Below are 72,089 nucleotides of genomic sequence, written 5' to 3'. Positions count from 1 at the left end.
CTTTTCTTCTGTAACTCAGAGCCATTTCATTAATGTCGTTACATGATTCATTCAGTTAGGCTTTGCTAGCATCATAATTCATGTTTTGAAGACACTATTCTTAAATGCATACTATAGACATACTTTTTTTTCGTGTACAGCCATTTCAAGCGCATTACATGTATTTTGGGTGGGATTGTAAAACACCTGCTTTAGATATGTTTAGTTGCTTATAATTTAGTAATGTTGAACATATTAGAGTGGAGTGGGTGTTGTGTAGCGTTTTAGGACCCTAGTGTAATTTTCCCGATTCATGCCCATATATGGGCATGAATATGGTTAGGGCCTGGACATCGTCCAGGTCCTACCCAAAAGATACCAAATTGTGCGTTAAGACCGTACAACTGGAAGAGGAGGCGGCTTAGCTATCATTTACAAAGAATGCTATGGCTGCCGCAGCTCCCCTTACCCAATTTCAAACTGCGAAAGTCTTTCATTCGCCCTAGATTTCTCCCCCACGAGCACTCTGTCAGGGATACTTATATACCGTCCACTTGGGACTCAAGGACAGTTCCTGAATTCCCTACCATCCTCCATAGCTAACCTAGTTTGTAGCTCATCTAACTTCACTCTCCTGGGAGATTTTAACATTCACTTTGACAACCCCTCAGACAACAATGCCTTAGAAATAATTTCTAGTCTTGCTGCACTACAGCTACAACAATCAGTGCTAAAACCCATTCATTCTAAGGGTCATCGCCTAGACCCCATCTTCAACAACTGTCCAGGTCTTTTAGCGGGAAAGCCTTTGCCCCTGCCATGGACGGATGATTTTCTAATCCCTGCCTCCTGGGGACGCCCAGCCCTCCATCAAGCATCCAATATAGCTACCCGGAAGAAACGCAATTGGTCCAAACTCCCCCAAGCAGAATGGATAGTAGCTTTAGACTCCCTCAGACCACCCTTAAATGCGGATCCCTCCACAGCTAATGAGAACTTCAACAAGTGGATGATAAACTCTTTTGACTCCGTTCTCCCCATTACAGTGCCGAAACCAAAGTGTACCACTAAGAGCGCCCCCTGGTACTCCCAGGACTTACGAGAAAAGAAAAGCCAATGTAAAAAACTAGAGGGAAGCTGGCGCCTAAATTACTCCCTCCCCAGGAAAACTGCGTACAGAGCCGCGATAAAAACCTATAAAAATGAAATTAGAACAGCACAAGCAGCTTTCTACGAGAGCAAGATCAATGCAGCCGCATCAAAACCCAAGGAAATCTATAAAATCGCAAAATCCCTCCCAAACTCACTGAAAAACCTTAAATTCCCCTCAATCCCAAAGCCCGCTGTAACGACCTGGCAGAATTCCTACATAATAAAATACAAACCATCTACACCTCCTTCCCCCACACTCAAGCCCCAACTCCACTAATCACTCCTTCTGATCCACAACCCCACATTCCAGTGACACTCGCCAACTTTCCCCTACTTGACCCACCCTCACTACAATCCATCATGCTCCTAGTAAAATCCGGATCTCCCAATGACCCAGCACCACCACGCTCTCTGCTGGCAGTCACCACGCACATCCTTCCCACCATCTTAGAATTACACAACACCTCACTAGCCACCGGAATTGTCCTGCTCCATGAAAACATGCCATGATCAGAGCGCTCCTAAATAAACCCAGCCTAGACCCCAATATTCCAGGGAACTATCGACCTATATCCCTGCTGCCCTGGCTCAGCAAGCACTAGCAGGCGGCTGACCCTGTGGCAGGGGGTCTGCGCCTGTAGCTAAGGGAAGCTGCATTACTTGACTTGATTTTCAGGAAGAGACGCTGTTTTTAGTTAGCGCTCCTGCACAAAGCGCAGAGGCGCGCTTTTAAACCTCTTTGCTCATCTCTTCCCCTACGGAATCCTGACGCTTACCTTTCACTCCTCCTGAGTGCACCGGCACGGCTCAGCGCTGAACACAGCGGCGGCTCGCAGCGGCTGGGGCCGACATCTTGGATTGGGCTGCTCGGGTGAGGCGAGGCCACGGTCATCTTGGCCACACCCCCACGAGTACCGCCCCTACTTAGGAGCACAGTTCTTCGCAAACCTCTGGCACTAGCAGGCGGCTGACCCTGTGGCAGGGGGTCCGCGCCTGTAGCTAAGGGAAGCTGCATTACTTGACTTGATTTTCAGGAAGAGACGCTGTTTTTAGTTAGCGCTCCTGCACAAAGCGCAGAGGCGCGCTTTTAAACCTCTTTGCTCATCTCTTCCCCTACGGAATCCTGACGCTTACCTTTCACTCCTCCTGAGTGCACCGGCACGGCTCAGCGCTGAACACAGCGGCGGCTCGCAGCGGCTGGGGCCGACATCTTGGATTGGGCTGCTCGGGTGAGGTGAGGCCACGGTCATCTTGGCCACACCCCCACGAGTACCGCCCCTACTTAAACGGGTCATCATGTGTCAGCGCAGCGGACGAGCGCAGCGGGCGCGACGGAGTTGCGCCTGAGTTAAGCCCGTCTGCGCCCGTCCGCGGCCGACCGGGACCCGGGCCCACTCCCCCTGGCCACTTTTACAAATACTCGTCTCAGGAACTCTTAAATCTACGTCCTCACACTCCTGATGGTTCCTGCAAGCACTCTTTAGCCCCACACACTTTGACTTGCATTCAACGTCTAGGTCTTTCCTCTTCCCTCAATGCTGTGCCTCATGCTCAGCCTTTAAAACAACCTTTTTCTGAGCCCCAAACTGCACCCTCCGTAAAGCACAGTTTACGCTGCTACTACCTTAACACTCGGTCCCTGGTCAAAAACCAGATAGACATTTTTCTTTTCTTGAAGGAGGAAAAACCCGACATCTTCTTACTAGCTGAAACTTGGCTAACCCCTCACTCCCTCCCCGACGTACTTGTGGCACTTCCCGCAGAATATTATATCCTGACTGCCAATCGTACACCCGGGAAGGCGGGAGGTGGAGTAGCAGCTATAATTTTGAAATCCCTTCAGGTCAGGCAACTACCTTCTTTGATCCTTCCGGACACTGAGAACTTGGTGATTAATCTTGACACTGAAAGTGGGTCCCTCATTCTGGTCCTGATCTACCGGCCCCCCCAATATATGGCCAAATATCCATCTATTCTGGCGGAGCAGCTGGCTTCATATGTAGTCAGCTACTCTAAAATCATCCTTATTGGGGACCTAAATTACTGGCTTGACAGCACAGACATAGACACTCAAGCTGCTGAACTGAAAGACTTGCTTACAGACCTTAATCTAAATCTGCACATTCATGTACCTACCCACCAGAAAGGTCACAGCTTGGACCAGATCTGGACGCACAATCTATCTCTATCCAACCCTGTTATCAGCCCATGTATCTGGTCGGATCATTTTACCATCTATTTCACATTAGAAATACGCGGAAATGTCAAGCCCAAGCCATGCAAGAGCAAAGAATTCCGTAAATGGAAATCTATGGACCTTCCGGGATTTATTGATGTATTAAGTAAAACCGTACCACCACCGTACGATGACCTGGACACTGGCGAGAGAGCGCTGTCTAACTGGCTACTCAATGCAGCTGACCTCTCAGCCCCCTTAGTACTGGTCCCTAATATTAGAGGAAATGAAGCTCACAAATGGTTCTCCCAAGAACTGAAAGATCTCAAACTGGGAGTTCGACAGAAGGAACGGAAATGGAGACAAAGCTACTCCCCTCAAGCTAGGACAGTGTATTGTACCGCAAGAAAGGAGTTCCAAAAAATCTTGCTCCAACATAAATCTAATTACTTCTCCCAAAAAAATTTAAATTCTTCAAGTAAAACTAAAGATGTTTTTAACATAGTCAACAAGCTCTGTGACGATGATAGGACAGCCCCTTCAATAGCCCCCACCCAGAAGTTGTGTGACTCTCTGAATGAATTCTTCAGAGAGAAAATTGTAACCATAAAACGCAACATTGCTAGCTCTCCTAAATCGTCTCCTTTGGATGATATTTTTAATAACCCTACTACACTAGATACCCTTCCTGCTATAGATCCTAAAACTTTTTCAACTCTCCTGGCACGGGTTAAGTCTGGTTCACCCGATGACATCTGCCCACCCCACATTTTTACAGAGATTGGGCACTCTATCCCTCACGGGATCCTTTCTCTACTTAACGACTCACTCAACCAGGGAAAGGTACCGGCAGGGTTTAAACATGCTCTACTGATTCCCCTGATCAAAAAACCCAGTCTTGATCCTCACGATCCATCTAACTATCGCCCGATATCCTTGCTGCCATTCCTATCAAACATTCTGGAGGCACACGTTGCTAGCTGTCTCTCTTTCGTTGAAACCACTGGATATCTGGAGCCCAATCAAGCTGGGTTTCGACCAGGGCATTCAACCGAGATGGTGACACTGGCGGTCCAGAATGTACTAAGAAGCAATGCAGACAAGGACATTCACCAAGCATTGGTACTTCTTGACCTGTCGGCCGCATTCGACACGGTCGACCATACCATCTTGGTCGACCGTGTCGAACAGGCTGGCCTGAGAGGCTCGGCACTTAGATGGCTGAAGTCATTTATCTCGGAGCGTACCCAGGCAGTGAGATTAGGAACTTTTACAGCCCCTAAAATCAAAAACGAATGTGGAGTCCCTCAAGGTTCGTCCCTGTCCCCACTTTTATTTAATTTGTATTTACGACCCCTGTTATTTTCATTAAAAAAGTTTAGAGCCTTAATTTTTAACTATGCAGATGATCTGCAACTGATCTTCTGTCTGGACTCCCCTGGCGCGGCCACCGAATTTCGGGAGGCCATGGTTCACATTCAGAGATGGATGGGCCTAAATCACCTGAAACTCAACCCAGGCAAAACTGAACTGATTTTGCCTGGGAAGAGTGAACTGTATTGGGGACCACACTTCTGGCCTCCAGAAATGGGAGACCCTCCAGCTAAATCCCAAACAGTTAAGAGCCTAGGAATCACTTTCAACGAAGATCTTTCGCTCAAAAGTCAGGTAGGGACTGTGGTATCTGCAAGTTTCTTTCAACTTCGCAAGATTAAGAAGATTGCCCACCTTTTAACCCACCCTGCTCTGATTCAGGTCATTATTGCTCTTGTGCTGTCCCGTTTGGATTACTCCAATAGTTTATATTTGGGTCTACCAGCGGGGCAGCTCAAGAGACTTCAACTGGTCCAGAACCAAGCGGCCAGGTTGATTTGCAAAATTCCTAAGTGGCAGTCTATCAGACCTGGACTGGCCAGTCTCCACTGGCTGCCTGTAGCGCAGAGAGCAGCATTCAAAGCGGGATGCATTATCTTCAGGGCTCTACAAGGTAAGGGCCCTGGATTCATTAGCAGCCTGCTTGTCAGTTACACTCCCTCCCGTGCTCTCCGCTCCGGCCAAAAGAACTTGTTAGTGGTGCCCCGGATCAGGAAACAACGCCAGGGAGGAGGATCCTTCCACTTCCTAGCTTCCTCCCTGTGGAACTCCTTGCCACTGCCGCTAAGGCTCCACGAAGATCTGTTAGCCTTTAGACAGGCTTTTAAAACTTGGCTCTTTAAGCAAGCTTATCCTTAGTTAATTTTTCTTTCTGTCACATGTTATGTTTTGCCAGTCTTCCACAGCGCCATGAAGCCTACAGGCGTACGCGCGCTTAATAAATGTAATTTAACATAACATAACATAACAAGATCTTGGAAAAAACACGTCAACAAGACTCTGAAGGAATTCCTAGAGACCCACCAGTTGCGTGACCCTACCCAAACAGGTTTTCGACCCATGCACGGAACTGAGACTGCCCTTATCAATGTGATAGAAGAGGCAAGGAAGATCATGGATCAGGGAGGCACTGCAGCCATCATCCTGCTAGACCTAAGTGCCGCCTTCGACACTGTAACTCACAGCATACTATTGCAATGACTCACCAACCTAGGAGTCTCATCAATAGCATGGTTCGAATCCTTCTTGAAGGAGCGATCCTTCCAAGTTTTCGAAGGTGACACTGCTTTCATTAGCAAACCCCTTGATTGTGGTATATTGCAGGGCTCTTCCTTAAGCCGTACGCTTTTTAATGTTTACATGAGCCCCGTTGCTGAGATCTTCCCTTCGGGATAAAGATAATCACCTACGCGGACGATATTCAGCTAGTGGTGGCTTAGAGTCAGTCTCACACCGCCCCCAACAATCCTAGGGACTGCCTGGAAGTAGTGACCTCCTGGATAATATCTTCCTGTCTCAAACTAAACGGAGACAAAACCGAGCTAATGCTACTAGGTCACCATCCCAATCCCAAAATCGACCACCTCTAGCCCACCTGCCTTGGACCCCCCGCGCCCAAGGACACAATCAAGAGCCTTGGCATCTGGCTGGATAAGTCCCTCAATTTCAATCACCAAGCAGCAGAATTATCAGCCACCTGCTTTGGTCTACTCAGACTCACCCAAAAAATTACTCCCTTCCTACCCTTTAACGCCAGACAGATCATGATCCAAGGTTTAATCCTGTCACGCTTGGATTTTGGAAATGCCCTCTACCCAGGGGCCCCACAGTCCACCTTAAATAAGCTACAGGTTATTCAGAACTGTGTGGCACATACCCTTCTCCAGATCCCACGTCGTACCCCAGTCGAAACAGAACTCAGGAAGCTCCATGGGCTCCCCGTCAGGGACACAATCGCAGTCAAGGCCCTGTGCATTGCACATTGAGCCTTCAGGAAATCAGGCGCCACTATTAATCACACATTGGTCACTCCCTACCAACCAAACAGACAGCTTAGATCTACCTTCTCATACCTTCTCACAGTACCCAGAATCAAGAAGGTCAGATGTGTTGGACTGTCCGTCTCCCACAACGTGGCCAAACTCTGGAACTCCTTACCCCTCCTACGTGCGGAACCCAACCTGATGTCATTCAGGAAAAAGCTTAAAACTCAGCTGTTTAACGACTAGAATAGGCTTCCTCTGCCTTCTCACACGAGTTTGTCCGCAGCGCTAGGACGCCTCAAGGTAGTTACTGCGCTTAACAAATGCTCTTTTCATTTCATTCATATAGGTCTAAATATATAGGTATAAATCACTCAACCCTTATAAAGGCATAGAAATCATAACCATATTTAGACTTAGCCTATGCAGTCCACATACGGCATGGCTACTTCCACTAGTTCCGAAAATCCACAACGATTTCTTGGAAAAACCCGCCTTCAGCAGTTAGGGACTTTCCCTTGCTTGAATATTGATTTATCTAAGAACTCATGGAGTTTTCAAAGAACGGAGTCTTTGATGACGTTATGTCCAACCTTATGTCAAACTTGGCACCTTCAAGGTATAACAATGCCCACACTTGCCCAGGCAAACACACGGTGGTTTGGCGCAGTTCGACTATCTACTTGCCAGACGCATCTTGCTGCAGCAAGTGCGGAAGGAAGCAGACCCTCCAGCAGAAGCACTGAGAGAGACGCTGTCTTTTCTCCTGCCGAGAAATCCAGCTCCAGTGTTTCCAACCTACCCTTGCGGGTTGTTGGGAAATCGAGTCCTGAGAGAGAGACACCAGACCTCCTTCATTCTAAACCAAGGTACAGAGTTGATTAGACCCTTAGAGAATTCTTGGATAGATTCTTGGCAAAGAATACTGAAACTAAGCTACACCTCACTTGCTTCTTCCCTTGTACTAGATCTAGGTTAGGTATACCGGGGTAGGCGTATTTTAGAAGCACCAGTTGAGTACTTTTAGTCTTTATTTATTAATGTATGTATTCTATGTATTTTATGGCTTAGAAACTATATCATGCTTTTACAGTATTATTTTATAATACTCTTCATACTGTACGCATTGTACTTTACAGCTAGTATTACGATTGTAGCAGTTCATTTCTTCTGCATGAGAAAGAAGACTGGTCAATAAATACTTTTCTTGAAAACGCCTGTCTCTCTATTTCTCTGCATCTCTGGTGAAACTAAGCATGCACGATTGACTGAGTAAAATAACTTATCTATTGTTTCCGCGACTCTAGAGATACGTTTCTTATTCTTGGGAAACAAAGTTGTTATGTTTATGCGGTTGTCAGAAACTAATCCCTTCTTGTGAATTCGAGAAAGTTTCCAGTGACCTCTGAGCTAGCTAGCACTCACAATTAAGTCTAATATATTCGGTAGAGAACTAGTCGACCTCAGTCCTACGTCTAAGCTACAGGATATATTATTCCAATGCGCTGAGCCTATTGGGAATATAGGAACTACACTACAGTATAACGTGACGTTGAAATTAAAGTTAGCGAAAATACTTGCTTCCACGTCTTTGAAATGGCCAGATGCACTACCCTTGGCATTGTTGTCCATAAGATCGGCGCCACATTCACGATCTGGGCTTACTCCATATGAAGTAGCATTTGGGAGGCCGATGAACATTTGGGGAGTTCCTAAGCCACACCCCGTACATGATTTACCTTGTGTTCTGATGAATGATTATTTGGCACAGTTAACTGACAGTTTGATCTCTATTCATCAACAGGTTCCTGACAGATTTACAGGTGAGGCCCACGATCTCCGACCTGGTGACCAGGTTATGGTCAGAATTTTCGAGAGGTCGAACAGCTTAGAGCCGAGGTGGCGAGGACCAGAGCAAGTGCTTTTGGCTACGAGGACAGCACTTCAAGTGACTAACAGAAAGAACTGGATCCATAGCACACACTGCAATCGTGTGTCGCCTACCTTGGTAGAACCTGCTGTGCTGACCGACCATCGAGAGATTCTGGATACAGAGAAAATCCAAAGCCTGACGAATCTGAGGAAGTCTTCCCGGACCACACATTTTCTGGAGCATCACGATACCAACTGAGGCTGAGGAAAGAATCTGCAGTGTTGAAAAAGACAGGTTGAGCAACCGCCCTGGTTTAGTGAAACGGAGTGCCGATGTGGCAAGGGGGGGAGAGGGGGGGGTCAGTCCTGTGAAGTGATACCCGTCTTGACCCTCGGTGAAGAAATCAACGGCTGCCCAGGGATAAGAGCTCCAACAAATGTTTTTTTTTACGACGACGACAAAATCATGTCTGCTGAAAGATCAAAAGTTGCTAAGATCAGCAATAAGAAAATCATTTGTGCTGTAGGGTTTGTTGGTGCTATGGTGGTTATGGCAGCAATTACATGGTATGTTGAGGAAGTGGCTCCTGTTCGAGAGCTTTTGATCGCCACTACTCCAGTACCAGTTGAGCACCACTACTTTACGCTTCCCTATCATGAGCACAAGCATCGACAATCCTACCTAAACAATACATTTATCCAGATGTTGCATCATACACATAATGCCACGAATACTACAGACTGTTGGGTGTGTGGGATGATACCTGCGCAACAAAAGAAAGGAGGAACACCTTTTATTCCTCTTCCGTTCTCTCATAACTGTTCTTGTCAAGCCTGGTTTGCGCTTTTGTTTGCCTCTAAAAGGGCCAAGATTACAGAGATGACAGTAGGACAGATCAATTATCACATCACTAAAGATTGTTATCCTGATGAGAATGGTTACCCTCAAGCTAGAGGAACAAAATGGGAATCGGAGGAGTACCAACCTGACAATATTTCTATGCCACATGTCTTCACAAATACAAGTCTATGAAGAACAATGGACCTTTTGTGATCTCTGTGACAAGAGCTAAAGCAGACTTATGTATTAGTAGTGTTGGGAGAATTCCAGTGGGGAGAAGTGAATGTACTGTAATTCTGACAATTGAAGGTACCAATAACAGCAGTTTTCCGTCTTCGCATAATACATACTTCGTTTGTGGTAATAAGGGATACTACCAACTACCTGTGGGGTGGTCTGGGGTCTGCTACGTGTCCTTTCTGTTGCCACCTGTATTTCTGGCACCTGCATCGTATCATCTCAACTTCACACTAGACAATGACATTTCCAAGAACAGAAATAAGAAGACAATAAGTATGGATGAAGTTGACCAAACTGACACTGCTTTGCAACAATATGTCGACTTCAACTTGGGTTTATTCTTTTTTGTGGGTGCTGCATTTAACAGCAGAAAGATAAGGCGATTGACTCGTGTTGTGGAAGCTGTTACCAATCAGATAGCAATGGCACTTGGGAACATTACAGAAGAGCTACAAGTTGTGAGGATTATAGCACTCCAGAATCGTATGGTACTTGATGTGATTTTGGCTGATCGAGCAGGTGCATGCCGCATCATCGGTAGCAGCTGTTGTGTGTTCATACCGGATCACTCACCTTCAGTATATGACGCCCAGAGACTGGTACATGGACTTTTTCGACCTGGTTCTGGACACACTTCGCCACTTGGGGCTGGAAACTACTGACTATGCTATGATACTATTTGTGATACTATTCACATGCTGTATATGTATACAATGTGGTCCCATGCTTTGCTCTATTTGCATCACTGCTTGTACACCTGCTAAAAGAAATGTTGCGGAAATGAAAGCACAACAAATGCTAAATAAAGAGGTCACTAAACTGATGAGTATCGATGTACAGGATGCATATCTAGATTACCCCAGATGAACGAATATCTTCAGCAAATGCTAAAAGGGTCTTCTGTGTAATTTGGCAGCGATTGGGTTGGCATTAGCGGAAGCCATCCTGTATTTAGAGGCTATCTTGTCCGTTTTGTGATATCCATTTTGCATTTCTGGCAGCCATTTTATTTGCAATGTCCTACCACGCGTGTGCCATGTGCTCTGTCCTACCTTGCTGTTGTCTGCTCTTGAAATCTGCCTAGAGACAGGTTATATTTAGCCTCTTCCACCTTGCACATGCTCTGTTGAGCTTGCAGCTGTCCATGCAGCTGCTGTTAGTCTGTAAATGTCAGGATGTTTTCACCAAAATTAGCAACTGTCAGCTCCTCCCACTTGTTGACTGTGCATTTTCTGTATACCTTATGTGCCTAAAACCAACTTCTTGTACTTGTACCGCCTTCTTTTGAGCCCCTGTGTGGATATAAACCAAGCTCCTTCCATTCAGTGTGCTACTTCATACATTGCCGAAGGGTGTTGTGTGAATGTACTTCTACCTCATGAGGTTAATAAACTTTGTATTTTCTATTCCAGTTTCTGTACCAACTTCTATCCTATTGGTCTGAGGACTTGTGCAGAGAAGGGCGAACCCCTTGCACTGGTAGGCCCTGCTGAGGCTCACCACCACAGAGGAACTGAAGGATGTCCTCGCTCAAATCGAACCGCAGCCCAGTACATGTGCGGCCCTCATCGACCTAACATTGCATTTAGATCACCGTCTAAGAGAACGAAAAGGGGAACACAAAAGACGTAAATTGTAAATTGATAAAATGTAAATTGATACTTGTATAGCGCACTACTCACCCGCAAGGGTCTCAAGGCGCTTGTACGAATATCGCTGTGGAACTCATCCTGGCTTTCCCTGTGAGGCGTCCACTCCTGGGCACCCCCAAGGTGGAGGCCAGGCATCCTTAGCGTTGTGGGGGCCGTTGTGGAGATTAAGCAAGCTATTTCCCAGAGTTGCAGAGTGGGACTCCATGATTGGAATAGGCACCGAGGCGAGAATTATTAGGTCCGTGGAATTTTTGAGCCCAAGACCCGCTGAGGCGGGGAATTGAACCCTGGTCCCGGGCTAGACCTCTGCATCAGGGTCTGCCGCTCTAACCATTGAGCCACACTTCTCCACAAAGACGAGAGAAACATACCTCCTCTGAGTGACCGGGTGTTTACCTCGGAGAAGACAGAAGCAAGACCTGAACCCATGGAAATTGGTGCAGTGAGAGCCTCTTTGACACTTAGTGAAAAAGACCACCGACGTAAACAGGGTTTATGTTTGTTTTGTTGTAAAGGGGGCACTTCCTTCGGGAATGTCCTGTGAAACCCAAGTTTGGTTGATCTCGCTCGGGTCAACTGGCTACAGTGGCAGCGGAAAAGGGGGAGGAAAACTGCAGCCCTTGAGAAGACCGGACGGGAATCCCTTAAGCGACTGTGCCATCCCTTCTGTTAATCTTGCGGTATTTCTTGATTCAGAACACTTCTTTATCCATATGGTTATAGAGATTAATTAAGAGACAATACCCATCAGAGCTGTGGTGGATTCGGGGGCCACGGGCTGTTTTTTGGACAAAAAAGAAGCCTGTAGCCTAGGGGTGTTGCTCATTCACAAGAACACACCGTAACTTGTGTATGCTGTGGATGGCAAGGAACTGGAATGTGGACCGATTTGTCACAGCACTCATTAATATGAAGTTACATATGAGGGGTATCATCGGGAAATGTTATCATTCAATATCATTCAAGCCCCTCAATACGGGGCGATACTAGGACTTACTTGGCTACGGAAACATGAACCTATCATCAACTGGGCCAACAAGACCTTACAGTTAGAGTCAACCTATTGTCAGGAGCATTGTAATCTATCTCCAACAAGACCTTCAACGATTTTGGCCACTTGCATCATATTGCAACAGCGGCAGAAAAAGACGTAGTGCTTCCAGAATGTTATCAGAAATACGCTGAAGTCTTCAGCATCGTAAATGCAGAAGAACTCCCCCAGCATCGGGATTTTGACTGTCGCATTGACCTTATTCCAGGGGCAGTTGTTCCTTGCAGCCGGATCTATGCTCTCACCCAACCCGAAATCCAACATTTGAGGAGTTACTTGCACAAACTCCTGGAACTGGGATTCATTCATCCTTCACAGTCTCCGGCAGCCTCTCGCCTCTTTTTCATCCCTAAAGCCAATGGGAAATTGAGGTGCTGCATCGACTTTAGGGCATTAAATGCCATTACTTTTAAAAAGCAATACCCGCTCCCGTTGATGCCCGTTCTTTTAGAACAGGTGAGAGCTCCAGGCATTTATACTAAGTTGGATTTGAGAAGGGCCTACCACCTTGTTCGGATGCGCAGAGGTGATGAATGGAAGACCGCCTTTAAGACGCGGTATGGGCTATTCGAATATCTTGTAATGCCCTTCGGATTATGTAACGCCACTGCAGAGTTACAAAAATTTGTCAACGAGGTTTTGAAGGAATTCTTGGATATCTTCGTAGTCGTGTACATCGACGACATCCTTATATACTCAGCCACCGAAGAGGAACATGTCTTTCATGTATGCCAAGTATTGTGAGCCTTGCAGAAGAATCGGTTGTTTTGTAAACTCACGAAATGTGAGTTCCACGTTACCACAGTGGAATTCCTAGGGGTTATGCTCACCCCTTCAGGTCAGGTTATGGCTGAAAGAAAAGTAAAAGCTATAGCAGACTGGCCCCGTCCACACAATGTTAAAGACATACAAAGCCTATTAGGCTTTGCAAACTTTTATAGGAGGATTATTGGACATTTTTCTAGTATGGTGGCACCTCTGACCCGATTGACCAGGGAAAAGACCCCATTCATCTGGACGTCGGAAACACAAAAAGCGTTTGATCTCTTGAAAGAAGCCTTTACCACATCTCCTGTGCTCACCCATGCAAACCCTGAGTTACCATTTATCGTGGAGGCTGATGCGTCCGAAGTAGCGGTAGGGGCCGTACTCTCCCAAAAACACGAAAATACAGGATACCTCTATTCCATCACGTTTATGTCCCGGAAACTGAACTCTGCCGAGCAGAACTATACGATAGCCGAGAAGGAGCTTTTAGCTATCAGAGATGCTTTCTTGGAGTGTACAAAAGGGGGTGGTGATGGACGGAGCATCTGAACCAATCAAACACTCACACCTAGTCAACAGATCTGGGTTTAATCCATCACCGTTCTTTAGCCCACTCTGCCACCCCAGTTCAGACATGGTCCTATGCAAATCAGTCTGACCCTGTGCCTCATGGGAACAGTCTAGCCCGAACTGCCAAGCCATGCCTTCCCTGGACCGGAAACAAGCTTCCGAGGACCTGCTTCTGGCATTTCAGCCGTCTTCAGTCCGGCTTGCTTGAATCCAGTGGCAAAGTGAGCAAGGGACTCATGTCTGAGCATACCCTGCCAACTTATGGCGAACAAAGTGGTACAAAAGGGGGTGGTGATGGAGGGAGCATCTGAACCAATCAAACACACACAGTCAACATATCGTTGACTGGTTCAGATGCTCAGTCCATCACCACCCCCTTTTGTACCGCTTTGTTCGCCATATGTTGACAGGGTATGCTCAGACGGGAGTCCCTTGCTCACTTTACCACTGGATTCAAGCAAGCCTGGCTGAAGACGGCTGTAATGCCAGAAACCGGTCCTAGGAAGCTTGAATCCGGTCCAGGGAAGACATGGCTTGGCAGTTCGGGCTGGACTGTTCCCATGAGGCACAGGGTCAGACTGATTTGCATACGGCCACGTCTGAACAGGGGTGGCAGAGTGGGCTAAAGAACGGTGATAGATTAAACCCAGATCTGTTGACTGGGTGTGAGTGTTTGATTGGTTCAGATGCTCCGTCCATCACCACCCCCTTTTGTACCGTTCTTGGAGTGTAGACATTGGCTGAATGGGGCAACACACCAAGTTACAGTGTACACCGACCACCGCAACCTCCAATTCATGCGAGCAGCTGGACACCTCACACCACGACAGCTACGATGGATGTTTTTTGCCAAATTTCAATTTATTGTAACATTCAGACCAGGCATTAACAACAAGAAAGCGGACGCTCTTACTAGGCAAGAAACCACGCTGCAACAAGTCGGATCCCCAGAGAAGGCCATCATTGATCCCAGTAGAGTCCTATGTGTAGTTCAGACAGACAATTTCCTGCAAAGAACTAAACGGAGTATCCAGACATTTGAGTGGAAGAAATTACTTAAAGTCCACCCAGAATGGCGGTTACATCAAGGACTCCCCATGAAAGGCCGACAAGTGCTCGTCCCAACTACAGCGCTAAGAAAGATGGTGTTTATGTGGTGGCATTTCCTTCCCTGCGCAGGTCACACAGGAGGCGCAAAGACCTTGGAGAAGATTTTACGTCAATTTTGGTGTCCTACCGTTCGCCCAGATGTCCTTTCATGGGTATGAGACTGTACAACTTGTGCTCAGATGAAAACAGACCATAGACAATCCCAGGGATTACTCCAGATAATGCCCACACCAGAAATGCTATGGGAAAGGTTCTCTGTGGACTTTGTAGTGGGGCTACCTAAAGACCAGGGAAAAACAGCCATAATAGTGGGGCTAGACTATTTGACCAAACTGGGGCACTTTATAGCTTGTAAGCAGGCTCGCACAGCAAGGCAGCACGCACAACTATTGCTCACACATGTGGTCCGACTCCATGGCCTTTCACAAGTCATCGTGTCTGACTGGGGGGCCCAATTTACTGCGAGGTTTTGGAAAATCTGGTGTTCCATGCTTCACATCACCTCTTCCCTCTCCACAAGTTTCCATCCCCAGACAGACGGTCAAACAGAGAGGCTGAATCAAACCCTTAAACGAAACTTGAGCAGCTATGTTAACACCACTACTGATGCTTGGGTTCATTGGTTGTGGGCTGCCTACATAATGCTGTTCACTCATCGACTAAGCACACCCCGTTCTTTAGTACATATGGGTTCCAACCATGGTTCACTCCTTTGGTTCTGCCTGGCACTAACACCAAACTTCCTAAGTTAAACGAAAGACTAGTGCTAATGCGCAAAACGATGTTGGAAACTCGTACTAATTTGTTGAGAGCCAAGGAGAGATACAAGGCATAGGCAGACAAACACCACAGGCTAAGTCAAGTGTTCAAGCAGGGGGATTGGGTTTGGTGTTCACAAGGCATACCAAGTTCCGAAAGCACAGTGTGTTTAATCACAAGTACATTGGTCCTTATTGGGTGGTTAAACATGTGAACCCTGTAGCGATTAAGCTGAAATTACCTACCCACTTCCGGATACATCCGTTTTTCTACGTCTCCCTCCTCAAACCCTCTGTCCGCCCGGTGAAGAAACCTCCCCGGCCTATATCGGTGCAGCAGGACCAGGAGTTTGAGGTCAAAGGTATCCGGGATGCCAAGGTTGTGCGGGGTCAATTGTGGTACTTGGTCTCCTGGAAGGGTTACAGTCCGGAGGAGGACTCTTGGGAGCCTGTGTCTGCGGTAAACGCACCCAGACTGGTGGCCAGGTTCCACAGACTACATCCGGACAAGCCATCTGGCAGTCAGCAATCATGAAAAGGGAGATGTACTGTCATGATTCCTATGCCGGGTAATCACTGACTACTTTTGTTTCAGTGTTACCGGTTGTGGGACGATTCTTGAGTCGATAAAACTACATTCCCCGACAAGCTTTGCGAAGTCACGCCCCACGTGACTATCACGCAAAGCCATTGAGGGGTCAAGAAGATCACAGCCCCGCCAATGATTCCATGCATTTCAGCCCTTCACAGACTTCCTCATTGAGCCACGTTTGGTGGGGCGGTAACAGTGCACAGGCACCTTGATTTTTTAAACGCTCTATTGAGCGGGGGAATTCTCCTGCTGTGGACTCTCGCTGAGCTCCCCAGGTGACATAGACCACTTTCCCTCGGTCTCGGTCCAGGGATTCGCTGCGCTTGTTCCCGCAGCCTTCTGACTACTCTGTTGGTTGAGACCGGTCTTCCGAGGTCTCTTGCAGAGGAGCCTTTTGTGTTCATTTCAAGCAATCTAAACTAATTCCTCTGTTGGCAGAGAAAAGTAATTACGGTCTCATGCAGAGGAGTTGTTTTTGCGTTTATTCAGTTTTGTTTCCAACGGGTGTCAGGAGGTAATCTCCTCTGTTAACTGAGACCGGTATTCTACGGTCTTGTGCAGAGGAGCCTGTTTTAGTGCAACAACTAAGGAGGTTACAAAAGGACAAGTTTCAGGTGAAAACTGGTGTTCGTATTTGACTCCATTCAGATGTGTATATTTGAACCTTGCATACTGGTGATGGAGGTCACATTCATCGCCCTATAATGTCTGGGCTGAAGATAAGAGGTTATCGCTTCTATTCCGGAAAAGTACTCATCAGTTCTTTTGTTATTTTTTTCGTCCCATTAACCGGAGAGAGGTTCGAAGAGGGGGTGTTGTCACTTATGACTATGCATCTAGCTTCCCTTCATGACACTTTTGTAGGTTTATAGGAGGGGGATAAAGGAAACAGCAATATCTCATATATGCAAACTATTGGCAACTGTTGTAGCATAACTTCCTTGTTTCTCTTCTAAACCTAATGTAAGAAGGGGAACTTGCTGCTGCCCTCTACTCTCTTCTATGTTCTGGTTGACACTTTTTGCTTTTCAGGTGAGGGGTGGGAAATGTGATCAACACCATTTTTTGCCTACAGTTTGCTACTTTACCTATTATAGGTGATATCTGTGCTCAAACTGTGTTTTTGTCTCTTTCGCAGATCTCCCTCCCCGCGGTCCCTACCCTTTCCTTCCACCGCTCGATTACCCCAAAAGTCTGTGTGTTTCATATGCTGGACTTGGGGTTGTCCAGAGGTGGGCCCCTTTAGAGCATCAACACAGCCCTGAGGATTTGAAACGATGGAGCCTGACACATGGCTTGAATGGTTCTATTAAAAATAAAAAAAACTCACACAAATGCATAGGTTCCAAAATAAGCAACCTATGCAGATCTAACCAAAGAAATTCTGAATTGCCTTTTTTCGCAATAACCTGTTTAAAACAGAGCAACATTTCTAAGTTGAACTTTCATGTTGGGCCATATGATAATCTCATTGGCAGGGCCCAAATTTATTTTAAACATTTGTTATGTTCCAGTTGCGGTAGTCATATAAATAAAGTGGTTAACATGAGGTCTACTATCCCAATGTGGATCTGAGCTACCAACAGTTTATTTTTAGGGGAGCTATTACAGAAGCTATAGATTGCTGGATACCCTTTGTGCGTCTGCCATCTTGAACATTTTACTTAAGTGAAATAAGTGACCAGATATTTTTATTTTCTTCAACTCACTTTGCAGCAGTTACAGTTTATGTGGATTAATTAAACTAAGCGATGCACAATAAAACAGTGGTTTACAAAACGAGTCTGTGACCAAATGGCCATCCTATAACCTCCATGGAGACATTCCACTCCAGAACCATCTCACTGAACAAATGTGACCCTCAGACTTTTTTTGCTGCCTGCCATTTAACAGCCACACGGGATGCTGTAATCATCATTGGGAGGAACCCCTGGTGGGACGAGGATCCCAGGTATAGGTCTTTTCTCCACTGGACGAACCCTTTATAAAGGCTGATAAACATACAATAGGTAGCTGGTGTTCCCGCTCTGATATTTATAGGAAGAACAACACAAGATTCTTGGCTCCACACATGCAACAAGTTCTGAAAGTCTGGAACATAATACCTGGGGTGGGAAGGGGTCCTGCCCTAAGATATCCCACTATAGGAGAGGGGCATACTGAGAGAAGTTAGTGTCATCCCCAGATCCCATGTATCTGGATTAAAAACAAGCGGATAACCCCAGAGACATTGGAGAGGGAATACGGATTAGAGGATACCAAAGAATATAAAGATTTTCCACATAGGCATGCCTTGGAGAACCATATCCCATTTCGCATTGAATTGTCAGATTATTCCGCTAAAGCCAGGATTCCTTCGGATCCCTAATCCTTAAACAAGCAATAAAACGAATATACAAGAAATAACTCACAGGAATCCTTTGGGAGACTCAGTGATAGATAAGTGAATGAAACATTTGGAAGAGATGACCAAATAAGAATGGAAGGAAACACTTCAAGCCCTGAGAGAAGCTGCCTTAAGGCATTGTTCTGGCTGGTACAAATAACAAATCCTACATAGGACATGTTACTCCAGTGTATACCTAAATGAGGAAGATAGTAGGAGGAATGACACATGTGACAGAGGCTGTGGCCAATTCAGCACCTTTATCCACACGTTGTGATCATGCCCATGCCTTGGTTCTATCTGAAAAGGAAGTGATGGAACCCTTAATACACCTCACAGGGGCTCACCATTGAGAAAAGTGTAAAACTATGTATACTGGAAACACGGAGTTAAGAGATGCCCCCACCCCCGAAATAATTATGCTAACTTAGTTTGACCGTGGCTAGGACTAATGTAGTGAGGGTTTTTCAGCGAGTGTCCAGGTCGCCCCCATCCCAACTCAAGATCGATACATGGAGAAAGGATATGCACTAATGTATGTTAGCTGAAAAATACGATTGTGAAAGGAGAAGGGACCACACAAAAATTGGAGATGAGGTGGGCATCATGGTGTGCATAGAGAGGTACAAGATATGAGATTCCACAGTGAGATATTAAGGTGCGAGGACGGAGATGGTAGCTGTTCCTTCACCTGAAACACACAATGAGACACAGCCAATAAATGATTCCTTTGGTCATAACTCCAGATGATATTCTATTGATGAGTCAATAGTGATAACTAATTGCGACTGTATTTCATTTCATTAACATGATAATAAAACAAAGTTTTAAAAAAATCATGCAAAGATCACCAAAAGTCTTCTAGAAGGAAAAATATTCCTCCATAGCTGGTCTTAATGAGCCTTCTTTGGAAGTACCATCTTACAAGTAGTGCTTGGATCGCTGGCTACAATGTAGAGAAGACTAAATCAGTGCACCTTCCCTTCAACTATACCAATAAGACTTGTGTAATGAACTAATATGCTTGGACTAAATAGAATGGCTGCTGCTACAAATGTGCCCTCAATAAATTAAGTATCACTGCCTAAAAAACTGAAATAAAAACACAATGGACAAGCTCAACTTACATTTGATTGAAAAAAAATTGGTTTCAATAGATTATCGTCCAAAATAAGCAACCTATGCAGATCTAACCAAAGAAATTCTGAATTGCCTTTTTTCGCAATAACCTGTTTAAAACAGAGCAACATTTCTAAGTTGAACTTTCATGTTGGGCCATATGATAATCTCATTGGCAGGGCCCAAATTTATTTTAAACATTTGTTATGTTCCAGTTGCGGTAGTCATATAAATAAAGTGGTTAACATGAGGTCTACTATCCCAATGTGGATCTGAGCTACCAACAGTTTATTTTTAGGGGAGCTATTACAGAAGCTATAGATTGCTTGATACCCTTTGTGCGTCTGCCATCTTGAACATTTTACTTAAGTGAAATAAGTGACCAGATATTTTTATTTTCTTCAACTCACTTTGCAGCAGTTACAGTTTATGTGGATTAATTAAACTAAGCGATGCACAATAAAACAGTGGTTTACAAAACGAGTCTGTGACCAAATGGCCATCCTATAACCTCCATGGAGACATTCCACTCCAGAACCATCTCACTGAACAAATGTGACCCTCAGACTTTTTTTGCTGCCTGCCATTTAACAGCCACACGGGATGCTGTAATCATCATTGGGAGGAACCCCTGGTGGGACGAGGATCCCAGGGGCGACGTTGCACAACCCGCATTGCCATTTACACTCTTGGGAGGACTACAACCCCCAGAGTGCACCACTTCCAATCGCAGCTGCCACGAGTGAGGGGGAGTCGGGGTCATCGCGCTTATAGCGCTGCCTCTTCCCCCGCGGTGCGGGCCGCACTCAGGACGACGTCCGGACGAAGGGCGGACCCGTCTGAGCCAGTCAGAGACTGGAGGAGGCTGGGCCATGGTATTGACATTTGGTTATCTTGCAGATTATATTCTGATTTGCCATTTAGTTGTCCGTTCTTTATATTCTGCCCCCCTTTAGGTACTCGGTTAAGTAGAAATTGGGTAATCTATTGATTGACTTTTGGTACTCTAAATAGAAAGGGGGTCAGGATGAGTAAGTGAAAATCCCTAACGGGGCGGGGGTGGTTGGGACCCTTGAAGCCTTCCTGCTAAGGGCTGAGCCAGTCCTAATGCATGAAATTACTTTAACAGAACGTAGACTGTCACTCGAGCCGCAAGCTGTCCCACCGCGGTCACAAAATCACCTGTCAGATGTATCAAACACTACTTCAGCGGGAGCGCCAAACACCGCCCCACTTAATGAGGCCCCTCTGCCCACATTGCCCCTGGGTGAGGAAACCTTGCTTACGTCATCTGTTCTACCATTGGACGTACGGGTTGTACTTAACCCAGCCACAATAACTAAACCAAAAGTCCAAACGAGAGACCAAAAAATGAAGATCAGTCAGGGCAAAGGATTAGTGCCCCATCTAAAAAAAAAAAAGAGGGTAGGGAGCAAATACTCATAAAACATCGCAGCACAGACAAAATACTCCAGAGAAAGAGGCAGAAAACGTATAGCTTCACCACCGGAGGCCCATGAATCTACAGGGGTTACTCTTGTAACGGGTGGGTGGGGGGGGACTCCCAACTTAAACCCGGTGGATTTTTTGGGAAAAACTAGAGGGTACCTTCCTAACGCTAATTAGACCTGTGTTAATCAAGCTATCGGCTATTGAAGAAAGGCTACAGGGCCTGGAAGGGGTTGTAAAACGTTCACTAGCACCTCCGCATCTAGTTGTACAGAAATGTCGAGAGGCAGAAAAGACACGCCCGGGAGGAGAGCTCATCACTAACAACCCCAGGGTCTTCCTGGCCCGGACCCCCTCTGTATAACATCCACGAAGCCGACACCACGCCCACTGTCAATTCCATAGTCAATCACGAGGGTGATGCAGAGCCAACAGCTCCCTGCACTCGGCCCTTCCAACATTCCCATCAACCTCTCTTAGATAATGGCTGTTCAGGGTGTAGAGATGAGACATGCCCTGTGCGTGCCCCAATTCAGGCGAGTCAGGTAGATTCCACTAGGGTGCCAACTAGGGAGATCAATGTGAGACCGAATGATAGTAATCTATCAGAGCCGAGGTTTTTACATCTCCCACCGGAGGCTACACCTTACACCGTTGTCCTAACCAACGTACCCCCTGTAGGAATGTGGAATCTTACTGCATGGTTGCCCCAATTTTTTCCTGGAGTTTTGATGGTTTTTGACTTAGTTTGGCTGGGATCCCTGCTAATCAGGCTTAGTTGTTTTGTGTGAGAGGGTGCCCATGCATGAGCAGGACCCCTCTGCAGCTTTCAGAATCACATTTCTGTAGCTGTTCTGTGATGCAGCCAGACCATATACTCTTAAGTGCATTATAACCTAGCGGTTAATGCTAACTTTGGAATGGCTGCATGGGAACATGTCGTGTTTGTTGTCAAACACTTAGGAATCCTACCCCCCCCCCCCTGCCCTCCACCCCCCCACCAGTTCTGACGGCGGGGGGAGAATCAACCCTTCTAGAGGGAGAATACATGTGCACACTTACTTGAGCAGTAATAGTTTAAAAGAGCCCTGGCATCACAGAATTGATGCCACAGACACAAGTCTGACCTCCTTCTGCTAGACGAAACTCTGGCAGGGGAGGCTTGGACAATAGGTTTACTGTCACAGGGAGGTGTAACCACCTCCCAGACAGGCTTTAGTGTATTGGGGCTCGGTGGGTGCATTTAGAGAATGCTTTTCAGACAGTGCTGGGGGCACACTTGGTGTCCCTGTGCATACCCCAGTTCAAACCAGTTGCAGGGGCACTCAGCCCCTGCTCTGGCGCGAAACTGGACAAAGGGAAGGGGTGTAACCACCCCCAACCTGGGTCCTCCCATAGGTGGGACTCTAGAGTAAGTCCAAGCCGTACACTTAGTATAAGTATAGGAAACCTGTCCTTAGGACTTTAGATTACCCTGTACGAAACTCCGCAACATATATCCTGGAACTTCAAAATTCTATTTCAACTAGAAGATGGAAGAGTCTCCCTTGGGGTCAAGGAGTGACTCCCGTGTTCAAACAGGCACCAAAGAAGCATCTTGCCGATCTGCATTTCCAAGGCTCCTGATGGATCCCGACGGATTTGCGACACAGGACGCGGACTTCCAGACATCACCGAGGCAGACACGAGATCCCAGCAAAGCTGAGAACTGTAGCCATCACGAGAGACGTGGGACTGGAACTCCTGGACACCGGGCACATTTGCACATGCATCGACTTCCCGAGCTTTCCTGAAGTTGTGCATTGGGCTACTTGTAGTCCAAGTCCCGTGCACCGAAGATTTTGGGCCTACACTCCACGAGTGTTCGGTGGGCCCGCTTCTTGCATTTCCGCTCGAGGCTCCTTCGCGATCCCTGGCCCGTCGACTGGTTGGTCTACACGAAGGTAACTTCAGTTTCTTGGGCTTTACTGGTTGCTCCAGACGTGCCCTGACTCCCCTCCAAAGGGGGATTCCCTCAGACCTTGCTGGTCTGCACCAAAGCCAATCTTTGCTTTCTGCGTAGATTGCTGTTGCCAAGGCTCGTTGGGTCAAATCCGGAAACCGACACTGCAGCACTCGACATCGACATCCTTTGTGGGACAGCTCGAATCCAGCTCCTAGTCATAGTCGACGCCTCCTGGTCCTCATGGCTGAAGAGTCAAGCTTCACCTTCTTCACCTGAAATCACCCGACATTGGTTGGCATCTTCTCTTCGCCTTCCTGGTCACTGGCTAGTGACCCAGACTCTATCCCCTCTGCTTTCAGGTTCTCCAGATCTCCGATCCATCCGGACACTTTCCACTTGGTTGCCTGCAGCACTTCTTAGCAGCTCGCCATAGTATACGACGACGAAACCAGACACAAAAAGACACCTATGCACCGGTGCTCCAGTGTGGCTTGACTCTCGAACTGTCTACTTTTAAAGGGGCTTGTTCCTAGTCCACTCCTAAGTGTCCTTAATCTGTAATTTTCCAACCGCGACTTCTCGGGGAAATGAGTAGGCGGTGTCACATATGCTAGATTGTAACGTTTAGGCGGGCAAGTTAAACACTTTATCACACCGCACTCCTTTAAACTATTAGCGGTTTCCACTTGTATTAAACACGCCCAGACAACAGTGTATGCAGAGTTTTAACGCACAGTCGTCTATTACACGGTTGTATGCTCTACCAGTTAGATTTGTACCAACAGTGCTTCAGGGGAAATAGAACAACTTTTTCTTCAAATATTATCGCATATGTTGATATTTTACCACCATTATTGAGAAGTTATGTAGGGACTTGTGCAACTACAGTATGCCATGTACACAGCTAACTCTAGTCTGGTTTAGTTTATTTTATGTTAGTAACGATTACGTTATGTTGGTAGCTATTTATAGCACTATTTGGTTGGCGGTAGTAAAGTAGTACTAATTACTTGCATTTTGACCCACAGATCTCTTGATAAAGGCGCTGGTCGCGCCGAAATGCATTGGGAGGCCATTTAAATGCCAACAATGAAAGGAAAGCTATATTGATGAAAATCTCAAGTCATATTTTGATTGATGTTAATCAACATTATGGATTTTCTTGTAAAGCATGGATTATAATCATAATTAAAATGGAACTATTCAAATGAAGCATTGAACAGTCGTCTCATTAACTTACGCTGGAGATACCAGCCTATACTTGTGCCCAGGGAGACAAGCCGATCAAAGACTTGCTTTATTCGTATTTACTACTACCCACTCCAGAGTGGGGAGTGGACCGTGGAGCACAGTAAACAAAGTGTAACCTACACATTTAAATTAGCAGTGCTCAAACCATCCCACATTCTTTGATTTTCTGTATTATACACCAAGTCAGCGGTGATCCCCACACTCCCTGGTCCACCTGGCATTCGTGTAGAACGGACATCTGACCTGAAGCTCTGTATCTTTCCTCCACGTATAACCTGCGGTGAGGAAACCAGGTAGTGGTACCAAGACCAGGGAAGGAGGGGAGCCAAGCCGAAGAAACAGCGTCCTGAGGTCACCTACCACAACGGATCCATCTGTGTATAATCGGGACAGACTTACCACTCGCAATAAGAAAACCTTTAAAAAAAATAGGACCCTATTTACCACGACCTGGTCTCCTTTCCCTTACTGCGACCCCGCCACAGCCTCAAAGAGACTAGAGGGATGTGTTTAGAATAAATACATATATTTTATATATATACACCTGGTGTGGTTATCCTTTCATTTGGTCATTACATGAGATTATAGACTGGTAAAACAATCTGGTTTACATTCCTTCAAAGCTTAGCCTGAAGGCTGCTCTCCACAGCTACCACTAGGATGGCTTTCTAGAAGGTTGTCTTTAACCTACCATCAATAAGGGGTCGTTTGGACTGGTGCAAGGTGCCCACTAGATTAGTGGACAGCATATGCCAGGCCAACTTCTCACACCCCACTCCAACATGGAGATTTCGAGCACTGGTCTTCCCTGAAAAATAAGGCACTACACGCACTGTCCATCAAGACGGGTCACACAAATGCTCTATTTACAGAATTTAAGATGGCCCGCCGAATCCCCTGGGTAGGCAGTGCGCCCAAAATATTGGCAGGTGATTGTGTACTGATCACTTTCAGATTCCCGGATTTGGTCAGAAGTATTCTTGAAGTGTCTGGGCACCCCATGGTCAGTAAAGGGGGGATGGGTGTGGTTCCTTTATGCTTCTTCTCCCAACCCTTTTGGTGACCCAGCAGGCCCCTATTTTTGATAACACCAGTGGTATTCCACAATATAGATACGGCATCCCAACATTTAACTCCTTTGACCCCCTCTATAACCTGGACGGGGTAGATTGACTGGCGCTACCACTAGTCATCATCGAAGGCAGGGTAGAGAAAAAAGATAAGAGTGCCTCAGACTCCACCCAGCAAATGGGCCCATTATGGAACGAGGAACTAACCAGGTCCTCAATCCCAGAGTATATAGTGGGATGTACAAGTGGAAAGGGAAGTCCTGGGTTTTCAGCGCTCCCTCTGGAACAGTATGTGGACACGCTAGGGATATCCACAATACCCAATCTGGACCTCCCTAATGTAACTGGGCCGATTAGATTTAAACCCCTGTATACACCAGATCCCAAAATGAGCACCTTGGTGTCCTGGAATATCTCTGGCCTGCACTCTAAGATACAGAATCCAGTCTGGGATGCTCTCATTGAGAGCATGGAGATTTTATGCCTTCAGGAGACGTGGGTAATTGAACCTTTGCATATAAATGGTTATAGGAAATTCCACACCCCGGCAGTGAAAGGCATAGGAGGGAGGCCAAAAGGCGGTATTTCCACCTATATCTCAAATGAGCTGTCCTTAAGTAAGATTTTGTTTCATTTGGGGGGGGAACCTATTTTCACGTCAACGAGCTAACCCCTAATGCAATTCACCGCATCCTTTTGATCAATTTATACAATAATGCCACGCAAAATAACCTTGATCTAGGAGTAAAGGGTATTCTGGCGACAGAAACAAAAATTTGTAATGGGAAAAGCAATGATACAATGATCTTGCTGATGGGCGATTTCAATTGTGGTTTACGTCATTACTCCGATGATAGACTGTGTGGTATCTCTAATGAAGTAGATAGCAGCACTCATTTTAATCACTCTACGCCGGGGAACATATTTAATTACCTTATCTCTAAATTGGATCTTGGGGTTGCAATTGAGATCTTAACTATACCAGTTGTTTTTCCACCTACCTTTAATGGGAGAGGATATGCTACCACTTTTGATTTTATACTGATTTCACGCTCACACCCGCACCTGGTGCTTTCCTTTGAGGTGGGCGATATCGCCTTAAGTGATCATTTTCCCTCCTCATAAAACTCAAGTCACCCATGCATACCCCGAACAAGCCAGAACAACTCACCTGTATGCTGGGAAATGTAGAATTGAACAAAGCAAATGGATACTCATTAAAGTGGTCCAAAGTGGATGCAGACTTGTTAATTAAAAATGTCTTAGTGAAATGCAGGTCCGAGATAGAAATCTGTGTAAGCGAGGTTGCTCTGGATGTGGCGATTGTGAACTGTTCCATAGATATCACTAGGGTGGTTAGAAATGTATTAACTGTGCAAATTAGTAACAAATCTAAATCTCCTGGTTGATTCAATGAAAAATGCACCAGGGCATATGCCAACTTAAAAAAGGTCCTGCACACCCAACCTAGATCACCACTTAATATCCGTCAAGCTAGATTAGACTACAGAAGGGCATTAAAAGAAAGAAAACAAACCCTCTGAAACGATGCTTGGGACTCCATGCATAGAGCCGCCCAGCATAAAGATAGCACCACATTCTGGAAGGTCCTGAGAACCCCCTTTCTAGTTCCAAGCAAAGGCCCTTCCATGGAAATAGCAATAACAAAAGAAACACGGATTAGCCATTTTTCTAAACTATATAATGAGCCGGGGTAATCTGGGCGGCAACCGTAAGGACTGTACCACAAACAGTAGTGAACTTATCGATCTAGAAATTACCACGGAGGAGGGGACTAGGGCCCTGGCAGAAAGTGCGGGTGGTAAAGCACCTGGGCCCGATGGGGTACCGGTTGATATGTTTAAACATAATGTCCTCTTGTGGGGGCCTATATTGACACAGATCTTTAATGCCAGCATAAAGTCCATCCTCCCTCAGACATGGGCACAATCAATAATAATTCAATTCTTCAAAAAAGGCAACCGTGAAGATCCAGGGTGTTACAGGCCTATTGTCTCCTGGAATCAATGGTCAAAGTGCTAGGGAGGGTCTTATTGGAACGCCTTGCAGATTGGGCAGAGGATAGTTGGATTCTATCTGATCTGCAGTACGGTTTTCGCGACGGCCTTGGTACTATTGAACAGTCTTTAAATCTTACAATATTGATAGGCAAGTACACAAGAGAGAAAAAAGGAAGCCACTACTTGGCCTTTGTTAACCTAACCGCGGCCTTTGACTTAGTTAAACACAACAGGCTGTGGGAGGTCCTTGAAAGGGTAGGTGTTGACCCACAAATTATCACGCTCCTACGTCAGCTGTACAGCGATGCCTCAGCAAGCGTCCGGTTTGGCCAGAAGGGAGAATGCACTGAAGCCTTCCCAATCAGGAGAGGGGTCAGACAAGGTTGTTTGCTGGCCCCCTTCCTTTTCAATCTGTAAATAAATGGACTTGAAGATGCACTGCTTCTCCAGGGTAAAGACTTTCCCCAAGCTGGTGGCCGACCTTTCCCCGCTCTTCTTTATCCAGATGCTGCTGTTCTGATGGCACAAACCCAAAATGGCTTTCAGAGAGCCCTGGGTAGTTTTAGCATATTCATGAGGGATCTCGGCCTTGAAACCAACATAACTAAGACGTATGTCATGAGGTGTAAGCAAGGAACTCAGAAGACCCCTGAAATGTTTATAGACGGGAAAAAGCTAGCTTCCACAAAAATAATTTCCTACCTAGGTGTACTTTTTAATCACCACGACTCCTGGGCCCCCGCTATATCTGCCAAAAAATTGGCGTTCACTAGATCTACTGCGGCTCTATCAACTTTTGCCACACAATCAGGTAGGAAACCACCCCCAGAATTGCTACATATATATAAAGCAAATTGTGTCACCATGGCAATCTACGGGGCTGGGGTGTGGGGTTTTGTGGATACTAACCCGCTACAAACAATTGAAAATGTGTTCTTACGGTATATTCTCTGTACCCCCCAGCACTTCCACCTTTATCTGCCACGAGGAGTAAGCTCTCCATAATATAGCAGACCTGGTAAAACTTGAGCCTATTCTTCTGTGGCATAGAGTCTGGTGTAAGGACCAGACAAGGCTAAACAGGAAAATTCTGAAAGATACCTTGAGACTAGACGGGCCTTAGCAAACCCTTGGATCAAATTTGTAGGTATTTTTTTGAATGACCTGGGTCACCCTGAATACTTCTTAACTCCAACATCTATGATGGCAGTTTCGAGAAAGACCTTAAAGAAAGACAGTATCCAGTTTTTGGAAGCTAATAGATGGCACAGAGAAACCTCAGCAGAAATCACTGTGAGACACATCAGTTGTTGCGTACCACCCTGGGGATGGAGCCCTATCGATCATTTGTACCAGGAACTTTTGATAGATTTATTTTACCTAAGCTGAGACTGGATAACATCCACAGACTGACGTAATTCCCCAAAATGAATGACTGATCTCGCACCCTAACATTGTACCCTTGCGATAACATCTCTGACCAGTCCACAATGCATGTAGTCCTGCTTTGCAAATTTTATTCAGAGCAAAGGAAAGCTTGCATTATTCCCCATTATTAAAAAATTCAGGGCTTAGGAAAAGCCGCCAAGCCATGCTTTTACTCCAACTACTAGAGAATGAGCACATAGCATAGAGCGCTCAGTTTTTAAAAGCTGCACTTTACAAAAGGAAAAGAATTTCATTGGAATAGTAATGTTTGTACTATTTTTTTTTTTTAACTGAACTATTTATTGTGTTGTAAATAATATGAAACATATTTTTTATTTTTACTTCTTGTGCTTTTATGCCTGTTTTAAAAAGCAGCCGAATAAAGCTTTCCTTGACTTGACCCTCAGGGCTCTTCTCTAAGCTCTACACTTTTCAATATCTACGTAACCACTCTGGCCCAACTTATTAAATCTTATGCGTTCAAGACACCTTGCAGATGACACTCAATTGATCATCTCATTTTGGCATGACATTGAGAGTGTCAACAGAAATTCCCCAACTGCATGAAAGAGATTGCCATCTGGATGTCCCTCAACTGCCTCCAATTTAACGGGGACAAGACAGAAATGATACTGTTTGGCAAAGCTCAGAGTCTCTGGAAGGATGATTGGTGGCTGGCAGAGCTGGGCTTTGCTCCTTGGCCCACTAGAACCGCAAAACATCTAGGCATAATTTTAGACGATCAGTTATCAATGCAAGACCAGATCGTCTCCATATGCTGCCCATGTTTTGGCATCATGAGTCTGCTCAAAAAAAAATCTTTCGATGGCTACCATTGAGCTCACGAAAAACACTCACCCAGGCGCTAATTATCACCCGCCTGCACTATGGGAATGCTTTGTTTCTTGCCTCTAATAAAACCCTTTTGTCTAAACTACAAATCATCCAAAACACAGCTGCGCGTATGGTTTCTAACTTACCCCCTAGAACCTCCGCAGGCCCCATACTTTGAGATCTACACTGGCTCCCTATCCAAAAGTGATCACTATTCAAATTGCTCTGTCTGACATACAAATCTCTATCAGGGTCAGGGCCAAAATACCTCCACAATAAGCTTACCTCCTATATCCCAAGTAGAAACCTCAGATCTAGACACCAATGTCTTATGTTCTGGACGGATTTGCACCGTAAAATATGAAGGCCGAGCCTTCTCCTATCTGGCTCCTCTTTCCATTTGCTTATGCCCAAGCTTAGCTGAATTCAATAAATGCCTGAAAACCTGGTTGGTCTTATTGCTGCATCTTCCTCACCTACCTGACCTGCAGAGCTGAGATGTCCTTTCGGGGTTAAGCTGTGTGCTATACCAAGAATCAAATAACATAGAAAAAAAATGGCAAACGATTTTTAGCCAGCGGGTACAAAAATCTATCTTCTTTGAAAGAAAGTTTTTAAAAAACACGGATGTCGAAAGCGTGATTCAAACCCTGGTCACTAATTGTACATAAAAATAATACTTACTGGTTAGCCCAAAAACCCAATAGACACGATTGGATCCCGGTTGAGAATTCGTGAAAGTGGGGAGGGGAGACAGCAGCTTTTTAGGAATATGAAACTCCATGTTGTATAATTGCCTAATATTCTGTGGTAACGGGTATGCCAGTACCAATAACAGGGATGTTCAGACATTCTTGTGATCAAGAAACATAAACCCAAGATTAATAAGTCAACTACTACAACTCTCAAACTCATCACTCGTACTCAAATCCTGTATAGTAAAACAACAAACTCCAGAATACAGGCTAACAAAAATACATCTGAAGTAATGTATTGATTATTTTGGGAATCTAAAAAACAGATGTAAACCAAAAAGTCAAGACCAAAGACTGTTGGTACCAAGACTCTTTGATCAATCTTTATGCTTCTATATAAACAGCACAGCAAAGTAACAGCTGCAGACACTTGTTTGCCCACTCTATTGCATAACCGGCCCTAATTACCTTTTTAGAGGAAGTGAAGTGAAAAGTATTGTAATAGAAATAGCAACTGGCTCATATAGGCATCCATTGTGTTAGTGCCGGTTTAGATATTGTAATTCAGTAAAGGCTGCTTCAATAAGATTGGTAAAACACTGATATATTTAAAAAACATCATACAAATGGATTCATTTAGTTTACAATCCACAAATGCAATTTAAAGAAGCATCAAATGTCTGTCACAGAGTCATAGCCTTTTTCAGCAAATGGAAAAAAACTCCAGGCCAAAGATAAGGTCAGTGCTTCCCTTTTTTTTGCTTGATTTTGTATGACGAATTGCTATGAATTCTTACTCTCTGAAGTATAGAGGAAGACATTTTCAATGATTCTTTCCCCACAAGAGGCTTTTCAACAGCTTTGGGCTTCCATAACAACAGCCTGGCATCTTCTCCACCAGTCAACAGAGACTGGTCCTCGTCGTTCCAGTAGAAAGAACGTAGAGTGGAGGAGTGTCCACCTTTAAGGTCGCACCAATAATGCAGTCCATCAGCCTGACAGTTCATAAGGTAGAGGTTTCCAGTGTGTACTCCTCCAAGGACAAACAATGCACCTGCCTTTTTATTGTAGAAACCACCAGTCAGATAGTCGAGGTTACCACAATTGGTGTTAACCGCCTCCCTTGAATCCTGGATCTTCAATAAAGTGATAGGTTCCTGAGTGTCTAACTGAGCAATATCCCACCAATAAAAGCCTTCATCATGTGTCAAGCAATAGATTTGATTGAAATCTTGTCCAGACCACCCGATAAAACTCACTGAAGAATCAGAATTACAGGTGACTATTAATGCATCATCCTCATTTTCTTTGTTCAGATCAAATACATTAACTAGCCCATCAGTGGACCCCGAAAGTAAGAGATTTGGAGACGTGGGATGGAAACAGACTTGTGTGACATCATCATTGTGCGACTCGGAATAAACGCCTAATGGCTGTTTCGATGCAGATACATTATTGGTGTTTCTTGCATCCCAAAAAACAAGGAAGGCGTCATCTTCAACTTTCTCTGTGCCTGCACAAATTAATGTATCATTACAACTGACATCAAAGCTGATGAAAACATTTGAAGGAAAACCTTTTAACAGCTGTGCTGGATTGGAGCTTGATAAACGAGAGTCCCAGCACTTGACCGTTCCATCACTGCATGCTGAAAATAACACATTGTCGTTTGTATGAGCAAATCTGATTCCATACAGCAGACCAGCATTCTCACCGTACTCCCTTATCAAAGTTAGCTTTTCTCTGTTAAACAACTTTACAGAATTGTCAGAACAAGAAACGCCAAGGAAGTGACTTGTCTTTTCTTCTTGAGTCTTTGGAATGTCTATATCCAATAGGTATACAGAATCTTCAGTCAATTTGGAATCCTTTGCTATACTGAAATTAGAGAACTGCTGAAGCATTTTCTCCATTGCAGGCTTGCTGTGCTCATAAGGGGGCATCTGAAGAAGAAAAAACTGAAAACATTATTTTGGAAAAGGATCTGAATATCGAGGCATTGACGTTAGAAAAAAAGTGGGCATGTAATAATTTTAAAATCCTTCTTATGATAAAGTTCTCAATTTTAAGGGATTTACACAATTCACACAAACATTTATTGAAGTCCATATAGAAAAAAAAACATTGCCAAGCTTACTCCTGGTGCTGCACATAACCATGGTATCAATTAATGCAGACATGAATCACACCTGCAGATTTGACTTTCCTTTTCCACCACCTTAAAAAACATCTGGGTTTTACAAGCCCTAATAGATATATATAAAATACATACACAAACTCAACCTGTACGTATAAACCATTTTATGTATGAGACCCTTAGAAATGTCCTTGGTCCCTAATTGACCCACTCAGCGTCGACTGTTGGTCAACCGCTCTGCACAAAGTCCCCGTGACAAGGACATAACTCAGTCAACATGCGATTAATAACAAAAAACACCCAGAGCACAACAGCATAAACAAAATTATGCAACGAGTGACTTGTGGTCTTTGGTCACCAACTGTTTTAAATGCATTATGAACATATGCAAATATAACAATTTTACTTGATGTTCGATATTATGTATATCGTTCCAAAAATATCAGAGTGTTTTATTTAGGCATAGTTCTGATCTGCATAGGTACAATTGCATAAGATTTCCCATATTATTATAATTATTATAATGTGTCAGTGTTACAAGGACATTTTCTTTTGGTCCTCATGTGAATGATTAAGTATGGGGAGGCGTGCTCTTTTTCGGGCAGAGAGAGCATTCATTTCAGTTAAGAAGGATCCTCACTCCAGGAACGTCTGGTCTAACATGGCCTTCCACAGACTGCTGGCAGTGCCAACTCCGGGCAGCTTGCACTTGCCATCAGGCATGCAATGATTGTCTTCCATCTCTCACAATTGCAACGCTTTTAGCTGCTAAAGTATCTGCGGCAGGTGGTTTACAAGAAGGTGAAATACTAAATATCACATTAGCTTTTCTCATAATATTTACTTTGCCTTCTCTATTACCACAATAAGTGTGATAATTGGCACTGTTATTCTGCATATGTTCGGCACGTTCCTAGATTACAATAAAAGGCTCTGAAATCACTCAGTGAGAGGTCTTGTGTGTTTACTGATTCAATGGAGAGAACGAGGGGAACCCAAACATCTAATCTGTACATCTCTGGCAGATTTTGACAGTTCCTGAGGCTCGGCTGGCTCTGTAAGCTAGTGGGAGGGGGCAGCAGACACCTGCCCACCCCCCTCCTCCTCCATATATTAAGTCAATTTACCTGCACTGCCAAGGCGCCAAGGCAAATGTACCAGGTGCAACGTGGCAACACAACACTGCAATAACTAGACCTCACAACTGTAAAACATCAACAAAATACACACATTTAAAAGCACATCAGCACCAAAAAATAACACCATAACGATGCAACAGCACATAAAACGATATGTTACTCCAGCATAACAAAGCTACTTGACAACACAAAATGAACACCACAAAACAAACACACTTCAACAACAACACAAACAACTTAGCAGCTCAGTGGGCAGTCGCTGGGGTCCCCACTCTAGGCTTCACATCAACTGCTGGGAATTTTCTCAACCTCTCACCAGAGACTGGTCCTCGCTGCTACAGTAGGAAGAGGGCAGTATGAAAGAACATGCAGAAAATATTTTATGAAGCACAGGAAAGATATTTTGCCCACGAGAATGTACCTGTCGGGTGAACTAAATCTCCTCAAGGGGAATCGTAAAATGTTGATCATTAATCATTAAATACTAGAGGTGCCTACAAATGATCCCACAAACATGTGTGAAGCTTCTAACTCAAATAACGAAAATCTTTCAAAAAATGATATTTAAAAACCATTGACACAACACAACCATTAACTTATTTTGAATATATTATTTTTCATATATCAAATATTTTACATCCCTCTTTTTTCATATTTCACTTTTCAACGGCTGCCCAGAAAACAAACAACAATACATCACATTAACTTATACGTATTGAAAAATCAAAAAGTTCCCTGTGATCACATACACAAACATGAGACCTTGGAACCACATATAATCAAAACGTCCCAAACATGTTTTGTTCAGTGTATCCTTATATCTTTTCTACACATTCCAAGGATAGCTGACATAGGACATAACGTAATGTCGTCTACGTTTCGACCCTGCGTTCAAGTGTTATTTACTATACATCATGGTGGATCTTCCACAGGACTAAAACGGACCAAAGGGCAGCCTTAAATGTATTCAAAGAAAGACACATATGGAGTGTCCAAAACAGTATCCATTAGTTATGTAACAAGACATCACAGACTCCAGCCGGGGTTTACTCGATGTGGGATTAGGGGTATTTTTACCCTACTTCAATTGTAGTCCTCTTGGCCCATTCGTAGTTTCATTTAAAATATACAGCAGCAGCAGCTGTCTTGTCTGCTGTCCTCCCGCATGTACATGCAGCTGAAAATACCAAGCTGTCAGCATCCCATGAAATATAGTATGGCTTTCCTCTAATGCTGTGCAATAAAGTTTCAGCCCATGCATTACAGCTATTATACCAAGGGCCATTGGAATTATGTGATTGTGCGGCCACAGCGATTTTAGCATAATTATAGATTTGCCACATAATCCATCACCTGCTGCATAATCTGCAGATTTTAACAAAAAAAATTATTTACTCAAAAGATTCAAAAGTTACTATAAAACAAGAACAGGTGTTACCGCTCTGTAAAAGGCCTTTTCTAGAGCTGTACTGATCACCTTTTTGTTGCTTATTGCTACATTTGGGTGTTGAGCTGATACTAATGAGATGCAACCACAGATTGACCGTTTCACTGGAGAACATTTATGGTGGTACAAGGTTATAGAAATTTGTCCGGAGGGGCCCTTACACCTTAAAAAATGTATTGGGGGGGGGGGGGGGGGGGGGTGTTCTCGGCATCAAAAAGTTTGAAGACCACTGCTCGACCCCGAGGTTGGGGATAGAAAACACCTCTGAAGAAGAACAGTTAAATGTGGTATGAGAGCTAGTATGACGTTGCATTATTTGAACCGAGAGAGAAAATGACTTTGTTCAAATGGGGTGTGCTGTATCTGCACTGCTAAACTAGCGGGCCGCATCGAGTCCTACTATGCAGCTCAGTCAGGGGCGGCTGCACCTCTTTAGCCGCAGTAGGAGACACCTTTTAAAACAAGATGCAGATTCCACTAGCAAATCACAATTGCTGCTGATAAAGCCCTTTGCTTATGCATTATTTTAGGATTTCAGAGACGCGAAGGGCAGGATTCTCATTATAGTGGTTTCACTCTAATTCACTTCCAATAATTGTATTAAACAGGTAGTGTGAGCTACAGTTCCTAAAAACTGAGTGGTAAGGGTGTATTACCCATTTTAATCTACTGTATACATCAAAAGTGTGTTTCTCGCAACAGCTACTAAATTGCCGTTGCTAATTAATGAACAGTTGTTGGCACATTTAATTAGCATCACTAAATGCATGAAAAACTGACAGACCATAAAAGGTAGAATAATTTAGCGCATAAAATACAAAGTGATCAAATCTCATTGAAGTACACCGCTCGGCATATCTAAAATACTGCAATAACTATTGCCACGTAGGTGTCTATTGACCTTTGAAATGTATCGTACTTGCGTTTATGTAGCACTTCATACAAGTGACAAAGTGCGTTTGCTGACAGGCAGCACGATACTCAAGGGCAGTCCTTTGGGTGAAAGAATATATGACTCACGTGGCCCGTACACGCAGTATTTCGATGCTGTATGTGAGAATGAATGGCACTGTGTGGCTTGCCTTGATGGGAAAATGAGTGAGGCTGAACGCTTAGACATTAAATGCTAGTGTGCGGATGGGTAGAAGCAGTGTGGCCTAAATGGGAAGTGTTTGGTGTAGTGCGTGTATGGCAGACACCATTCAAAGAACGTCATCGCTCGGCACATGCCTGGCGAAGAAAAAAATGGAGAGACCGCTTGTACATGTGGATACCTGCCATAAAGCGCGCGACTACATGCGGAAATCTACCACATTTGCCTCCTACAATTTAAACCACACTGAATATGAATGCCTCACACGCAGGATAGTTGACGACTGCCTGAAGCAAACAAATGCAGTCTTTTTGAAAGCACGGGTGACATCAGTTCTTTAACCAAAGAGATGATCAAGAAAATTTATTTTTCACATAAAGAGAATGCTAGGATAATAAAGGCACTCTATAAGGTCAATCTCCAACACTACGTGCCACTTTTAACCGCTGATGGCATGGAACTAGATCTAGTTCGGATAAAGACCCATGAATTAAGATTTTAGCTCACACGGCTAAGAGTTATCACAATAAGTGGTCTAGGAGCCTTTCCATTTACAGGTACTTGGTTCGCCTCATTGCCCATTTTTTCTTGATTTACATGCTGTACATTCAACGTGTAGTGGTGCCTTGGGAGGTGGAGTTGAATATGTGCTTTAGTACTTTCTGTCACATCTGTGCCTCTTTGTTTGCTTGGATATCCACACAGTAATATCTGTGGAGTTGTGAATGGAAGATCATATTGCAGACATACATATGTCTTAAAGGGAGACATTCACTATGAACGCTAATGTGGTCCCGGTCTTCCTTGCATAGTGTGCTCTTGGTCTCTGTCCTACCACTACAGTAGCTGTTTTGTAGCATGTCTGGATAGTTTTGGCTACCACACATCACCTGCCTGCATTTCTGACCGGTGTGCCCTTGTTGTATGGTGCGAATGAGGAACTGGTTTGGTGTTCTCACCTTTCTTGTAAGTAATACATGCCTACCCTTCTTACAACCTGCTTGTGCAGGGCTCTTTAAGCCTATGTTTTTGGGTCATTTAAAAAAAGCTGGTAGCTGAATTGCTTGAATGTCATGGAGGCATGGGATGACCTTTAATAGAAACAGTGGGCTTGTCCTCTTTATCACACTGTCCTTGTGAATTTGTAGGTTACATTAATGAGCTTCGAGTGCTTACAATTCACTAACTCTTCACAAGGACAAGACAGCAAACAAGGCACCCGTTTCGAGTGTCAGACATTTGAGATCTGCTTTGTGCAGCATCTCCAACAGAGGTTTCATGAGTTGTGTTAGTGCCACAAAGGACAGTGCTCGCGCTGCTATGGAATCTAAACCTAGTGCTCTCCTCTCTTCTTCCATACACCTCTTCCTCACCGGGGTATTGAATAGAATTCTTCCTCTGACCCCTCTAGTGTATGCTATTATGGCATTCATGTGAACCTTAAAATATTTTTGAATATCTGCCCTTTCAGCAGCGACGCCCCATGTTGGGAATTTGCCCTTCAAGTAGGGTTCCCAGATTTTCGCCTGCTGAACCCATATGTATTGGCCATAGAGCTCTTGGCACTTTACCCCTGCCAACCAGTGGTAAAGTGCTTGTGCTCTCTCTTCCAAACACGTTAAATTGCAATACACCTAACTGACATTTAATTTACGTAGAAGTCCCAAACATGAGATATAACCTGTAACCAGGAATGGTACACTTAATTTTACTACTGGGCTTCAGCACCCATTGTGCAACTCACTGAAATAGCACTATAAAAACAAGTCTCTAGGATGTGCAGTTTTTTTTACTGCCTTTTCAACCTAGCAAAAATAAACCTTTTGCCAGACCTAAACCTTCTTTTTATTAATTTTTATGACTCAACCCTAAGGTACCCCTTAAAAGTCCATAGAGCAGGGTGCATGGTATTTATGAAGTAAGACATATATCATGTAATGTTTTACCTATCCTGGCAGTGAAAAACCTGCAAAAGCATTTGTGATCCTATGCCCCCCTGAGAGCAGGATCTTCAAGATGGCCACCGTAAATGATACCAGAAACACTGAGGGCGATGGACCAGCGTTCAAGGAGCACGTGATGACGTTGTCAGCATATCCTTTGAGAAACTGCAGACAGAGAGAAGGTGTGTGGGGGATCCGGAAGGAAAGGCGAGAGATAACGAAGGAGAAGACCAGACAAACACAGGAAAGCAACGGAGGAGGACAGAAGAGCAGGAACAAGTGAACGGGACACCTGGTGATATCGGGGGACAGTGAGGAACCAGAAGAGAAGCAGGAAGACGCCAAGAACGGAGAGCACGATCCTACTGACGACCCACTTAGAGGCAATGTTCTCAAGTCCAGCCGTCCCCACCTGTGTTTGAGATAGCCTTGCCTTTTTTGGTGAGTCTTTTTGATTGGGCTTGGTACTGCTAAGGGAGGTGCTACATCAACCTCAACATTTCCTTCCACTGTTGGTGGGCATATCGGTTAAGGATGGCATTAAAGTTGGCTATGTGCCAAAGGGTAGCCACCAACTTCTCCATTTTTGTCACTTCACTATTTCCATTTTCTGTCCGGTGGGGACCTGTTGGTGGTGGGAGCATTTGCCCTCTTGGAGATAGGAGCCACGATAATATAATCTGCCCTCACATTGCCTCTGATGTAAGGTGGATCTTTTGAAGAATGCTTGTATTTCTTCTCCACCCTTAGTATTTGCAGTCAATGGCTCCCTGAGGCCTCATCTTTATTTAAGGTCTGTCACAAAAATTTATATTACTAAATTTATGAAAGCTATGGTCATGAGTAAATTGACTAAGCCTGACAAGGATTTTACTGAAGAATTGGGTGAAACAATGGAAGAGATTGCGAGGAGGACAAGCAGAGGCACCAGGGTGGATTTGGGGAAAGAAGAGGAAAAAGATGAAAGAAGCAGGAATACATCGAAAGTTACATTTGGGCTTGCAACAGGAGGGAAAGTTTTGCTACCTGAGATGGAAGTAAGAGGTTAATAATCCTCAGATGGTGAGTTGGAGCGAATGTGTACAGAGATTGGATGTTGCAGGTGAGCAAATATTTTCAGGAAAGATCCTGTTATTCCAGGAGTTTAGTGCATGTGTGGGAAAAACACTTATTTTTAACCTCCTGCGAACTGATTTGGCAGTTGATACTTCGCTTTAGTGTTTCCTAAGGTGTATCATGTAGACGAGATGGATGATAACGGGAAGGTGACACATGGAAGACTGGTACGTAGTGCTTGACAAGTCATAGGTGATATTTTTGGCAACATGATTCCTTCTGTAGGTAAAGTCTTGAATGACTTGAGATCAGAAAGCTATCCACTTTGATCGGTCGCACCGCTACTAACTTTGCTGGTGCCTTAACTGCTATAAATTCTTCGATTTTTGCGAAAATGGCAATGGTTTTGCAGAACAGGCTTGCTTTAGATCTTACTTGCGAAAGAGGGTAGAGTCTACCTCATGTTGCAAATTCAGCACTGATGTACTTATATACCATACACAAGTAACAAAATTAACAAACTTTTCAGTAACTTGTATGTACCAGCATGTCCTTGATGTTGGGGGTGCGCTTGAAAACAAACCTCGGTTATGGCATGGCGAGGTTTCCTGATTATAGGATGTTCCAGTGTTTTTTTTATATAATCTTGCATATCCTGTTGGACTCAGCAGTGTATGTAGTAACGCAAGTCAGAGTGTCTTCTGGTGGTTTTTTGTATTGTTCTTAAATTGTCCAATGGGCAGGATGTCCCGCAGTGCCTTGGTATGGTGGCTCCCATAAAATAAGAAAGTATTGCAGTCTGTGGTATTTAGGATGTGGCCATAGTCAATTTTCCACCCTCCTCTAAGTGAATCATGAGATCTAAGAAGGGGAGTTTGTCATCTGATAACTTACTGGTAAAATGTAGGAAAGGGTTGAGGGAGTTGACCCACTAACAGAAAGCGTTACATGTGGTCCGGTCGCCTTTCCAAAAGATGAGGATGTCATTGATGTATCTGCACCACCAAGATATGTTGGTAGTGCAAGGACATGAAATGTCAGAGGTTTTCATCCTTAAAGGCTGCCATATAGAGGCAGGCCAGGTTATGAGCAAAAGTGTTTCCCATGAGAATCCCCTGGGTCTTATGGTACAAGTGTTCACCAAACTGGAAATCAAAAGTTTTCAGTAATAGCAAGTGTGGCGCATTCCATGATGAAGCTAACTGGAGTGTGTGTCGTCCAGTCTTCATAACTTAGGGCCTTCTCAACCACAAGTGGCTGTTTGGGGAATATTGGTGTTGAGGACCCCTACGTCGAGAGAAACCAGCAAGTCAATTTGGTATGTGTTGTATCTTATATGAGACTAAGTACTAGGTGGATTGGTGTGGCTCACTGGTTAGAGGCGGCAGACCCGGGAACAGAGGACGGCCCGAGACCAGGGTTCAATTCCCGACGCGGCAGGGTCGTGGACCAGGGTCAGCGGAATCGATAATTCTCACCTCGGTGCCTACTCTAACCAGGGATCACACTCGGCAACTCTGGGCATTAGCTTGCCTCATCTCCACTATGGCCCCCCACATACGCCAGGTATGCCTGGTTTCACTTTGGAGATACCCAGTAGGGACCATCTCACAGGGAAAGCCAGGACGGGTTCCCCAGCGGTGTATTCGCACCAGGATACTCCGGTAGTAATTGAGCGCAGTATAAAACAGCATATAACATAACATCTGTGGGATCTTGTTGAAATTAGGGAGTCTTCTTCGCCATGGGTAGCAAAAAGTGATCGCAGAACCATGACAAACGTTCCAATGAGGAGTCAATGCCTGACACAATGGGTCTCAAAGGTGGTGGGTGGAGCAATTTGTGTACTTTGGGGAGGACGTAGCAATAGGGTGTCCTCCGTTAATTATTGACCAGAAATTCGGCCTCCTTCTTGCTGATCCATTCATGGGTTTCAGCTGTAGACACCAAGAATTACATTCATATTAACATGTAAATATACTACCTGTATTTTTCAAGCATAGATAGATTATAGCTATCGAAAGCCTGCAATTAAAAATGGCTAACATCAGGTTGCCATCTTGCTTTCATAACATGTTGTTTTTCTTGTAGGCGAAGCGGACTCCACATATACTACCTCGCTGTTCCCTTGGCTTTCCGTTTTCATGTAAAATGTTTTCATTTGCACAACCCTTGCAGTATGTGTTAAACTGTTGCAATGCACCTTCAGAATATAGCTTAATCCAATATCGCTTATTATGTTGCAGATAACTAAGTTTGAAGGACGTTTAGAGTAGCCTCATTGTGTAGTAGCTTGAGAAAATAATGAGCTTAGTTATCTATTTGTGCCTTAATCTGGCCGATCCATTTTATGGGAACCATGCATAGGTGTATCAAGTGTTAGAATTGTGTGATGTAAGCTAATGGAATGTAGACGAGATTTCAGAAAATTTTCTGCCAGCCTCTTTGTCGTACTCTTAGCAAGAGCACTTTTTCTTGATTTGCTAGCAGAGCCTTTCCCCGACTTAGCAGAGTAGGGTGCTCTCCTTAAGGGAGATGGGGTTTTATTAACTTTTTCTTTGAGACAACTTTATAATATTGGTCTTCGCTTATGTGACTTTGAATTGCTTTCAACTATACATGGACTACTGCATTCATGTATTGATTATATCTAGTTTAAAATTTTGAGTTTGAAACTTTGTTAATCATTTAATAAAACGTTATTTGAAACTAACCACTCTGTTTTCTCTTTGTGGCCTAATGCACTTCCCGTCATTAAAATGCATTCAAATTTGATGTTTACCCTCAGATTAACTAAATATTCACTGGGGAGTGCTACATGCACTAGAATGTGCAAAAAAGCAAAGTGGCTTATCAGTCTGTCAGAAAGGTTTCAATAGGACTGTCTACAGCCTACACCAAATATACACAGTTGTCTAACATACTGAAATACTCTAGGTCTATTCTTAATCTGCCCTTACCAATTGATGTAACAGATCCGACTTAAAAAGTTGAGCCTGACAATGTAAGATAGACAGGATAAGGTAGGATTCCACTTCAAAATACGAGCTTGTAAATGATGATTACCAGACCAATCCTTTCTGGAAGACTGAGATTTGAACCAGAAGTCCCCTACACACGACACACACAGGCAGGTGCAAACTGGCTACTGTGCATGTTAACTCCTAATTACCGGTAGGTAGTGCAGGAAATGATGGGGACCCAAAAGCTATTATGAGCCAAATCTGAGATGGCCCCAGTGAAGTATGCTGAATTTGTCCCTGAGTAATCTGCCAACACCGGGAAACAGTCAGCAGCACCTGCACCCTATCTGCTTTCCGTTAGGAGGACAAGCCAACAGGAGTTGAGGGTTTTTTCGTACACTTCCAGCTCAGCTCAAAACGAAGGCCTGATTTAAGTGGAGATTAGCCTTCATTTTACTCGAGAATTATCCTGGCTTTGAGCTATCTGAACCCTAGCACCTAAATGCCTATAGAATGAGGGAGTCAAAGGCACAGAGTTTATTACTTCAAAAGTACTTAAGAGAAACTATGATTTGGAGGCACATAATTGACTTCGCCCAACCCCTGAATGTAAGAGACATTCATGTACTATAAGAATGTCAGAAACGGTTTGCAACCTTTACAACGCAACTTTTACCACGCAGTGCTGTTACAACGCATGTATTACAACGAAAACCATTACAACGCATTACACTGGGGGGCGCTCTAGGATAAGGAATAGTTTTAATTTACTATCCAACACCTTCCCTAGTGTCCACGGGGACTGGAGTTGGAATAGTAAATTAAACTATTCACTATCCAGCACCCCCAAGTGTAATGCGTTGTAATGGTTTTCGATGTAATACTTGCGTTGTAACAGCATGCGTGGTAAAAGCATGCGTTGTAACGTCATACATCTTCAGAAACAAATGATTTCAATACCACCTACTAATTTATGTTATTCCTTTATAGAGCTACACAACCCCATGTAGGTTGTCACAGTGATCTACAACGCACACAATAAATCATACAAGTCTGTAATCAATGTACAGGAAACGTTACACAAGGCAATGAGGGTTAGAAGGTGTAGAAGTCACTTACTGTCAATACTGATATGCATTATCGGGAGAAACACAGGCAGGATTTAAAACATAACGCATCTGACAGGAGTTGTCTTTAATAATAAGACTATCGTTACCCAAAGGAGCCCTTTTAGCACCGTTAGCATAATGACAGATTGAGGGGGAAAAAACAATAAGGTGTCTAAATCTACGCTTTCCAACTTGCCTGCAGCTCCATTATGCCGGTTTATCACACACTGTGCTATATTAGGACTTCAACTTATAAAACTGCAGGTAAAAAAAGTATTATTTGTCAGAAGCAGACACCAACTTCCGTATCTACATGAAATACAGATCTGTGAGCTGCATGTTTCACAAGGTGCTTTGTAGCAGGAACATGAAACCTCTACTTTACTTAAGGGGTCAAAACGCAAATAGCGAAAACGCTGACCTCACCAGCAAGTGCATTAACCACCAGTTATCTTAAATTAATATTACCCATTAAAAATAGCTCAGCACAGAAAGATCTGTGCTGCAGGTGCCTTACGCCTTGCAGCCATTTAAAAATGCAGCATCTTTGTCACCAATTAAGTAAACCAGAGCACACATGTATTGCCACATTTCTTCTTGTTGCCAAATCCTTTGCAGTAGATTTTTAAAATGAATAAAAAAAATGTAATGTAATTAACTGTCGGGTCCAACTTTTCATGACTCGACCCATTGGGACATCATCACCTTACTGATGCCACACATTATTGACCAATGCATTGGTTCCCGGAGTAATTTTCTTTATCCTTTTCCGACATTTTATGTACGACAGTAACCCACCCCAAATGGATAGGGGTACAAGAACATATTTTTTAAACAACCTGTAGAATTCCTACAGAAATCTTGCATTCCCAGAGTACGTATCTTGCATGCAACAAAAAAGATGCAAAAACAAACTCTAAATTAGACAAGGACATTAAGTAGAGCTCTATATTAAAGTCCTTAACTATGCTGGCAAAAAATACTGATAGATTTCTAAATAATGAATGTAATTCAAGGTAATCCAGGTCAGCGATTTAGTTCCTAATAACATTTCGCATGTTTTAATTACTCTTGAATTCCATAAAAGGGTTCCTCTGTTTCCTGGAGGTTGTGTTACTGTATTTTTGTCATGCAGCTATTATATAGTATACAGTATATACTATTATATAATGCCAGCTTTGAACTTGGTCGACTCAGATGTTAATAACGCCCTTATTTGTGAGCGCATGTTCGTGTTTCTTAAGCTGAATTGCATCCACACAGCAGCAGTGGGTGTGGTTGACACTGAAAGGTCGAATTTACTATTCTAACTCCAGTCCTCGAATATTTGGGGAAAGGGCACCAGTCCCCCAAATATTACAGGAGGCGTATTTACTATTCTAACTTCAGTCCTTGAATATTTTGAGGAACGTTATAAATTCTCCATGTATTTGTAGGAAGGGTTTAAAAGAAGTAATTTTGAAATGCAGAAATTGCTGCCCTGAGGGCACAGCTCATGGTATAACACTAGGAATACGATTGAGAGCTTTGAAGTTTAGGCTGAAGGTGCAAGTTTCGCACAGTGCATTTCTGTGGGTCAAAAAAAGTGTTCAAAATACATGCACATCCAATCATGGCCATCTCTTAAGAGTGCACGGAGGAGTGCTCATCTATTTCGGTTGGCATTCTGAGCAAGTGTGTGTGTGTGTGTAAGAGGTACACAGTTGTCAAAATATTGACAAGGCGAAATTAAAAAGACATGCATGGCTTATGGGTGAGTTGGGTGGGTGATTACGCTAAGGAAGTGCATTCAGAAGAGGGGGCAGAAGAAGAAAACGAGGAGGTGTAGGATATGCAGAAAGACGAGATGTGGAGAGACCAGGGCATATCTTTCTAACAGAGTGAACATAATGGGAGTGATTTAGACACTCCAAAGACAAATCCTTTCCGCAGACCTCAGTAATGTTTTAACTCACTGTTTTATTTGTTCAGAATGGATACATTTCCAATATGAGTTATTTACAACAAAATCACTGTAGTTAATCATTTATTAACTAGTGACAAAGCCAATACTCCTGTCTGGTTTTAGATGTATGCCTGTTTCTCTGTTATACACCTGGATACAATAACAGAAAGCTCATACAGAATCCAAAATACTGGTCGGGTCACTGGGGGTGACACACTAATGACGTCACAGCGACTTCGTTTTGTGTTTAACTCCCGCCCTAAATGAAATAAGACACGCCCCTTTCTAGAAGCCCCCCACACTTTTTTTCAGCCCACTTAGAGCTCGGAATCAGATAGAACTATACAGTGAAGATTTTCCCTATCCTCCAAGACTGGTGTTTTAAAGGGCCAAGTTAACAAATCCAAATGAGTATTTCAATAGCAGGGTTTATATTTCACGTATTTATATTTCATAAACAGGTCGAGTAACAGCAGTGGTCCAAGTGGCCGGGATCCAAGGGGCACAGCGCACTCACATTTTTTTCTTTTAAGAAAAACAGTTCCCCTACTTTCTGCGAAAAGATAACCGTCCTGGGACAGTTAATCCTGAGAGCTGACATGCTTGAGCTGAAATTTAAGGCTGGGGAGTCCCCTGTGCTGTGAAACCGAAGTCAATCAGTCCTTCTTGTCAGGGTGCCTGCTTGCCTGAAAGCAGTGAAAATGTGCACAACAGATCAAACAGGAGCTTGGAAGTCTGTATTGGCTTTAATTATTGGAATCACTTGACGCTTCCGGATGAGGCAGATGTATTCTTTTTGAGAGGCTTTAGACAGGAATTACCTGCTGAGCTGCCAAGTTTGTGCTTTTTTAAAGATGCCTTAAATGTAGGGGCTGCAGGGGCTCGTGCTACGCTTCTAACTATTCTCAAATCACTTGACGCTTCCTGATGAGGCAGATTTATTCTTTTTGAGAGGTATTGGAAAGGAATTACCTGCTGAGCTGTTAAGTTTGTTCTTTTTTAAAGGTACATAACACTGGCCCCTTAACCGAAGGGACTGCAGGGGCTAGTGTTACGCTCCTAACTATTCTCCACTGCCTCAATCAAGATTCAATTCCATGGCTCTCTGGTTACAGACACAGACCTCTGCAGTGAATTAACAGAGGTTTCATAAAGAACATAGTGCGTTTCCCACTAACTAACTTGGAATTATTTTACATAGAAACTGAATGCTATTTTATATGACAATACCCGAAAGTGAAAGACCAAAAAAAGTAACGGAATAATTTGGTTTTCTAGCCACGGCTTTGACCTCGCCCACACTGTGCACAGCATCATAGTTCCCTTACTTTTTAGGTCTAGCCTAGCAGCACACATGAGCTGCTCTGCGAGATATGGTGTAGTCTCTCTGTGGACTTAGGCCACGCCCACCACCTGTAATTGGCTCCTTATAGTGCCCGTCGTAAAATCTTCTATGGTTGCTTTGTTGTCTTTATCCCGCCTTTTGGCGGGATAAAGTTGTTTGTTTGTTTCAGCCCTGGCGACTGACCCAGCTACATGGATCAGGTCACTTTTCACCAATTATGCACATTGGGTGCACCACATTTTGTTTTGCTTCAGCTCACTCGCCGTCCCTACACCACTTACATTGAGATGCTGCCTTCCATGCTTTTGTCGGCACCCCCGCCAGTGAGCATCTGTGGGATTAAAGAGAGAAAGCCACTTTGCGATCCTGTACACATTTCTTTTTTTGGATTTTTAAATAGCGCAAACCGAACTTGAAGGTATCAGAGCGCTTTGCATGAGCATCAGTTGCATTACAGTCACTACAGATCCCCAGTATTGCAATTGTCAGTCTGCACCATCTTCAAACGGACTATGAAGGCCCCCAAACCCCCGCACCACCCCGAATGGCAATGCCCAAAGTGTGAATGCTCTTGTATCCTGAATCGATACATGCACTGGCTGTACGTTAAGAATCACGAACATCTATGGAAGAATTCATAGGGATTTACTGGCAAATGGAAATAATGAGCAGGCAATCTGTACCCTTAACTCTCGGGGAGAATATGTGGGTAACGGCCAGAACTGCGATAGTATAACTGGGGAGCCCCATGGGTCTACAGTGAGCAAAGCAGAGGCACCGGCGATGGGGTAAAGTCCTGTACAGGGCTTTAAGTGGCCCGGGTCCTGTTGGTGCTTTGCAGTTCTTAAAAGCATGTGCCGAAACGGGTTCCTATCGGTATCTCCATTTTTTATCCTCCGGGTGGAAAAAACACACAAAAACGTAACTCTGCAATATCATCATCATTGTATTGTAATTACATTTATATACGCTTAATACCCCTGACGAGGCGTTGAAGCGCTTTTTCGGAGAAGAGCACGGTACTCCAGAACCCTTAAAGTCATCGTTTTTTATGTAATTTCAAAGAAACTAATTTTTCAGTTTTATATCCCAAACTTGGGAGCGCTTTATATCAGCACCTGTTACATTACACAAGGACAGGCTGTTGAGACGATATCAGCCTTGAATGTGCTGGACGGACAATAAAATGCTGGCGATCGAGAAAAAGGGTAAGGGGTAAAGCAAAACCCCCTCATGAAGCTCAGATCAAAAGCATGGCTGTCTAAGAACAAGAACAGAAGAGTTTTCAAGATAGTATACAGCAAATTCATAGTTGTTGCTTATGTGCGCGCACCAGGACACTCCTGAGTATTGGAGCGCAGTATAAATCGATTATAACATATGTACCTTATGCAATTTACAACCATTGAGAAAGCTAATAGTGCTGGCTTGTTGTAGGTGTAATTTCACTTGTTGTGTTATATATCTGGATGAATGGACAGAAGCAGCAAAATACCAGTGGAGGAGTACACTATGCCAAGTACAGATTTTTGGCTTGAGTGTTTTAAGCCACGCCCTTAATTACATCGGTCACGTCCGCATGAGGCACCCCCTCCCAGTTTTTTCATCCCACTTAAAAGGTCCCAAAGGCGAGACCTATTGGCTATGCCAATGCATGTTTTTAATGCACTTCGACCGCTGAGTAACAGTCAATTAACACCTGACAAACGTGTGCCCTGTGTGCGGAAGTACACCACAGACAGTGCAGTTCGAAGCAGGGCAGCTCAGCCCCATTCCGCGTGGTGGAGGCTGATCCAATGGGGGCCGGAGCAGGGATGACGGTGAAACTTTAGTATAAATAAACAGGAGGAAAGAAACAGTACTGACGGATGACGAATATTGAGACCGGTTGGCTCTCGGCGATCAGCCGCACCACCCAGCTGCTTCACAGTAAAGCCTGCCTTAACAATCAATTGGAAAATGTTTACTCACCAGTCATTAATCTGTTTACTATGTACACCCAAGGCGCCAAGCGGCTTCGAATTTGAAGTCGGTGTTATTTATCGGTTATGGTATAACTTCATTACATATTTCTCGAATCTTTTACGGAACTCTCCTACGCACACATGACTGTTTGTGCGTCTCGTAGTATGTACAAACCCAGTTGAAGGCGTAATCACGCAGAACTTTTCTCGTAGCCCCGCCCAGGCATGGGCAGACCAAAGCAAGAGCACACAGAGCAGCGATGGATCAGTGAACTGGGTGAACAGCGTTCGCCAGGCTCTTCATTTATTGAGGGAGGGTCTGCGTTGGACACAAAAACTGCATGTTTTTCCTTCACTTTTGAAGTGTCGCCAGAGGCACCAAGGAAGGAGTTTGAACAAAGAATAAAAAAAATAAAAGATCAGCAAAGCAACACTTTGCAAAGTACGGTTTAGTTCCACTCATAAAGGTATGTTGTTGATTGAAAATGTTGTTCTAAGGCGCATGAAATTGCTACGCATATGAAGGTCAAGCCTGCAGCGCAGTTATCTAATTGCGAAAGACAGTGTGGGCTTATCAAGAGCACAGAGGGGCTGCCAGCCTGCAGTTGATTACCATTTATTGGCACTTTTTTTGCCTGCTTCTTATTCCGTGGCCGTCCTTCCCCTGTACTTTTGACAATTTACTTGTATCCTTCCACAGCTCACTCTTTAGGATCTACTTTTTTAGGTCTCGTTAGGTCTCGTAGCGAAAACACAGCGCGTCAGCGCTGTGTCTCGCCAGAGATCTTTTGTTGCCGACTGTGCTTCCCAGGACACAGTGCCGGCCGCGCGCATCGCCTTGGAGGCGATTTGAAACTGGAATGCGCGCTTTGGCCAGGCGCTGTCTCCTGGGAAGCTCAAGCACCACACACGCATGCGCATACACACAGACACACACACAAGCGCCCATGCACATACATACAGAGACACCCCCCCTCACACATACACACACGCGCGAACACACAAGTGCACCGAGGCCCCCCCTTTCCCGCCGTCACTGTCGCACACATACATACACACACGAGCATACACACACACACAAGTGCACCAAGCCCCCCTAGCCTTTTGGAACTTACCTGGCCAATGTCGGGGACTCTGCTCTCAGCACGCGGCGCCCAACCTCCTGCTGGCGCGGCCCCGGGGCTCTACACCGCTCACAGGAGCACCGGGCCGCAAGACGCATTGACTCCGCCTGCCTCCTCTTCCGGTCTGGACGTGGCCCCGCCCCCGTCACAGACGACCGTGCCTGACCTCCGGGGCGGCCGCGGCGGGATTCCGGGGGCATTTTAATTGCAGCCTCCTGTAGTAGGGGTTGGTCTGGCCATTGTCAGCTATTGGAACAAGCATGACCTCTAAATGTGGCTTCTGTGCACTGGGCTTGGTTTCTCAAGTTATCCGAACAATTCCAGCTTCTCGCACAGAATAGGATCGGGAGCGGTGCAGACAGAGAGGGATGACACGGACAGCAGTAAAACCCGTTTTGTAACCTGTTCTACCCTTAACCTCCATTTCTAAACCTGAAACTTATCTCTTTGGCAAAATTCTTATCATTTATACAACACTTTTCTGTGTCAATATTGTTGCTTTGTTTATTTTTCATTTCTTAATCCACCACCTGAAATTGTGCTTCACCACCCAGTGGTGTACCAGCATATGAGCAGCACTTTCTCCTATTTGCTAGTCAGAAACACCAGCAGGCTGCAAGCTTTATTGCACATGGGTGTGATTCTATTTTTAATATTACAGCCACACTTACAGCAAGCAAGACATGTTTAAATGTAGTCCCATTTCCATGTCTACACCAAGAGACCTCCACGGATACCAAAGACCTCAAAATTTGCACTAAATGCCAGATGTCCAACTCTTCAGACCGTGGGAGCCATATTTGTCTGAGAGAAGTCTGATACACAGGGTGAGACATGGTGGATGAAGGGACAGCAAGTAAAGTAATTTAATAAGATGTAGATTTAAACTGCCATGAAAGGTTACATGATGTCAAGGCTATTTCACAGAGTAAAAGCCAAAGAACAGCATAGCAGAAAATACCGAAAAATGCAAACATAATTAAACAAATAGAAAATGGGGCTTCTCACATATGCACACATATTTCTTGTGAAGTATTTATTTGACAAATAAAAAGAAAAATCAGTGCTCCATGCTTTGGTAGACCCATCAACTTATTTAATAATTTTGAAGGCCTCACATTGCCTTTCCGTAGCTGTGATCATGCAAGATTGCATTTTCTGTAACAATATATCCGTCTTTTCGTTTTCTACTGACGAGCTGAAGCAGGTTCATTTGAGTTGTAAAATCCTGTTATGTTTTTATCTACCTTCAATTGCTGTCCACCTAGGTTGCACTTTTTAAATCCAGTTCTATTTCCTTTGATAATACTATATAAAAATAATAAACACTATTCTTTACAATCCTTTTGAACTCCTGGACTAGTGTCTCAGTGCTGGAGGTGGATGTCTTGCGCCAGTGCTAAAGCCTCCTTTGGTTTTAGTGACACATGCCAGTCTGCCAAAAGTGTCTTCTCATTAATGTGGTGACCACTGCTTTCGTTGGGAATGATTTTCTACCTTTCTCTCCAGTAGTTTATTTTTTGTGCAGCATTGACTGCAATTGATTCCTCCTTTTAGTATGGACGTCTTGTCTTTTCTTACACTTTTGGCCGCCACCCGTGATTAGGCACAGACACTTGAATACTACGACACCCTTTGGTCAGTGTCTGATATACATGCACGTCACGAAAACAGATTTCACATAAGCCACACTGCATATGCACTTTATATCCATCCACACTAGCATCTTCTTTGTAGATCTATTATTTTTATTTTCCAATTTAAAAAATATTAAATTATTTTTTATAAATCATGCTTAGCATCAAAGGGTTTTATATATATTTTATCCAGTGTGTTTTTTTAAAGTATCAAGCAGAAGTCTCTTTTGATATGGCTTGTAAAAAAGGAAAACAATTTTAAATGTTGCTGGTCTGATGTTTGGAAATGAAACAGAAGTGCAGTGCTTCGGTTAATGTGGTGCACGTTCTGGGAAAAGCAAGGCACTTGCAAAACATGTTCATGATGTAACTTCCCCTTTGTTCCACTTGAAAGGGAATAACCTCCAACACATGTCTTTGTTGACGTCATGATTGATCCTCTGTGAAGCCCACACTCTAGAGCTACTATTCTGCTTGGCAGGACTCCAGAGCCTTTTCAAACACATCCCTCCTTCCTCACAATATCTTCCCAAGACTTCATAACTCTGCATAGTCTCTGGGGCCTTTGGTTGTATAAATAAAGACCCTGTTATTGCCTGAGCATTACAAATGCTATAGGTGTCACATTTGCGATAGTTATAACTATTGGCATTGTAAATGACAAAGCTATTATTTTAGCTATTTTCAAAACCAACACATAAATTAAAAAAAATTTCATTTACAAGACCAATAGCTCAAACTTTCCTAATACGAGACCTATTGCATTGCAAATGCTTGTTTTATTTAAGCACTTTAAGAGATTGCATGCATTTTCCAGCGATCACCCTAGTGTACTTATATTCCTCACTCTGTTTTGCTCTCTCGCACCCATGTGCTTCTCCCCCATGGTCCACATTGTTCTCTTCCACAAGTTTACTTTTCTACCCTGCGCCTTAAATTGCTCTCTCTCACCCTGCCCAGCCCCAACCCATGCCCTCTGGGTTGCCCCCCGCCACTCAATTCTTGTTGCTTCCTGTCTCCGACTGCTTCCCACACAATAGTTTTTTTTCTTTTTATTTATTGGTCCAACACATATAGGTAAAGAAAACAAAGGCTCCTGTCATTTTGTAGGTGTGCACATGCAGAGGTGTCAGTGTGATAGGCTTTTTTAAATTATTATTCTTTATTTATGCTGCAAAGGCATCAGGGATGTTGTACAGCATCTCTAAAAACTAAAGGCAAAGCCAGTATGTTATGTGAATTTGTAGAGTGCGGCTCATCACCCGTGAGGGTATCCTAGTGCTGAGTAGGGCAGGCTTGAGGTGGAGATTATGCCTGTTTAATCTGGAAGAGCAATATCTTGCCTGGGAAGCAGATCAAAGGTGCCTGGTGGGTTGGTAGAAGTGGAGGCAGTGGTTGCGGTAAGCTGGACCAGTGTTGTGGAGAGCTTTTAAAGAGTGTGTGAGTAGCTTGAACTTACATCTTTCATGGACTGGGAGCCAGTAGAGATTGTTGGAGATGTTTTTGTTTTGCAATGTGATCAGGATGAATCTGGCGGCGTTCTGGGTGGTTTGGATTCAGCGTAGGACATGGGCTGGGATTACGATGGTGGATGTTTGGAGGGCCAACAAGAGGCATCCCAGTGGGAGTGGTTGTTGCCAAAGATTAGGACTTCGGTTTTGTCTTTGTTGAGCTGGAGGCAGTTGTTTTTCACCCAAGCATGGTCAGAGCCTACTCCCCGCTCGGATGCAGTGTCCTCAATATCCGCTGCATGCTTGACCTGGAGTCCAGCTACCTTCTTTTTGAATTGAGGCCTCAACTGTTTAGTTTTGTCTTCCTTTTTAGGTCTCGCCTGTCGATGCGCATGGAGCAAGCGAGACTATTGCGAGTTATCCACTCTTTATCCACACTGCAAGGAATCGTGGCGATTCCTTGCAGTGCACGATAAATTTAAGCTCAATGCGCATGCGCATTGAGCTTAAATGCGCGTGCACATGCCCCCAGCCGCCTACTCTCTCTCTCAGCCTTCCCACAACTCCGCCCCCTCACTACTTGATTGCACGGCCGCTAGGCCGTGCCTCCCCTACTCTCCTCCCCCTCCTCCTCTCCTCCCATGCCTGCCTGCCTGAACTCTCCGCCTCGGTTGTCTTTTTAGAAAATAGCGAGAAAATAAGGTAGCCCAGCGGACTAAACCCCTACTTGGAGGGGTGGAGGTAACTGGTTCGAAACTCCGACTCAGCCTTTCATCCTTGGCAAGTCGATAACAGGCCTCCATTAATCACTGATCAGAGCGCGTGTCATTCAGTTACAGTTGCGTCTGCGGTGCCAGGCTCATCAGTTAGAGTGGCAGGCAGAGAGGTCCCGGGTGTCTCTTTTCCCCACTGGGGCCATACCGGAAATCGAAGGGGTACTGACGTGTTTGTAGCGCCGCTGGTGTGCAATGCGAAAAAGCCCTTAGTACTCTGAACTAAGTAGAAACCTATGGCAAGTGCTCTTCACCCCACTAACAAAGCACTGTAGTGCCCCCGCCCCCGGAGGGTTATGCAAAATACCCCGTTTCCACTAACACCGCGCTGGATGGGGTCAGCTTTCATCCTTGGCAAGTCGATAACAGGCCTCCATTAATCACTGATCAGAGCGCGTGTCATTCAGTTACAGTTGCGTCTGCGGTGCCAGGCTCATCAGTTAGAGTGGCAGGCAGAGAGGTCCCGGGTGTCTCTTTTCTCCACAGGGGCCATACCGGAAATCGAAGGGGTACTGACGTGTTTGTAGCGCCGCTGGTGTGCAATGCGAAAAAGCCCTTAGTACTCTGAACTAAGTAGAAACCTATGGCAAGTGCTCTTCACCCCACTAACAAAGCACTGTAGTGCCCCCGCCCCCGGAGGGTTATGCAAAATACCCCGTTTCCACTAACACCGCGCTGGATGGGGTCACTGGGTCGCACTAGACTAGAGCGTGGGGCCGTGATGTTTCAAGCACTTTAAGAGTAGCCTGGGTAACCAGGAGAAAGCAGTCCCAGCAGCACCGCCCTTGGGCAGCCTGCCGTGACCCTGGGCGGACATCTTTTTCTGGCTGCGTGCCCCCTCTGCAGAATTTGATAGTCCTAAGACACAGATCTGAGCCATGTAAGCAAGTAACTGCCTCCCTACGCTTCTCCATTCGGGTTCACACTCCTGGAGACGAGTGGCAGAGCACCGAATCCACGCAGGGCCTTGTGGAAACGTCCTGAACCCAGGGCAAACTGCAGGCACAGGCCCTGCAAGCAGGCTGTCGTTTCCAACCTGTCATTAGCTTGGCAGGGTAAAGCCTACAGGCAGGTACACACTCCAAAGTACTGTTTTCATACAGTGCCTTACACAGCTCTTCTGGCGTGTCTAAGCGCTATTGTTATTACCTAATGAAATGGTACCGAGTTGTGTCTTCTCTGGAATACCAGGTCAATGTGAGGAAACAGGGCGTGCTGTCAAGGCGTTGACTTGTACACCTAAGATTCTCAGAAATGACTTAATGCTGTTGTGAAAGGGTGCGTGAACCGGGCACGGCGGGTGCACAAGGAGCCGGAGGCAGTGTGCCGACACCATGTGTGCACGAATCGTGCCTTTCCGTTTTTTGGCAGCCAGCCATTTTCTCTAGTGCCTTGGTGAGCAATCAGATAAGGGAGGCGAATAGGCAAGTAAAGCATTCTAGACAGGGCGCCCAGAAGCCTAAAGTGCTGCGGTGCTGTACACGTGGCAGAATGGCAATCCATAACGCAGCGTGGTGGGCACAATAACATTCTAAAAGAAAGACCCGTTCCATAATAAGGCGATAAGTGTGCTGAATTTAGTGGTTGCAGTTTACCTCACTGCTGTAAGCAATGAACGAATGTTACACAAAACACCCTCACTCACCCTCACCCTCACTCACCCTCACCCTCAACCCCTCACTCACCCTCACCCTCACTCACCCTCACCCTCACCCTCACTCACCCTCAACCCCTCACCCTCACTCACCCTCACTCACCCTCACTCACCCTCAACCCCTCACCCTCACTCACCCTCAACCCCTCACCCTCAACCCCTCACCCTCACCCTCACTCACCCTCAACCCCTCACCCTCACTCACCCTCACCCCCTCACCCTCACTCACCCTCACTCACCCTCAACCCCTCACCCTCACTCACCCTCACTCACCCTCACCCACCCTCACCCTCACTCACCCTCACCCACCCTCACCCTCAACCCCTCACCCTCACTCACCCTCAACCCCTAACCCTCAACCCCTCACTCACCCTCACTCTCACTCACCCTCACTCTCACTCACCCTCACTCACCCTCAACCCCTCACCCTCACCCTCACTCACCCTCAACTCCTCACCCCCTCAACCCCTCACCCTCACTCACCCTCACCCTCACTCACCCTCAACCCCTCACCCTCACTCACCCTCACCCTCAACCCCTCACCCTCACTCACCCTCACCCTCACTCACCCTCAACCCCTCACCCTCACTCACCCTCACCCTCACCTTCACTCACCCTCAACCCCTCACCCTCACTCACCCTCAACGCCTCACCCTCAATCACCCTCAACCCCTCACCCTCACCCACCTTCACTCACCCGCACTCACCCTCACCCACCCTCAACCCCTCATCCTCACTCACCCTCAACCCCTCACCCTCACTCACCCTCAACCCCTCACCCTCACTCACCCTCACTCACCCTCACTCACCCCCACTCACCCTCAAACCCTCACCCACTCTCAACCCCTCACCCACCCTCAACCCCTCACCCTCAACCCCTCACCCTCAACCCCTCACCCTCAATCCCTCACCCACACTCACCCACACTCACCCTCACTCACACTCACCCACCCTCACCCTCACTCACACTCACCCACCCTCACTCACCCTCACTCACCCTCAACCCCTCACCCTCACTCACCCCCACTCACCCTCAACCCCTCAACCTCAACCCCTCACCCTCCCTCACCCTCACTCACCCTCAACCCCTCACCCTCACTCACCCTCAACCTCATGCTAAAGATTTACAAAAAAACCCATAAACAATTCTAAAAGCACTAACTCTAATGCTGCGAGACCTATTGCATTTCTAATGCTTGTTTATTATGTAGTCAGAAGAGCTTTGTGAGCCCTTCGTGGTTTCACATACTCCTCTGAACTGCACTGACTGTCCACCTCTCTGCGATCGTTTTTCGGATGTATCCTGATACCGGTCAGGAGTTTTATTATCATGATTACGCAAATTGTAGTGCGATTCAGTGACCTCCTGTTGAGGAGATCCATCCTATGACTTAGTCTTTTGTTTCTTATTATCTCACTTCTTCTTAGGAGACTTTGTGCTTGCTTGGACTTATCCTTTTCAGAATTACTCTTAACTTGTGGTTTACCAGGTCTAGCTACCAAATTAGCTCTACCCTCTATTGTGAGGGTTCTACGATAACTTTAGGTAATTCATACTCCTGTGCTCCCAGAGCTAAATCCCTAAGGCATTAGCATAAAGCCAATTCTGCTGCGTTCCCTATACATAATGGCGGTTACTGCAGTAAAATTGCCCATCAGTTTCATCCCCAAATGCAGGACAGAGGATTCCCGTACTCATTCTGAATTTGTTTGAGCACCTCTGGCAAAACAGCATGAGTTGTGGAATGTACTACAGGAGCCATCCCCATCGGCAAGCATACTGTAAGAATTCCATGTTTTTCCTGTAGTCCTGTATGGGGAAACACTGCTTCAAGTAGACTTTTTTTTTGTGCAATCCAGAATGGAACCTCCTCCTGTCTGGTGGCAATTTTACCCATAACAGCATTGATAGTATGTGGACTAATGCCTGGTGTAGTCAATTTTGGTTGTGCAGCTTGAGCAGTCTTCACAGGATTTATCGTCATTGTTCGCATGACTGTGTCACAATTCTACATATTCCGAATAGACTAATATGTTGACTGCGTAATTGTAGTGCTGTTATATTACCTATAATTGCTGGTGACTATGCCGTTACGCCGTTTCATGTGAAAGTTATCATAAGGATTGAAGTATTCTGTCCATCCTTTTTGGTACTTTGAACCTCTGGACAATATGTTATTACTTCTAAATTTTTACATTTGACTACGCATATACATTAACTTTATATTAAGAAATTAAATCTGTGTTTTACCTTTGTCATAAATAATATAGGATATATTCAACACAGAGTCAAAAACTGATTGCTAATACAATCAATTTATTATTTCTGTTAAGCCCTGACAAAGTTCCTTCGCACACAGGAACGAAACACGTTGGCTGTGCTTCGAGTAACTTATACAAATTTTAAATAAAGAAGATTTTTGGGACTTTATTGCCTCTCCTGAACAATTATTGAGTGCACCTCCTTTTTCTTTGAACCATATTAGCTATAATTTGACGTGGTGTGGAATCGACTAAGACTGGCCATGTTGCTCCCTCATTGCTAAGGGGACCTAGTGTAACTTCTTTAGTAGACTGTTGTTGGGCACCTCCAAACCAATTTTGATGTTCTTGGCATGTTAATAGTATTTCTAGTGCTTCATTTGCTGTATAGTTATTGATAACGTCAGTTGCAGTGTAAGTGTGAAACTGCCTTGTGTGGTCATTTGCTGCTGGGAATGGAACCCATGTATAGAATACCTCTGTCCTGAATGCTTTATGTGCCTCAGCCTTGAAGATAACATCTCCACCCACAAGTGCAAGAGCATGTTGTAGCAGCTTCTGAGTAACTGTATGTCTGCAATTCTATGGCAGGACCGGAGGCTCAGATTATGCTTTTCTTTCTCCGCCATTTATTAAAACACAAAACGCACAGCAGCCAAGAAAAGCTCTTATTGGAACATCATCATCGGTTTCAATAAAAGGAAGAAAAAACATCAAATAAAATCAACATAATGCAAATGTCCCAGACTTTAACTTCAAGTCCCAGCACTCCAACTTGTAAGGATCCGAGGGTAGTCCTTTCACAGTGTCCATTATCCTTATATAAGCAGTCCCCTCTCTCTGTTCTTCCTCTTTCTTCGCAGCCAGTTAAGTGTTTTCTCTTTGCTCTTGGGTTATTGTGGTATTTACCTCACTTTTGGGGTTTTCTTGATTACTCTTTCGGGGTCTGTGTAAGCGCTGTGGCTGTTTTTCTTCACAGAGCCCCGAGAACGTCGCGGGGGCGGTTTTTCCGCACCTTTCGCGACCTTTTTCCCGTTGTGGTTCCACGGCGTGTATCGGCCGCTAGAGGGCACTGCGGCGTCTCGTTGGTCTTTCTCGCAGTTTCTCTTCAGAGGAGCCGCGCTGAGGAATCCAACGGACGCTGAGCCTTGCCCTCGCGCCCCCTCAGTGACGCTCGGTGATTCCGGGTCTGTAGCCCCATTTCAGTGATTTTTTCACTCTTACGCCCTGTTGAGGGTCTGTATTGCGGTTTTACCGCGTTGCTGCCGGTGGTGCCGGTTCGAGCACTCCTTAGCCCCTGGTGTGGTAGCGCGCTGTGGGGGGGGGCAGACCTGGTCCCTTGTGGTGGGTCGGCGCGCAGTGTGGGGTCTGAGTGCGCCCTAATTGCGGTCAGTTCCTGACGCCCAAAAGCTGTACGGTCCTCCGGGCTGTTGGAATACCTTGTACCCCCCTTGTGTCTGGGGCTGTATTTTGGAGGCCGTTGGGAGCCTCTAAGTCAGGTGGTGGTCGTCTGTCGGAGTAGCTTTCATTATGGAGGATGAATACTACGAGGAGCCCCATTCCTACCTGAATGATGAGGAGTTCTATCAGGCGGTTGATAGTTCTATCTGTAGGTGTGTGACTGAGGTAGTTGGCCCTATGGAAGACCGCCTTTCGGCACGTATTGTTGAGGAATGCGCCAAGTTGGCGCGCGCTGATCTTCCAGGTCCTTCGGGGGAGGGTCCTCCAGAACCAAAGAAGCCTTGCAAGGAAGGGCCGTCGGAGCATGCCCATGGGGTGGACAAGGGCGCCTTTGAGCGTCTTCGGGACGCTTTCTTAGCAAAGGCGACCGCGCCCCCCCGCGGAGCAGCCCGCCGCCCCGGTCCCGGTGGCGCCTTCAGAGGTTGCACCTTCTTCCCCTGATAGGGATTCCCTTGATACCGACAATGACGACGAGTCGGAGCATTCCTGGCGTCCTTCGGGCTCGGTTGCGGAGTTGCCTCGGGATAGCTCTGGCATGCTGGACCCGGATGAAATTATTCATCTGCAGTCCGCGGCTTGGGCCCCGGGCGACAAAGTGGCCAAGTTCGTGGCGAGCAGGCTTCGCAAACCTTTCGAGAAGGAGGCCAGAGGCTGTTTGAGGGGGGAATGCCCTAGACCATCGTTGGAGGGCAAGGTAGCCATGACTCCTGACCTGGATGCCAAGATGGCGACATTTCTGGCCAAATTCATGAAGGACCCGCGCAAGGGCATAGACCGTTCTTGGCGGTCCCGCCAAGATAAGTTGTTAGACGCGGTGGGTCTGATCACGAAGATCTTAGATATGGCGGAGGAAGCGAAGGTCACGAGTGCGTCCATTGACCCTGAGGTGTTGTCTAATTGGGCACAAAGGGTGATTATTTTCCTGGGCAACGCCAACTGCGCCCTTTCCACAGAGCGCCGTCGGTCCTTTCTAATTAAGTTGGACCCGAAACTTGGAGATCTGGCCTCTTCGGAGGAGGGGGTCTCTTTGGCGAGCCTTTCATTAAGGAATTGGGCAAATTCGTGTCTACCTTTACCTCGCTGGACAAAGCCCAATCCAGCATCAAACGTGTTTTCCATCAGCGTTTTTCCTCCGGGGCTGGTCGCAGCAGGGGCCGTGCGACCGGCCGTACAGGGCAGAATGCCGGCAACAGAGGGCAAGGCTCCGGATGAGGCAGTATAATACATCTGCCAACTATACGAACTTCTATCCCACCAGAGGACAGCGCTTTGGAGGTCGCGGCTTCAAGAAAGGAGCAGGAAACAACTCCAATACCGGTGAGTGTAATTCCTGCAGACCAAGTTTGTGTTGGCGGCCGTTTAGCGGCCTTCTGGGGGGAGTGGGCACTTCTCACCGCGGACGCGTGGGTGTTACAAACCGTCCGCGGTTTCCATATAGAATTCTACGACCAGCCCTTTCAGGTGAGTGCCCCTTCTCCGATGGTGTTCTCAGAGGCCGATGCGTTGTTGATAGACGAAGAGGTCGGGGACTTGCTTCGCAAAGGGGCCGTTCGTCGTTCAACTCGGCATCCCTCGGGGTTCATCAGCAACCTATTTCTAGTGGACAAGCCAGGCGGCGGACGTCGCCCAGTCATCAATCTCAAGGAGTTCAATAGGTGACTGGTGTATCGCCACTTCAAGATGGAGGGCATCCATCTGTTGCGCGACATTCTTCTGTCGCAGGACTGGCTGGTGCGGTTGGATTTGAAGGACGCTTATCTGGTGGTTCCCATTCATTCCCCGCACCGTCGTTTCCTGCAGTTTGTCTGGAAGGGTCAGGTGTTCGAGTTCATGGCCCTTCCTTTCGGTCTGTCTTCCGCTCCGTGGTGCTTCACGAAAGTCCTGCACCCGGTGATAGAATTCTTGCGCGGTCAGGGCGTCCGGCTAATCGTCTACTTGGACGACATTTTGCTTTTGGACCAATGTCCTCGGAAGCTGCGCGAGCACCTGCAGCTGGCGGTGTCGCTTCTACAAAAATTGGGGTTTGTTATCAACGAGACCAAGTCTGTTCTGGTTCCCTCTCAACGGATAGAGTTCCTGGGTTTTATCATAGACTCTGTCGAGTCCATCCTCAGTCTTCCGGCCCGCAAGTTGTCGAAGATCCGTCATGTGTTGCGGCAGACTGTGGGGAGGTCCCACACCTCGTTGAGGCAGATTACCAGAGTGGTGGGCCTCTTGTCCTCTTCCATCCAGGCGATTTTCCCAGGGCCGCTGCATTACAGAGCCCTTCAACGCCTCAAAGCCTTTCATTTGCGCAGAGGTTTGTCTTACGATCAGATGGTTCCTCTCTCAGAGGAGGTGAAGGATGAGATGACGTGGTGGCTTTCTCACATGGAAGCCTGGAATGGTCGGGCGATCTTTGGATCGGTCCCGGATTTAGTGATCGAGTCCGATGCCAGCAGGGCCGGTTGGGGCGCTCGCTGCGGAGAGTTTTCCACAGGCGGCGCCTGGTCGCCGGAGGAGCAGAAGTTGCACATCAACTGTCTGGAGCTCTTGGCGGGGTCCTTTGCTGTTCGTTGCTGGACCAAGGACACAGTGCAGTCGTGTGTCCTTTTGAAGATGGACAACGTCTCAGCTGTACGGTATGTGAACCATCTGGGAGGTTCTCGGTCCCGTGCGCTAGCGAACCTAGCGAAGGAGTTTTGGGCCTATTGCCTGGACAATCACGTGTCGGTGCAGGCAGAGTACCTGCCGGGCCAGTCCAATCAGATAGCGGACTGGCATTCCAGGTATCTACGAGATTTCAGCCAATGGAAACTGGATGTATCGGTTTTTCAATGGTTGAACGACCTCTGGGGTCCTTTTTCGATCGACCTTTTTGCCTCACGGTTGGATCATCAACTTCCGAGGTTCTTCAGCTGGAGGCCGGATCCGGTGGCGGTAGTCACGGGCGCGTTTCTTCAGGACTGGAGTCGGGAGTCTCCTTATGCGTTCCCTCCCTTCTCCATGATAACGAGAACGGCGGCTCAGCTGCGCCGGCAGAAAGGGGAGCTGGTCCTAGTGACTCCATTCTGGAGGTCGCAAGTGTGGTTTCCGGTTCTACTGGAACTTTCTTGGGATTTTCCAATCCTACTCCCCCAGTTTCCTCACCTGCTTCTCAGTCCAGATCAGGAGCCTCATCACCTCCTCGCGCAGGGTTCTCTCCACCTCATGGTATGGAGGCTTTCAGGGGACGCTGGTCGCTCCCAGGCCTTTCGCGACCGGCTGAAGGACTCTTGTCCAAAGCCTGGGCTCCAAGTACGTCGAAACGCTACAAGTCCGCTTGGGCGAAGTGGGTACATTGGTGTCTTCGACATGACCTGGATCCCTTGGTCGCAGGAGTGGTTCCCATCCTGAACTTCCTAACGGAATTGGCTACGGCGGGTTTGGCGTATCGCACAATCAATGCCATGCGTTCAGCGATTTCTGCTGCGCACCTGCTGGTGAACGTTTCCCCAGTGGGAGAACATCCTTTTGTGTGCAGGCTCTTGCGAGGTGTCCGGTTGTCCTTGTCGCCGGAACCTCGTTACTCCGTCCTCTGGGACGTGAATGTGGTTTTGAATTTATTTCTCTCCTGGCAGGCCAATAGATATTTGTCTTTGAAGGAGCTTTCGGCCAAATTGGCCATGCTGTTATGCTTGGTGTCGTGTCGCAGAGTGTCAGATGTTCGAGCTCTGGATGTGTCCGCACGGGTGTTTTCGCCTGAGGGCGTCACCTTTACGGTTGGCCGCCGTGCAAAGTCTGGCTCCAGAACCATTACATATCCTGCTTTTGTGGATGTCCCAAAATTATGTGTTGTGAACTGTTTGAAAGCGTATGAGGACATGACTTGGGATCTTCGCCCTCCGGGTGAACGTCAGTTGTTGATTGCCTTGCGAAAGCCACACCATGCAGTCTCTTCCCCCACAATTGCCAGGTGGGTGCGCTGGGTCATGCAGGAAGCAGGCATCGATACTAAACGTTTTGGGGCACATTCTGCCAGAGGGGCCATGGCCTCTAAGGCGTTTGCAGTTGGTGCACGTTTGGAGGACTTGATGCGTGCAGCGGATTGGTCTTCAGAGTCCACTTTTGAGAAGTTTTACTTCAAACCAGTGGTGGACATTGCCCGGTTGGTGGTGAGTAGGATTTAAACTAGCATAATCTGAGCCTCCGGTCCTGCCATAGAATCGAAATTTGCCTAGCTAGTGTGACGGTAAGTTTCAATTCTATTAAGGACACGGAGGCGAGGATTATCCCACCCAGATCGTCCGCGTGTGACGTCCCGCCCGTATGCCAGTAAGTACGTAGGTTTCCAGTTGATGCTGTTCATTTCATGCCTGTTGATGTCCGTGTTGTATTGCTGACATGCATCTGGTTGTACAACTCTCACGCAGTTGTGTTTTGTCACTAGGTAATGATGGTGTCAAGCAGGACCAGTAAAGATGTAGCGTAATTCGCGAAGAAAGAGGAAGAACAGAGAGAGGGGACTGCTTTTATAAGGATAATGGACACTGTGAAAGGACTACCCTCGGATCCTTACAAGTTGGAGTGCTGGGACTTGAAGTTAAAGTCTGGGACATTTGCATTATGTTGATTTTATTTGATGTTTTTTCTTCCTTTTATTGAAACCGATGATGATGTTCCAATAAGAGCTTTTCTTGGCTGCTGTGCGTTTTGTGTTTAATAAATGGCGGAGAAAAAAAAGCATAATCCTCGCCTCCGTGTCCTTAATAGAATTGAAACTTACCGTCACACTAGCTAGGCAAATTTCGATTCTCAGGTATATGTAATGCTGCAGGTTCGGCCATAAGAATGTGTTAATAGATGCAGAGAGGGTACTCCTATGAGGAGATCCCTTGTAAAGTTCAAGCTTGAACAACCTACAGGTAATACGTAAGATTAACCTACTCAGCTGAGGAGAATTTTTCCCCAAAACAAAGGACGTCTGCTGTTAAGAGGTGAGTAGCGGTCTCTAGGTATACAATAGAAAACTACTAGGGCAAACCATTAAATAAGAGCTCAAGCTAAATCGTTGGCGCCGTCATGTCGTACGGCTTGTACCTCATCGGTAAAACTGTGCATTTATCGGACAACATACACAACAGGATTGTGCCAGACTGATTCCACGCATGCCCTCAGGATATATTGGCCTGTATCCCTGCTAGCCCACAGTGTACCATCTCCACCCCTAACCTTACAGGGTAACAAATGTGTGTGCAACCTCAGAACAGGACAACGCTGATCCCCCCAAGGAAATAATGGTAACAGATCTAGAACCCTTTCATTTGGACTCTTATGCATACCCAGATAAATACACAAGAAAATGTCAGCAATATATGGCAAAAAGATTTCAATTCTTGTATAAAATGCGTGTGCTGCAATAATCAATAGAACTAGAAAGATTAGTGTAATTAGTGTTACAAGAATAGAGAAAAAGATTAACATTTCGATCATTGTGTTAAGACAGTGAAACTATGTAGGCCTACAAGTACTGTATATAGTGTGCTCCTAACTATCGCTCACTAACCTGGTCTTGCCTAGCTAGGGTGGGTGATCTGCCTAGTCCCTGCCCGGGTAGCCTGACTTCCCATTACTTGTGAATGTCATCAGACTGCCGGTCTTGGTGTAGAGCTGGACATCCCTTGTGTTGGTAAACAGGAATCAGATGAGCTGGAATTACGACACACTGAAGGATGGGCTCCGAATGGATTGCTTGGTACCAACAGGAGACACTAGAAGGCACTGCTACCATCTTGAACACATTGAATAAGGACTGGAGAAGGCAGGCCAATATGTTATCCAGGTTTGAGAACTCTGGGTACACTGGAATTAATATAGGTATCGGAGGAATCAGCGCCAGTAAAGCCTGAGGAGATGCTACACAATTAAATCCCAGAGAGAAGGGTGCCAGGGAGTAGTTCTCAGGGCAAAAAGGAGTGCTTCTTTTTATGGCATCTCCTCTTTTCTCTTGAAGAGTTAGAAGGGGAAAAATGAGGTGGTGACCTGGATCTCTTTCTGGCTACTGATCTTAACCATCTATGACCTCTGTGGTGATCCTTGGCGTAGACCATGAAAAACCTAGCCTCATACTCTTGGATGTACTTGGGATTCATGTGGAAATAAAGGTTGTGATGATGAGCTGTGTCTCGGGCAAAGGCACTGTTAGACCTGTCAGCCCTTTGGGTGGTCCCTCCTTATTTTTCTCCCTTTCTGCCTTCTATTTTTGCGTCCACTGATGTTTTTGGGTGTTGACCGTAGGTCTCTGGGTGCCCCATTATTACCAATTAATAATGAGGCGCATGTGCTCTTTTAAAATGGGGGAAGAGTAGGTGCTCCTTTACAAAATGGTGGCCTATCAACTTTCACCTCAGAGCCTTGGTTCATAGGATGACATGAGGGGTTCCATAACCTTCTGGTCCACTCTAGCCACTCAGGTCCCAGGCTATAAATAGGGGAGGGGTGCGACAGCTATTTGGTGTGGAGAGTCCAGTCAGGAGTTAAGGCTACTAAGTGGGGAGGTTGTTGCACTGAGGGGGGGTCTCATTGTCCTTAGGGGCTACTACCCCTCTCTGTTGATGCTGCCCCCTGCGCGTTGACCTAGCCCTGCCATTGACAGCTCTGTGGGACCACTTCACTCCGTTTGTACCCTTCGTGAGTGAAATTCTGGACTGACTCTGGGTTGTGAGGGCAATCGATCTGGCAGCTAGGGGTGAGTGCTACTGCCCTAGTTTACCTAGACTCTTGCTGCCCTGTCAAAATCTCCCGGAGCCTGCCTCTCCAGTGCGGGTGTGGAGACTGCCGCAGACCCTGGCATGACCTGCACTCTCCTGCACACGCCTTAACTTTCTGCCGCTAGCCTGCCTGAAGTCCCTGTAGCGGGGTTGATTCCCTCCGGGAGCCGAAGCTGGTGGTGCTTTTGTCCCCGATCCTGGGGTGGGTCAGAGGTGTGGCACGGGCACTGCTGAACCGCCGGGCTCCGCTGAGAGGCCGGCGGTAGTGAGAGAAGCGCCGCTTCTTCGGGTTGAGAGTCAGGTGACCAGCTGAGTTGAAGCCCCGCTCCAGCGCTGACAGAGGAGAGTGCCGGAAGGAGAGCTCGAAGGAGGCAGAGGGAGAAGTCTACCTTGAGCGTGGAGTGGAGTAGAGCGGAAACAGCCGGAGAGGCTGTGGCGGACGCGCTACTTGTCCCCAGGGGAGGAACCAGCCTCCGTGGGCCTGTACCCGCTGACACGGGACACTACTGCCTTCGGGGAGCCAAATGAGGGAAAGCTTGTCCCCGGAGCTGTTGGTCTACCGGAGCAAGGGACAGAGCTTCTGAACTCAAGTAAGCTGGGGTCTGGGGCTGGCGGGAGGGAAGACACCGCACACTGAGATCCTCGCCGGGCCTTGACATGGGGCCAGGGAGATGGATCAATCGGGGGTAGTGAATGGTGGGCACAGGGGATTGAAGAGAAGAGCTACACCACAAAAGGAATTTCCCTAGCCTACCAAGGGACTGCTACTATCCACTACAGCCAGGAAGTAGCGCTAAGCAAGTAATAAACCTAGGGGACATTTACTTACTGAATGCGATGGGAAGCTGTAGTAATGAATGTCTACACGTAGATGGGTTCAAGAACGTTTATTAAGTTCTAGTAAACACATGTGCTCCCAGCTTGTCTGATTTGTCTCACACAACACCAACATTCTATTGCTGCCTTCAAGGGACAGCGCGGGCTGTACCAAGAGGGGAGGCGGCGTAGGGGGGGGACAGAAAGAGGTGGGTCAAACCATGGGGTAAGTTACAACACATCATCCTCCCTAGGGAGACCACAAAGGGTTACGGGAGCGGGGCCAAGAACCAGAGGGAGAGTAAGAGCGAGCAGGCGAGTGAGAGAGAGAGAGAGAAAGAGTGAGTGAGAGAATGAGGATCAGGGAAAAGCAAGTGAGAGCAGGAGCGGGTGAGAACAACAGATATGTAATGTACCACAACAACATAACATTGAGTCTTGCGCAGAAGACCCTTTCCTAGGCTCCATACCTAGGTTAACCTGACAGGAGATACCATGAGCCCCTTCCTTAGATGGCAGAACTACCCTTTACCTCATGTTATACTGTCTGTGCCAGGACGGGGTGGTTCTTTTCCTGTGACTTTCTCTTCTCTGCCCCATTTCCTGCCTTCTGTCACCTGACTCTGGAACCGCCTCACCTATCTGGTTTCTTCTAATGGTAACGGGGACTACCTGGTCTTGACTCCACATTTCCCCGTCCTCCATGACCACCACATTGCTCTTAACTTCCTTTATTTTCCCTCGGGCGTAGAATCTGTCCTCTCTTTTCCCAACCCTGTCCGGCTTTCTGATATACACCATCTGTCCTTCTTTGAGGTTCTTCTCCTTTACACCCCACTTCCTGTCGTACCAATCTTTGTATTTGCTTTACTTGTCTTCAATTTTCTTTCTCATTTCCTCCTGATCGACTTCCACATGACCATTTTTCCCATCCAATTCGGGGACAGCTTTGATCCAGCTTTTATTCTTCTCAACAGCTCGAACCGCGAGTGTCCTGAAATGGAGTTGGGGGTGGTATGATAGGCCCACACAGTTTCCATGATGGCGTCCTCCACGTTTTTCCCCGACTTGCTGGCCAGATTGATACATTCCTTCAACAAGCGGTTGGCCCTTTCCACTTTGCCGTTCACCTTAGGACAATACAACGGGGTACAGATATGGGTTATCGAGCAATCTTTTAGAAACTCTTTCATTTCCTCCGAGATCAGTTGCACACCGTTGTCTGTTATCAACGTTGAGGGAATACCCTCTTTTGTAAACACCTCTTTTAGGAATCGTATCAATGACTTTGTATTGATATTAACTACCACCTTGTGAGTTATCCAGTTTGAGTAATAGTCAATCATTACCAACAGGTACCAGTCTTGTGAGCCCCTTCCATGAATGGGTCCCGTAATGTCGAAGCCCAGTTTTTGCCAAGGTGCCATAGGTACTTCCACTGGAATTAAGGGAGAATGTTTAGATACTTTAGATTTGTCGCTTAAGCTACACGCATAACAATCTCGTACCTTTTCCTCCATCTCTCGATCCATTTCTGGAAACCAGTAGTCTGCTCTTAACCTTGACTTACATAGACTTCTGCCCAAATGACCTTCATGGGCCAAGGCGATCACTTGATTCCTCATTCCCTCGGGAGGAACTAGTTTTCCAGACTTCAAGATGAAGTTCACCTCCACAGAAAGGTCTTCTCTAACATTCCAGTACGGTTGAATTTCGGTATCCTGTTCCTTGCACTTCTGGGGCCATCCTGACACAATATACTTCTTTACCCTCTTCAAGGTTACGTCCTGTTCCATTTGTTTTTCCCATTCTTCTTTTTCCACTGCTGCTACGCCAATTTCCAAAATAGTGTCATCAACCTTTTCTTCCTCAGCATCACCGCGGATGGGAGCCCTTGAGAGGAAATCCGCCACCCTGTTTTGTTGGCCCGGTATGTATACTGCTCTGAAATTAAATCCTTGCAGGCTCAACACCCACTTCGCTACGCGCGGGGTCATTTCCTCCATGTTTTTCTTTGTGAACAAAGGCACCAAAGGCTTGTGGTCCGTATGCACCTCAAATTGTACTCCCCACACGTAGTACTTGAAATGTTTGATTGCCCAATATACAGCTAGGGCCTCCTTTTCCACCGTGGAATAGTTGGCTTCCGGAGAGGTGAGGGTTCTGGAAGCGAAAGCTACCACTTTTAGCTCCTTCTCCAATCGTTGAGCTAAGGTTGCGCCTATTCCACGGTTGCTTGCATCTGTAGAAATGATTATGTCTCTTTCAGGATCAAATTTTCCTATAAAGGGTCCCTGTATGATTGCATTTTTTATATCTCTGAACGCCGTCTCTTGGTTTTCTCCCCAGTTGAAGATGCTGTCTTTCTTTACCGACTCTCTCAAAGGATAAGATCTGGTGGCAAAATCTTTGATGAATTTCGCCATGTATTCTGCCAGTCCCAGAAATGACACCACCTCCTCTCTGTTTCTTGGCGTTGGAGCATCTCTAACTGCGTTGACCAAATCACATTTTGGTTTGATGCCTTCTTCTGAAATAGTGTGGCCCAAGTAGTCCACCGAGCTCACCCCCAACTTGCACTTGCTCACTCTGGTAGTGAAGCCTACCTCCTTCAATCTCCTTAGCACTCCTTTGATGTTCTCACTGTGTTCCTTTTCATTTGAACCATAAATCAGTATGTCATCCTGAAAGCATATTGTTTTTTCGCAATCTTTGAGAATGTGCTGCATCACCCGTTGGAAGGCTGCAGCCGCAGACGCCAACCCAAATGGCATCCGTAGGAATTACACATTTCCAAAAGGAGTTGTGAATGCTGTCAGAGACTGTGACTCCGGATGTAGCTCTATCTGAAAATAGGCCGAGGACAGGTCCAATACACTAAAGAATTTTGCCCCTTGAATGGTGCTCAACATCTCTCCCATTCTCGGGAGAGGATATCGGTCTGCTTGAATGTTTGCATTCAGATCTCTCAGGTCTACACACAGCCTGATATTCTTTCCTCCATCCTTGGTCGTGATAACGACCGGAGCCAACCATGCTGAACTTTCTATCTCCTTGATCACCCCTTGGCTGACCAGTTTTTCCAACTCATTTTTCAATGACTCCTTCATTCGCAGGGGAATGGATCGTGTTTTATGTACCACCGGTACAGCTCCTTCCTTGAGCGTAATTCTGTGCATATAGTTCTTTAACACACCCAGATTTTCATTAAACACCTCCTTAAATTCCATGGTCATGTTATCAGCGATACTGGGAGGTTCCAATAAAAGCACTTGCTCTCTATTGTTGGGATCTAGCTTAATCCCTAATTCCTTCTGGTGCTTCCACCCAAGGAGACTACACTTTCCCCGTGTGCCTATCCTTAAATGTTATCCTCATTTTCGCCATTCCCTCTAATGGTATGCGTTCCTTGTAGTAACCTACTGGACATATGTCAGCTTTCTCTAGAACCACACCATATTTTCCAAACTTTTTTTCAAACACACTTTTGTCTATCAACTTATAAGGGGAGCACAAATCAGCAAAAACATCAACTCTCTCTCCATCCAGGGTAATTTCACATTTAGGATATTCATTACATTCATTTTCTTCTCCATCCCCACCTGAAATATGAAGGTTTTCTCTCCCCCTTCACCAAATTCTACATTTTCCACCATGTGTACTTTAGGATTGATTTTCTTACACACTTTTGAAAAATGACCTCTTCTGTTGCATTTCCTACATAACACATCCCTTGCAGGACACTTCCAGTTGTTTGCCAGGTGGTTAGGACTCCCACATTTGTAGCATAGTAACCCTTGTATGTTGCTGCGATGATTACTCCTTGCCTTTTCCCCCACTTAACAAATTGTCTCCCCCTCCTGTATCCCTTTGCTCTCATTTTTCTCTTGTTGCCCCTTCATGTATTTTCATCTCCTTCATGCACAACGCAGTGTGCTCTAAACCTTTTGCAATACTCAGAGCTTCCTCTAGGTCAGGGTTCCTTGTAAGGAGTTCCTCCTGGATCCTAGGGTCATTGGTGCATCTAACAATCTGGTCTCTTATCATAGAGTCCGTTAATGCTCCCAAATTCACACGTGGCAGAGAGACCCTCAGGACCGCAACATAGTTAGTGACCTTTTCATCTTTCTTTTGTGCCCTTTTGTAAAATTTGTGCCTCTCAAGTACCACATTAAGTTTAATTTTAAAATGTTACTCCAATCTCATTAACGAATATTCGTACACATTGGTCCCTTCTACCTCTTCTTGTTCATCATCTACCTGCCTGCCTGTTATATCCTAAAACACTTTCCTGCCATGAATTCCCAAATTATGCAGTAATATATGTTGCTTTCTCACATTGTTGTAATTACCTTCCCCAATAGCTATGAGGTATGACTTGAATATACCTTCCCATCTTTTCCATGGAATGTCAGGCTCACCCAGATCATTTAAGAAAGGTGGAGGCTGGCTCATTCCTGCCCCTGCCATGGCCATGAAAGAAAATTCCCTCCAGATAACACTAGTAACTATTCCTAAAAGCTTCCCCAATGGCAGGGCTAATCTGCCAGCTCTATTTCAAATTTCCTTTATTTTGTTTTCCTTCCTGTGCAGGCTAAATTCAATGAACCTATATTCCACACCCAGTGAGGTGAAATTTACTTCCTTTTAAACAACTTCCTAACAGTACATTTCAATCGTTAAACAAAAATGCTAGAGTGACTAAATAAGTCCTCTTCCTTTCTCACTCGACTCCCCTCACCGAACCAATTGCAAACAATGAGACATGTCCAGGACGGGAACTTCCTGTCAGGAGCGTTGTCGCCTCGTCAGAATCAGTCAGACCAGCATGCAGACCGCCTTTGTTTTCTTCCTCGCGCGAGTCTGTTCCTTCAAACGCCATACACCACTCCACACGATCGATGGAAGGAGTGAAGCGGTTACCTCACAGAGTTCACGCTCGTTATCAGGAGCGAAGCAATGCCTCACGAAGACGATTGCCGCACCGCGTTCCCCAGGCAAATTTCTAGAACATGCCTCCGCTCCCCCTCAGCATCCGATCTGGCTCTATAACTCCCCGAAATCCTGCTGCTCTCTCTCACCCAGTTCGCAGGGCACACCTCAGAGAATGCGGATTATCAGATCATCCAGCGCCGCTCACCAAATGTCGGAAGACACATCGGCAAACCTTGATCCTTCTCCCCCGCACAGCACCGGCTCACCTTCCAACGGGGGCGCCTCTCACATCTGCTTGCTGCGACCAGCCCTTCTTCTATTGGGAGATCACTTCGATGAACTACAGCGTTCTTCACCGATTTTTCCTGCTCTCCCTATACAGCTCCCATCTCGAGTCACCAACGCAGATTTTTTCGATCGAGTGGCAGTGACTAGCGCTTTGAACTCTTGCACAGAATGAGGGTTGAGCACTTTACTGCTCGCTTTGCATCCTTAAACCAGTGCTATGTATTCTTGTTCTGGTACATTTGGGTTCTCATTTCTTCACGATTTTTTCCGTTGTTTTCATTTTTCTTTCTCACACTGTGAGTTTAACAGCAAAGAAACATGGTTATTTTATAAACTGTTGGTCACTATGTTGGGTGACTAATTTGGTCCTGTTTGATTCCCTTTCTTTAGACCCCTGACAAAGGGTCATGGCTGTTGTTGGACCCGAAATGCATTGGGTATTTTGAAAACATGGATTAACATAAGGATGTACTATTCAACATAAGATGTCTATTATGTTGACAA

The 72,089-nt window shown here is 45.7% G+C and overlaps 1 protein-coding gene across 1 annotated transcript; it reads right to left on the bottom strand.

Annotated features, from left to right (window-relative positions):
• Positions 1–30,901: 30,901 nt before the first annotated feature.
• Positions 30,902–48,633, bottom strand: WDR89 (WD repeat domain 89). The gene is made up of 2 exons (XM_086937935.1): positions 48,464–48,633; positions 30,902–32,258 (listed from the first exon to the last, which is right to left on the bottom strand). Exon 2 carries the CDS (start codon positions 32,256–32,258, stop codon positions 31,056–31,058), a length of 1,203 nt encoding a protein of 400 aa, XP_086794061.1. The 5' UTR covers positions 48,464–48,633; the 3' UTR covers positions 30,902–31,055.
• Positions 48,634–72,089: the final 23,456 nt, after the last annotated feature.

Source organism: Lissotriton vulgaris, chromosome 9 (genome assembly GCF_964263255.1).
Source record: "Lissotriton vulgaris chromosome 9, aLisVul1.2, whole genome shotgun sequence".
Classification (NCBI taxonomy): Eukaryota; Metazoa; Chordata; class Amphibia; order Caudata; family Salamandridae; genus Lissotriton; species Lissotriton vulgaris.
The sequence above is the reverse complement of the archived record's forward strand: the minus strand, read 5'-3'. Positions and strand labels throughout refer to the sequence as shown.

What these genes read in the sequence shown, in the direction of transcription:
- WDR89 (XM_086937935.1), bottom strand. Translation starts at nt 32,258, where the DNA reads ATGCCCCCTTATGAGCACAGCAAGCCTGCAATGGAGAAAATGCTTCAG.